The sequence below is a fragment of the Megalops cyprinoides genome, chromosome 1 (assembly GCF_013368585.1).
Source record: "Megalops cyprinoides isolate fMegCyp1 chromosome 1, fMegCyp1.pri, whole genome shotgun sequence".
NCBI lineage: Eukaryota > Metazoa > Chordata > Actinopteri > Elopiformes > Megalopidae > Megalops > Megalops cyprinoides.
Window position 1 is genome coordinate 61891863 of NC_050583.1, and position 71914 is coordinate 61963776.

Genomic DNA, 71914 nt, shown 5'->3' on the forward strand with positions numbered 1-71914 from the left:
TTTACAATCTACACGTCACGGAAGGTATACGCTCGATTGTGGGCGGGCAGCAAAGAGAGGAAAGGGGAAATGTTTTGTGCCAGCAGGAGGAATGGGGTCTGGGCAGAGGTCAAGGTTAGCGCTCTAGTGGCACGTCTGCTGCTTCGCCGATAGCGTCCTGCCTCGGAGGCAGCCACAGAGGCTCCTACCCTACATCCCCTAGGCATTTGCAGAAGGAGGCTTTAGCCGACTGTGGTGACTATTATAGGGATATACTGCATGAAAAAAGAATGCATAAGAGGTATAGCACTTTGATTAAAAATGATGCTCAGTATTTTCCAGTGGATTTTACGAGTATTTAATACTGTTGCTGTTTTAACCCGATGAACTTGCAATTATGTGGAAGTATTGTAGGTTTATAAATAAATACTATAATAAACAACTTAACACTTTCTGTTGCCCAATACCCTATATCTCCGTTACGTTAAAATCTACTGTTAAAGTCTAAATTTAATGAAGCCCTGGGAAAATCACGACCAATATAATGCATTCCTCTGCCCTTAAGTTTCTCTGGACAGCAGTGAGCATGCCACAGGGGACATGTGGATTGTATTAAGTCTGTTGCTTTAACTACAAGTTGCAAATGGAGAGTCATCCGTAGTAATTCTAATGAAAACGTGTGACTTGACACGTTGATTTTTAAATTCTTTAATCGTTTTGTGCTCTGCCTCTTCCAGTCTTGAATCATTCTTAAAAGTTAGCAACTGCTTGGTATTTGCGTTTTTATGTATTCGTTCTTTCCTGTTCCAATGATAAGCCCCTCCTCCTCAAGCTCACATGGCAGTGAAGTAAAAAAAGAAAAAAAAAAGACCTTCAAATCGTAAGTGGTCATGGTGTTCGGCCAAGAAGAGGCTAGCTAATTTAGTGATTGAGGTGCACTGCATGTGTTTGCCACTCATTTTGTAGTTTTAAAGGTTGACACAACGCTTGGAATAATAAAAAGAGCGGTGGATGTGAAACCTTATCATATCAGACCATGCCATAAGCAGCTGTTTGAAACCCTACCCATTTTTAAATGCACAGACTGGATTTTGTCTGTGCCATTATCTCCCCAGAATTTGAGAATTTACTTTCATCTGAACACCTCATGCAACATTTCCAAGCAATAGCCTACTCCGTCTGACTGTATGAACAAGGGTTTTTACCTATGTAAATCAATTTTTCCTGATGTAATAGTGCATATTCCTGACAATTTCTATTGCGTTTTTGTCAACATTTTGAAGAAAAACCTTTTAACAGACTGTACGCCACATGTTAACAAAATACAGACTACTCAATTTCAACACAGTCGCGTTTGTGTTTAATAAGCATTATTATCAAAAGAACAAAGATACACACAACAAAGACGCCTTGATTGATTTCTCCTATCATTGCTGAGAGTATCGCGATTTTAGGCATGTATGGCTTTAGAAATAACTGGTGACAGAATGTGCACATAATCCATTCCAAGAACTCAAAACTAATGTCCATTGGATACAGCAATTTAATAAACTTTTCCAAAATACGCGAAACTGCACGACTCAACATGCAACGCGTTGTAAAATCTCCCGATTTATCCCTCAGTCCAATGGTTCGTAAAGAGTAAACATCATTAAAGTTTTACGCCGAAGGTATTTTTTGAAGTCTTAAGACATACGTATTTTCGTTTTGCAAACTACTTCGAAATTAAATAGTTTGGCATCTCTTAGATGTATGTATAAGAATTCGTATAGCATGTTACCAAACCTTGCACCAAATCGTAGGACAGCCTGTGTTTTAGGTTGCTTGAAATATGCGGTGTTGCTCGCATATGGTCGTATAGACATGCCATCTAATTACTGTATAAGCTCCAAACTCAAATTCAAGTCTCGGACGCTCCTGAATAAAATAAGTACACCAGACACCGAAATGAATAAACTAACCTTGGCCCGGCAAATATTTCCACTCACTCAATTGTTCGCATTTTTAAAAATTTTCTCTTCGACGCTTCAGCTTCCTTTCCCGTTCATTTCTTTATGTTTCCCATTGATTTCTCCTCGACTAGCAGTGATAGTCCGCGCCTCAACACGTTTTCAAGATAATTCGCTCTTGTGATTCACCCGCTCCGTCGCTAGTCTGTCGTGCGTAAGCTACTTTTATTAGTTTGCGAGGCGACCCCCCCTCCCACCCACCATCACCACTACTTCACAGCTCCGATCATGTCATCGCTTACAGTAGGTTACTAGGTGTCATTGTTAAAATGGGTGCGCTGTTTATCTTATTTTTCAAAATAAATTTTGAAATACACCCCCCATATTTGAAAGCGTCCCCAACTTAGCATACTTATTCCTGTTATTTCCTGTTGAAGCACACTACAGTTTACTGCATTAATTTTTTGGTAGGTTTATAGCTTCACACCCTATCCATTCCTTATCCAATGCAAACATTTTTCAACCTATTCGTATACTCATTGTTTAATAACCACGCACTGGCTATTTCTGTGCCTGTCATCCCTACCTGGTTCTCTACACAACGTCTCTGCCATACGGAACCTGCCCGTCCTGTATATGCCAACCAATTGTTTCTCACGCCCAGTTTAGTTTCAAAACACCTTAATTCTTTACATCCCTTATGTGTACACACGCCGCTGGCAGTTTGGTGCACTACGTTCCTACACCAGAACCCTGATCAATGCGACAGCTTACTTTAAACGCCCCGACAACCCTGTCCCCGACAACTTGTCCTCTCCCCTTTTGTACATACATGTCCTGCCCTCTAGAATCTCCGGTCCATTGGCATTTCTTGGTCTATTTTTCAACGTCCACCTCCCCTGTTCACCGCTTTCATTAAACCTCTCTCTCTCTCTCTCTCTCTCTCTCTCCCTCCCTCCCTCTCTCTCTCTCGCTCTCTCACTCTCTCACACCCCCCCCCCCCCCTTGCCTCTTGTTCGGCCCCCTGATCTCTCTGTCCATTGGCTTCTTCGGGTCTATTTTTCATGTCCAGCCCCTAATGAGTGTCCATTGGTTTTGTTATTTCCATTCCCTCCTCCCACTCCCCGGCTTTGCCCTGCCCATGTTTTGTATGTCTGTGTCCATCCATCTCCTGACGTTCAAGTTCGCAGGACGTCACGTCCGCACTTGAACTTGCAGCTCAGGGGGGCTTTTGCCATTTTTTCATCTCTCTCTTTTCAAAAAAGCCATGACGGCTATCCCACAATCCATCGTCTCTGCGCCATCTTTGTATTATTTCTAATTTATTTTGGATGTCAAAGGCATTGATGAAGATATTTTCTCTGGAGTCTCCCTTCTAACCCGGCTCTCCCGATGTGAACCGAGCTGAAAGCCACCACCAACCACCATGTCTCGCCGCAAGCAAGGCAAGCCCCAGCACTTAAGCAAACGGGAGTTTTCGCGTAAGTAGAACAAAAATGCAATTTATACCCTTATCCTTAATTTTACACCAGCCCGTAGACCAGTCTCATCAGTAAAGAAGAACATCAGTGACTGGAATTCGCGGTGACCGTGCACTGGACATTGGACAGCGAAGATCGTAGTCAAGTGGACTTCACTTAAAAGCATGGCGAGAATCTTTTTCACTGAGACATACCTATGCCACTGTCATTCCCTCTATAACTTGACCAAAAAGTTTCATTTTCAGCATGCAATCCTTTGAAACTGGATTATTTTGCAGTATGAATTTTTTGTAACATGCAAATGGCTTTCGTGCCCCCGTTGCTTTAGCCACTTAAGGGCATATGGTAAGGTAGGTGATTGTGCTAGCTAGGTATGCATGCTTTACCATAGTTATATATGGTTGCTGTATCTAATGGAGGATCTCTCAATGCTGCCTATGTACCGCCACGAGAGGATTTCCCTCCTCGTACTATTTTTTGGAAGATTTTCAAAAAAGTTGAAGTGGATTTTGATTGGGAAAAATCTCGTGTTCGACTGTTTACAAGCACCGCGTGCGCGGAACTCACTGCCAGCAGCATCGAAAGCGAGGAAATAGAAATATTAATAAGCGTGTGATATGAGACGTATACCTATGTATCTTACGATTGAACTTGTAAATATTTAAAGCTTTATTTGGCTGTTACAGTGTAAGACGCTTAGAAGCGACTCGTGGTAAAATGGTGCGAGCTTTCATAAAGAGGAACAGGAACACTGCTTTACCAGTGTTTTCCATTTTTTGCACATGCATTTGTGGATCGGTTATGTATATTTCATTTGACCCTAACAAGGAGCTAACGAGGTAAGGTAATGTAATACATATATGTATATATATATATATATATATATATATATATATATATATATATATATATATAGAGAGAGAGAGAGAGAGAGAGAAAGAGAGAGAGAGTCATTGCTTCTAGTCTCCTTGTTTTTAACAGGGTATACAGTGAGTATACAGTATTGGTACGCATTCGTAAATAATTTCAGAATCTTTCGCAATGCGTTAGCTAGAGCGGTGGCCTCTTACTATCGCAATATGTTGCTCGTTACATTTCGTGCACATGTTTATTCAGCGATAAATTAAAAAAAATGTAAATGGTTTTGGGAAACGGTGAATTGGATGAGAAATGACTTTCCTTTGACTGTAACGCATCGTAACAGATTAATCGCAAACATATTACATTAGTTTTTAGTTATCTGTTTGGGCGCATTTGAAATGGTTACATTGTAGGGTATCGTATATTGCTATAATGTTTCTGCTCCCGGCTCCCCTGTTAAGTTATGTTGGTCTTACTGCAAAGACGTCTCGCGGTTGTATTGAAGCCCTCTTTTGCAGGGAATTTGGTTCCGTCGCTAGGAGGCAGAAGACGATCATAAACTGGAAATGAACTTGAACCTGATCACTTTCACCGCCACCTTAATCTACATGGCTTGACTATATGTATGGAAAAAGAAACGCATAATACGATTTTTATAGTTCCATTATTCCACCTCCTTTTTACCTCCTCTGCCTCAAAATTCATGTTCCTTTCAATCAGCACTTTTATACAAGTCAGAATTTAAATGAATTTGTCAACATATTCTGAAAATGTCTATTTAAATGAACTGCAGTTCGTATGTTTTATTGCTTTGTTCAAGAAATAATCGCGAATGTAGGTTTACCAGAAATGGTGGGATATTGTGTTTTGAACGTGTTGCTTACTACAGTTAGTGGAGCAGTTTACTAGTTTGGAAATGATGGCTCTAATAAGGTTAGTGATTCTACTCATGCCCTTCGTCCATCTTGTCGGTGCACGTTATTTAGCAGATATGTAATTTAAATACAATGACCAGTGTGTGTGTGGAGATCAGTAAACAGTAATGTTCGTATCTGTGTGGCTGTTTTTTCTGACACAATATTTTTGCTGTAATCCGTTTCCTCTCCTCCATTAGTAAGACATTGGAATTTGAAGAAGGGAGAATGACAGAAAAATAGATGGTACTTGACGTTTGGTTTTAATCCACGTGCATGCCAGGGTACTTTATCGTTGAAATTCCACAGTTTCGAGACAGGTCGGATTGTCATACTAATTTTCGGCTGATTGACTGCAGCGCACACGATCTTACACGATCAATTACACATAGCTTTATTGTTTTCACCATTTCGGTTAGGCTGTTAGACCTTTTCAAATAAACACTTTTACATACAGCCAATAAATGTTTTGAGACTACCTTCTCTTTCAAAAATGTTTTTTTTCTTGTTAATCTGCAGTGTATCAACGCGAGTTTGGAAAATTAGTAGTGAAGTATTATTTTTAATTAATATTAATTTTAATTAAACAATTGAAAATACGAACTCAAATACATAGTCTCCCACTGTTACATGCAAGTTTCATTGTTCCTTTGATAAGAAGTATTCATATTATATTTAGATATAGATTTCTTAAGCAATAGAGTAGAAATAAACATTTTCCAAAAGTTGTCTTTTCAACTGAAGAGAAGAGTCAATAAGTTCATTCCATTTGATAATGAAAAACAAGACAGTGATATGAAAATGTCTTCAACTGCTTTTTGAGAAATGAAAATTCCTTTTTTTCCATTTTTTACTGGCCCTGTCTTTAGTTTCAGTAGAGGTGAACAGACTGTTTAATTTAGATAAAGACAAAACATTCCAAATCCGACAGGGCGGCCAAAATGAACGAGCTGAAGATAAAGTACAGATGTATCAAATGCTGGAACCGCTTGAGATTACAGAAAGCTATATTTTTGCTACCGATACGTTGTCGTCATCGTCAAAGCAGGAGGCCACGTCTTGATGATTGTTAATGTGTCTAAATGCGCAGGAATGTTGTATAACCCCCACAATTCCTGTGTCTGACCTGACACAGAATTAAGGGTAGTACCGGCGGCAAAAATTCATCACATGTTATCTCTATGTCCTAGTTCGAGCGCAGATGTCGTGTAGAATTGCTCTTTCAAATGTTTTCTCTCTGCACGTCTGGGAACTACTCCATTTACCCCCCTAAATATCTGGTCTAGGCTAGGCTGAAATAAATTTAACCTCCGTTCACAAGATCCCAGCACTTTTATCAAAATGTGTTCTAATCATCCCTTACTCAAATTAAAATCTATTTTTTGATTCTCTGTGGTTTTAGGTTCATTAAAACGTGAAATTGGCAGCATGATAAAGAGGGTCAAGCTATTTAACCATTAGGAAGCTCGCAGAATGCTTCCCACCTCTACACAGCTTTAAAACACACCAAGCATTTGAACGGTTTCACTGCTTGTTTCTTTTTTGACTACCATCTTTGTACATCGTTGTAAACTGCTATCGATCATTCCGTCAATCATACAGGCGTCACATAGAATTGGTGCTCTCAGAATTACAAGGGGTGACTCTTGAGAGAGCTGTTTAATGTTAAATTCCTAATCCCAGATTCTGTGCTTAAACCCCTGAGCGTTTCTGCATACTGATTTCCGGCTGTGAAAGTGATTATCGAGGAAATAAAAGTCACGCGCACAAAGGAGCTCCTTGGTACTTTTTTGGATCTAAAATACACCGTTTCCCAGTTTAGACATGTGTTGGGCACATTTTAAATGGCCTTCCATTTTAAGATCGCGAAGGGCAGCCTAAGCAGGGGGAGAAGGGAAAAAATATTTAATGAGGAAGGCTGAAAGCAATTTATTTAAATGCCCATCTGATGTGTTCATTTTTACCCCTGAAAATGTTTCCTGCTCTCAGTCTGATTTTTGAACCATGGTTCTCTTTGCAGCCGTTTACCATGTGGAATATTCTGGGGAGCTTTTTTAAAAAATAAGGCTGTAGCATTATTTTTTCAAGTTTATTTTTTTCTCCTCAAACTGTAATGTATGTGTGTATACTTCTGCACCCATGACTATAGCAGAATTCAGAGAAATTGAAGTACCTGAAAGACAGGTTACTTTATTTACATTAAATTATCTTATGTTATTGTACATTAGAGCACAGTATTGTCTTGTGATTTTGATGGAGTATTAGCTGGTGGGTATATTTAAATTATGTGTGTTGATGAGTATATTTACAGCATTTGAGTTCTTGTATATAAAATGTATGAATCCTTTGTATTACATGTCCTAATACAGTACTTGTTTAATTCCTTTTTATTGCCCCAAAAATGGTTTGCTGTTGGTTTGGATTTGCTTCCCCTTCAAGAAAACTTTTGTAAAAGGTACAGAAATCTGGACATTGTAACAGGCCTCACTGCATGTGGGTTAAACATTGTTGTCTTCCTTTTAATAAAGGAATGAATAAACAAAGTGTTAAAACAAAAGAAGGTGCCACTTCTGTTTATGTACTTGCAACCCTTTAAAGTGAGGACAAATCATGTGAAATGTGCCTCTTAGACTGTATGTTTGGATGTCTCAGTCTCTAACGTTCTCTCTGGTGCGTGTGTGTGTCCCTCCTGTATCCAGCCGAGCCCCTGACAGCCATTCTCCCAGAGGAGCAGCAGGAGCACCGAACGCTGGTGGCTCCGGAAGGGGACCAGGACCTCCTCACTTGTGGCCAGTGTCAGATGAACTTCCCTCTCGGGGATATCCTTGTTTTTATTGAGCACAAAAGGAGGCAATGCAATGGCAGTCTGTGCCCGGACAAGGCTGTGGATAAGCCGCCCTCTCCCTCGCCCTTGCCCTTGCGTGGCGAACTGCGGAGGGTCTCCAACCCCGTGGAGGTGGGCGTCCAGGTCACGCCGGAGGATGACGACTGCTTGTCGACATCCTCCCGAGGAATCTGCCCCAAGCAAGAAAACGTAACAGGTAACAAGCGCTGACGGAACAAAACGGAGCACAGAAAAAAGAAGAACTTAGCCAAATGAAAAGGGATGTGTCTGCTGCAGGAGGTGGGAGGGGGAGGGTCTCGCAAACGATAAGGTGATCGTTCACGCTCCTGCTTGCAAGCGTACGATTGCGTGTCGCGCGCGCACACACGCAGGAGTCTTCAGCCTCGCGTTGGCTTGCTTACCATTTGTCTTTGTGGGGTCTGGTGTCCCAGAGAGAGGGAGGATCCCGGCTGTGGCAAAGGATCCAGATGTCTGTTTCCTTTGAGAGGGACTTAACATTATCATCAGATACTGATTTTATTCCGCCAGACAGGGCAGAGCAGAACTTGGCGTTCAGAAGCAGTGAAACTTGGGGTAGCAGCAAGTTGCAGATTTAGTGTTTTTGTTTAGAGTTAAGGGAGGAATTTTTCCCTAACCCACAATATGCTGTCTTTGCTTACCAAAAATACTATACACATAATGTGACCCTGATATGAATAGTCATTTGTTATAGGGAATTAGGGGAAAATCTCTTTGTGATTGGGTTCATTTAGCTTTGTACCTCCTGCTTTCTCATCCTGTGAATGACACTAGCTGTAGGTCTGCGACTGTGGGCTAGACTATTTTTGAGAAACAGTGTTGAAATGGTTAAATTGGTTCAACAGTGGTCCCGGGATCTATAGAGCTTTTCTCCCCACAGTAATCGAATACAGCCCACAGGCAAAGTGACATCAGCGACCTTGACTTTCGGTTGCCATTTGTGACTGGCCAGGTCGGAGGAGAGGCGGTGTGCTTAAATCGCACAGTAACAGGGTTATTCCCTCCCAAACAGTGAGGAGGCTAGGGGGGCGTGCAAGAGGGAGTGTGGAGGGGTTGATGTGGCAGGAGAGGCCTCAGTCTACCTCCACAGTCCCGATAATGCTGCTTGGACACTCTGGTGTGGTTCAGACAGCTGTATCTTGACATCTTTGTGGTTTCAGAAGGCCACATCTTACCACTATAAATGCAGGCTTGCAGGGTATCACTTTCTTTCTAAAACAGAAATAAATAAATAAAAAACTGAAAAGAATTTCAGTGTATTTAGTTGTCAAGGAAGAGTAATTTATTTCATGAATCAACACCACTAATTGTTAGTTTTTTCTTCATTATTTTAATTAGGGAGAACTTTCAGCGGTTGACTTTACAGCACTAAATTAGGCCTGGGAAAACATGAAATGCTGTAAAGGAAATAAAGAACAAAACAAAACCGTTTATCACTTAGCTGTAAACAACTTGGAATTCATGGCGATGAACTTTGACCAGAGGTAGTCCTCTGTTCTTAAAAACTCAAAAACTATTTTTCTTTGTGCTCCCAGTGTCTATTGATAGGCTGCGTTTCAGCACAGACAGCCAAGTGGAGAGACCGAGACTTAATCACAATTTAGTGCAGTGTCCATTTAATGCTGTCTCCATGGGCACAGAAATTTATGAGCAGCTCTGCCTGTTTGTTGAGTTTCTTAAAGGCTTGCTCTGCACTCAAATGTGCAGTGTTGCTTACTTGTATACTTGTTGAACAGCGTTTTAATTGGACACTGCAAGATCTGGTTGCTTCCCTTGTTTTCGTTGGTGAAATCCACACTTTCGTTAGGTTCAGCAATGTGCCGTGGAAAGGTTGCAGTGTCTGAAAACGTCTCATCAAATTTTGTGTGTTGCCCAATGTTCACATGACGGGTATTCTCAGCTCTGTTTCAAGGATCACTTTCCAGGAAGAGCTTGGGCAAGGTTGGTCCAATTTGTTTTGGGGTGGTCCTATCATTTGCACTTGATCATCGTTTTGGAGATGATTCTCAGTTGCTGGTATCACCTTGGTTTCCACACGTTTCGGTTGTACCGTGTTGCATTACGTGGAGATTTTTCCCCTGACTGTATTTAACAGACATACTGTCTGAACATGTCTTAATGGATAAAAGGAAGAGTCCACAGCTGATTCAGTTAGCCAGAGCTTCACACATTTTGGTGCTAACGGGGGTTGTCTTGTCTTCAAGATGTCGTTGTGCTTTCAGCACAAATTACACAATCCATTTTAGCACACTTGCCACAGCATACATGTAGTCTTTCTTCTTTCAGTCACTGGACTTGGTTATTAAGCTCATTTACATCATAATGTGAAAGGGTTCAACTGATAGCGTTGGGTCACTGGTATTATGTGTTTGTGTTGTATTTTTTAAACCAATTTCGTGGGAAGGGATCTCAATGGCTCCTTAACATTTTGTTCTTGAAACTGCTTGCTTCGAGGGCGAGCTGAATGAGCTGAATTAATCACATTAGAGGTGAAGTCCGACATAATGTTTTTGCTGCCTGTTATAATTATGAATCTCTATTCATTTATATGCTGGGATGTGATGGTGAGAACTCCTCGGTGAGCTGGCAGTATTTCCCCATTGTGGCGTGTCTGATGAAGAAACCGGTCAGGCTGCAGGTGGCTCGATTGTTCTCTCACCATCCTCTTGCAAACACATTATCCAGACTAACGCTGAGCTGGAGTCTGGGAAATAAATAGGGCAGGGAATAATAATAATAATAATAATAATAATAATAATGATGATGATAATAACAATAATAATAATAATGATAATAATAGTCGTAATACGACTACTACTACTACTATTAGTAATAATAATAATACTAATAATAACAACACAACATATTTATTGCTTTGATCATTATTAGTAGTAGTAGTAGTTCTATGATCAGCAGTGATACTATAGACATTATTAATCCTACTAATATTATTATTAACGTTGTTATTTTGATTATAGTAAGGGAGGTTAGTTAAAATGGTAGTATTAAAATAGAGTTGAGTAGGGGTCAGGTTTGTGAATATGAGGCAAACTGGCAGGCAGAAAGGTAACTGAAGGGAGCCCATAGAGGTCCAGCTTGAATAGTCTTATATGGAGTGAGACTCTCGTGATGTCACGTCTTATTTACATATCGAGCAGCTCTGTTTAAAAAGACAAAAAGCAGTACCTGTCATGCAGGAATGGGGAGTGCACATCTTGCTTGCTGCCTCAATAGGCACACACACCCAAGCCTGTGACCCCGTCTTGGAACTTGTGCACACGCACACACACACACACACACACACACACAATCACATTCACTAACTCTCTGTGAAGTGCTGCATGCCCTCTTTCAAAACGTATGCTTGTTTTCATTTTTATGTTTTCATCTATTTATTTCAACATTTTAAAAGTAGCAAAAATAAAATTCATTGGTGGAGGCATACATTATTTTCATTTGTTGCCAGTTTGTTGAAATTAATTGGTGGCCACTGCAAACGTGAAAGGACTCAATGTGGAAATAATTTAGTTTGCAAGAAAGGATGCAATGAAAGTATGATGAAACCATTATTATAGTGCCTATAATTCCACAAAGTGAAATATCTAGTGTGAACATATACTTAAATTATCCATTGAATTTACATTGGCTCTAAATCATTTGTCAGAATAATGAACTGTAATTTCCAGGAGAAAAATATTAGGAAGGCACACTTACTAAAATTATCAATGTATTGATAAAGACCAGAAGTGAAGTGCTGGGTCTCAGTAAGGACTGTTTGTTTTTTTTTCTTTGTCAGGGTATGTTTTTGAGCCTCTGGAGTGAGTTCCCTCCCCCTCTGTTGGAGCAATTGCTCTGCTGTTCCTGCTTCAGTGTAAATGAAGCGCCATCCAATTAATATCGAATCAATTATGCTGTGGCGTAGCCTGGCACACAAAGTGCACGTAATGTCCAACTCCAATATGTCACCCGGCTGACCGCCTTGGAACACCCAGGCTATTTTAGAAAACGGTTTCATCCGTGCAGTTTTCATTGCTAGTCTTTCCAATCGGCCTCTACTTAAGGAGTAAATTGATGCCTCAGTCCCAGTCGTCATCAAAGCATTTTTACATAGGAATCGCATCTAGTGTGTGTGGCTTTTTATTTTCTGTTTTTTTTTTTTTCAGCGCCATGTAAAGATTGTTTTTAAGTGGATGCAAAGTTATCTGTGATGTTGAGCCAGAGCTATAGTAGAAACGCCAGACGTTTGACCGCAAATTAATAGTGTGTGTTGAATGCCTTGGACGGAGCAGCTTTACTCCATATGCCACGGCAGGGTCAGCAGGCAGCAGCACTTTATCTCTCACCATCGCGGTGCGGGAGCCCGTTGCAGCGACGTCAGAGTGCGGGGATGTCTGTGGGTGGCAGGCGGCAGGGGTAGGGGGAAGGGGGGGGGGAGGGTTGGCGGCGTGGCGCAGCTCGGAGGAGGAACAGCGGCGCTAGAGGAACAGCGGCGGTCTGGAGAAACACTGCCCGTCTGGACAGTCGACAGGACGTCCCAGCAGACGTCCAGAAAAAAACCCAGAGTCCGTGCTGGCAGAGGAGAACATGTTGAGAGATGAGGGCAATGCGTGTAGCTCTGGAGGGTTGTCGTGTGTGCGATGCCCAATTAGGGTCCCTTTTGTGCTCCTTGTATGCATGCCAGCCACCCTACCTGGGAGGCGCCGGTTCTCTTTAATCAAGAAACCGGACCTCTGAGTGACTGATCACATCCACTGCCCTTGCGCTGCTCCACAGGGGTCAGTCCCAGCGCTACAGCACCGTGGCTGGTTGACTTGGTCGGGCCTGTATGGGCATGCGTAGCCATCTTTCCCGATTGGTTTCTCTGCTATCAGTCCCGGCTCAGTGCGATGTCTGCGACCCACTTCTTTGGGGAACGGGCTGCCCACGATTTTGGCTCGGTGATGCACGCCCTCAAACGAGAGGCACACCCAGCTCCTTGATTTTTTGGTGTCACGCATTAGCAGGCCCTGCGCCTCGGAGCAGAGGGGGGCTCGTTCTGTGCCGTTTTCCGGCAGCAGCCTGCCGAGGAAGCCGTCGGCGCTCTCCGGTACTGTACCACCCCTCCCTTTGTCTACCAGATTGCAACTCCATCCGCCAAGGCTGCAATCTCCAGAGCAATCTCCCAAAGAAAAATGCAGAATGGTTGGAAATATCACTCTTCTTTGCGTTTAAGATAATTTAAGCGTAGTGTATGTCTCTGTGAGTGTGCGCGTACGCTTTTTCTCCTGTGTGTTTGCAGCATGCCAGGGTAAGATGCAGCTCTTGGTGATGTGAGATGTGCCAGGCTTTGATGGTTTACCATTCCTATACACTACCGCCGTCAGTGTGCGAAAGTCATCAGTTTGTTGGGAGGACTAATATACAATATAATACGGTTGATTTGCATGATACAGCGTAGGTCGAGAAAGATTATTTCAGCTGTGGCTTTATTTAAATATAAATAATCCATCTTGGTGTATGGATTGACAGTTTAAAGAATTATATTTTTCTTTCAGTTTAAAGTGTAACAAATTGTCCTATCGAGCATAACAGATTGCTCACTGAGTTCCTGTCTCATTCTCTGCATTTTTTGTAAAGTCAGGGATGGGAGGTGTCGTGGAAAAAAAAGAAAGATGTCACACACATTTATTCTCAGAAACGTAACATTTTCTTTCCCACTCAAAATTCTTTATCCGTCCTGCATAATTCATCCTGATTTGGAAGAATATTACATTTTCTTGTCGAACGGCGCTATTCGCTAGTGCATCGGAATAAAATTTTTGGAACCTGATTTTTCTTCCTCTCTCGTAACCTCCAGACAGATCACAGAACACGGAGCAGCTCTATTCTCGGTACCTGTGTTCAGTGCCTCCCCGAGTGCCGGAACAAAGGTATTTAGCTGCCAGCCTGCCTGGCATGCTGCCATCTCTCCTCCATAAGCCCCCCCCCCCACCACCGGGTGCCCGTCGTTTGGCCCCCCTCGACAATGCCTTCTTTTTACCGACGTGAGGAATCAAAGCCAGGGGTACGCGTCTCTTTGTTCACGCCTATCTGCTGATACTCAGCAGGCAGACAGGCTCCAAAATAATTGGCCACATATATGTATATTTTGTTTGAAACCGAAGGCTGTTGATCTAGATTGATGCTCATACGCTTTCTTTAAACCCAAAAAATAGGTGCCTGAGCCACGGTTTTCCTTCGTTGAAAGCTGAGGTTTTTTGGAAGTGTTTTTTTTTTTTTTTTGTCAAAACAATTTCAGACCGACTAATTGCTTTTTTTCCAAGGCATTTTTTTTTGTAATAACCAGGTATTCCCTTGTTGCGAAATTGTTTTGATTCCCCCTTGTAATTAAGCAATTTGAATACAAGGGAAGTACCTTGGAGTAGAGGTAAATAACGCTGCCATTGTGCTGCGTAAGAACGGGGGACTTTGGCGCTCGAGGAGGGATGAGGCGATTTGTTTTTTCGCAACTGCACGGGCACGCGAGCGGCCCTGAGAGGCAGAGTGACGGCGTTTTGGCGATGATGTGACGGCGGGTGGCGCGTCTCCCTACGTGTCAGAGACGCGTAGCCCTCCCTCCAGCTGTGCCACCCGCCCCTGTCACATCACAGCTCTCAAATTGTGTCAGATGCTTTATAAAAACACATCTATAGAAGTGTTTATGCATGGCAAAGCCCAGTTATGAATCCCCACAGACCGTGGGCCAGTGTTTTATAAACAGGACGAATGGTGCGGACTTACCGGGCTTTGTTGTTTTTGTGCGTGTGGTGCGTGCTTGTGTGTGTGTGTGTGTGTGTGTGAGAGCGCGCTCGCGCGTGTGTGTATGTTTGCGAGAGAGGGCCCCGCTCAGGCGCGGGCGAACATGAAAGGGCCTGGGACTTGGCAGCGGCGCCTGAGGACATCCCTCCGTCGGCCATGCCAGAGAAGACTTGGCACGGAGTGGGCTGGAGGCGTGGGGTGGGCTTAGCGCAGGGGTCTCGTGTTCTCCATTTGCCTTTACAACTGCAGTGGTGCGACTCGGCCCTCTGGTGGGAGCGCACATAGATCAGCGTGTCCCCTCTCTCTCTTCCTCACACACACGCACACACACGCACACATACACACACATACAAACATACGTTTACACAAACGCATCTTCAAATACATTGCACATACATCACACATATACATGTTTTCTCGGTGTAGCTTCTGCGAAGCTGTGGTGTGGCGTAGCGTGCATGGTGGTCTCCCATCAGGAGCCATGGGTCCCAGCTTCAGCCCTGCCTTTCCCCCTGGACTCGTGCACCGTGCTTCAGATTCACACTTTTTTTTTCCAGAATGGTAGGAAATCCAAGGTAATCAGTTCAGCACCATCAGTTGCAGATGTTTGGCATTGTATTTTAATATCCCGCTAACACCTGGACATCCCATTTGACACTTTTTTAATATCATGCAAAAGGACAAATTCATTTCCTTGAAAATTGGTATGCATATTTCAGTCATAGCCATGATACACTTTAGACTCTCTTATTTTGAAATAATCAGCGCTAATGAAGAAATCTGAGAATATTTAAGAAAAAAGTATCCTTAGAGAGTAACACTACTTACATAAGTGAACTATATGTATATGTTAATAATTTAATTTTATAATTGTAATTTTTTTTTTTAGTTGCCGTATAAAATTTTATAACTTACCCCTTGAGTTGGGATTCGCATAAACACACAGTTTTGTGGTTTATAATTGACAAGAAAAGCATCTGAATTTTGTTTTTATACATTCGGCTGGAAATGTGACATAATATTGAGTCTGTCCTGTTGCCCAGCAGGCAATGGCCTTCCTCAGCTGTGGAGCGTGCTAGCTCTGCTGTGTGTTTTGTCGTCTTGATGAGGCTGGTGTGAACTCTCGGGGTGTGTGTGTGTGCGCCTGTGCCGGGTGGGGGTGTGAGAGCAGTGCCGTATTCCAGCTACAGGGGCAATGGTACTGTCACTGCCAGTGTTCTTAACAGCACCTTACATAAAGTGACTGTAATGTTTGGGTGAAAACATTTAAGCGACACGTAAGAGAAAGATTAATGACTGAAGTTAACTCTGTAGCTCATCATACCGTGGGCTTATTTTCCCCTCCCTTTTGACTCTGCAGTATTCCAAAAAAGATTCTGTTAGATGATTTTCCTCTACTCTTGCCGGCTGTTTATTGGGATTCATGATTTGGTTTCAGCATCTCTATTCTGTACACTTGTAATGTTAGCAGACACAAGTTTAGTGTGCAGCTTTAAACCAAAAAAAACATTTTTTGGTTTAAAGTTGCAGGGAACAAAGAAAATAATCTCGCATTCTGTGTGTCACTAGGGTTGAAAAGCTGAAAACAGTTTTAGCACATGCACGTATATCACCATGCTGAATGGAGAAGTGACACAGGTCTATATATACTCCATGGCTATGGTGGAGTTAGCGTATACGCTGTGTGTGTTTTCGCAGAGAGAGAGTGTTTGATGTATCACAGCCTGCTCTGTGCTCCGAGAGCGGTGCATGATCGCCCGGATCCTTGCTTTAACAAGTCGACGGAGAGACACTTGTTTGTACAATGAAGATGAAAAGAAATCCCTTTGTATCGGGTGAAATAACTCCCCTCCTGTCAGCCGCAGTGCCGGCTCCTTTGTGCTGTCCGGAGGTCGGAGAACGCGGGACCTCCCCCTCCTGTGCCAGCCGGCCCTGCCGCACCGGCTCTCCGCGGCTCGCCAATAGGTTAATTGCTTTATTTTTAGATACTCGTGGAATGAAACACGGCCTTAGCGCAGCTGCTGCCAAAATAGACCCAGGTTATGGAGGGGGGGGGGGGATAAATGCAATTTCCGTTGGACGGGAATATAAGCGGTCTCTTTAATCCTAAATTTCATTATGCTTTGCCAACACCAAAAACTGCTGCGCCTCGGCCTCTTATCTCTGCTGATGCCCCCCCTCCCCGGCCACCCCTTCCTCGACGCCTTAATCTTTTTGTTTACGAGCAGCATGTGGGTGGCATTCCTGGCTAAATTTGCTAGCGATGAAAGTCAAGAACGGGTCAGTTTTCAGGACGGGATGTCCGTTTTCCCACCTCGCCTCATTTCTCTGTAAATGTGTGTCACTGTTCTATCAGTGCAGTCACCCTCTGGAGCTGGTTGGTTCTGCGTCTTCTTGTTGTTCAGCTGGCCAAGTCTAATATGCCAGACTCCCTCAGTTTTGTTTAGCTAAGGATGTGATTCTCTGGGCTCATCATAACTGCAGCTATTTTTTACATTGGAAAAAATTAGTTTGATTTTTGGGGATATACAGCTAAGCACGGGTAGAAGTGGTTATTATTATTATTGTGGGAATTGCAGTCCAGTGCTTTAATTGTAGAGAGACGTTATAAAATGCAGGTTTCAAAATACTTCCTTATGAAATGAGCAGAGGCTTACAGCTGTAAATGTAAGTCATTGTGTTAATAATTCTCTTTGCTCCTGTCTGTTATTGAATCTCTCTAATCCTCAGGCCTGGTGAGAAATGGAGGAGGCACATTTTTCTCCACATAAACAAACCTGAGGAAAATGGCACTCCTGCATACAGGCAAACGCACACGCCACACACACACATGCACACACACACACACACACACGCACACATGCACCCGTACACACACACACACACGCGCACACACACACACACACACACACACAAAGAGCCTCCACTTCCTGACTGAATCTTACTGATAATTTGCTCAGGCTCATTTGAATTTTAAGCACTTCTTTAATCTTCAAAGCCTAAATTGCTTTATGAATATGCATGGTGTGGGCAGACTTTAGTTCATTACCTAGTTGTAAATTCTAATGACCATTAGGCCCTCTCAGTAATTGCCAATTGTTTTGCATTTTTGATTGGCCTATTACCATGTGCATTCTGAACACATCAGCCTGGCCTGTCAGTCTGGCAGCAGGAAAGGGAAGTTGTAGGTGGGAGGGGGTGGGGGGTAAGGAGGTGCAGGGGTGGTGATGTGGTGGTGGGGGGGGCGGGGGGTGAGGTTGGAGCAAGGCAAAGTTGTTTGGATCACTTAAATTTCTGTATTTTAGAGTTTAGCAAAATTGTTGATGTAAATTAAAGCGGCATTGCTGCATCGAAAGATTGAAAGTTCACCGAGAGATTTAGCATATTTAATTTACGTGATGACTCTGCACTCCTCCATTAATGTGCTCTGCATACTGTACAAAGCCGCGCTTCATCATTTTCCATCAGGCACCATGCCCAAGCCGGAGCCTGCCTCCACACCCCAAACAAAGTGAAAGTAATCAGGCAAACAGGCCACCAACATGGCGCCCACATATTTGTCATACATTTAGTTTGATTAATTGGTTTCTTGAACGTTTGATGCATCCTTTTCTGGAGGATTTAAGAGGTTTGGGGGGCTGTGAGCGCAGAGCAAGAAACGGGGCCAGGCGACTCCCGTCAGTCCCCCCCCCCTCCTTTCTTTGAGGAAACAGCTGCTGAGGGTCCTCCTCCTCCTCCTTCACCCTGCCCTGATTTGAATGCTTTAGCTACGCAGGAGGCAGTTATGCCATGGATGTTCCCCTGTGAACATGCTGAAAAGTGACACGTTTTTTTTTTTAGCCAAAATGGCTAATGTAGTGTATCTTTAACACGGAGACGTACAAAAAAAAAAAAAAACAGGGAGTTCAGTCCATACATGAGCCTCACGCTAAACCGGCTGCCTGTTAGCCCAGAGCGGCCTGTGGAGTCGCCCTATCTGAGTATCAACAATAGAACGGCACCTTTGTCGCGTGCGAGCACCACATGCAGGCGCGCAGACAAACGGCTTATGCTCTTGTCTTGTAGCTGTTTTTCAGTTCCTTTAAGAAACCCGGTTAGAAATCCATAATTTATTTGCAGTTGAGACGAGGCTATTGAAAGAAAATACATCAATCAAATACATGAATTAAAAAAAAAACATTTGCAAGTGTTAATGAGTCCAGACAATTAAAAATAAAACAAAACAAAAAGAAAGAAAGAAAGAAAGAAAAAAACTATACTAGTTTCCACCAGGGGTAATGTTTTTCTCTCTGTCTTGGTGCTCCAGTTGTTGTGTTTTCTTCCGAGCTTTCTGGAAAGCCCTTCAAGGGAACACAGAAACCTACATCACGATGAAAAGGAATTTTAAATGACGGGGAAAAAAAAAGTTGTCAAAAATTGTTCTCTAATGGAAACGTTGGCGGGGAGGAGGAAGGGGGAGAGGCGGGTTCAGAAGGGACCCACCAGACCTTCTTTCCTCAGGACTCTGAGCCCTCTATGGCTTTAAGCATGCTTCAAAGTTGTTAATATTCAGCCGGGAAACCGTATCCAGATCGCAAATAAATTATTAAGAGCAAAAACTTTTTAGGCAGTAAGATGAACTGATGGGGCACATCTGTGAGACCCAGGGTCTTTTTTTAATGTGTGTGTGTGCGTGTGTGTGTGTGTGCGCGCGCTGAGCGATTCTGCCCTTTCCGACTTCCCAGCCCCTGGTCTCCGGCCAACGGCATGCATAATTGATTCCACGCGCGCTATCATTTTCTTGATGTAATTGCTTTAGTAAGATATGATGAAATCTAATGGATAATTTATCGTTCCAAAATGGGTAGAGAAACGGTAAATGTCGGCGGATGTTCGGCTGAAGGGATGGGGGGGTGGGTCGGGGGAGGGCGGGGGGGCTGGGGGTGGGGGGGCCCTGCGAGCTTGTAATGAAGTGTTAGTGGGAGAACGTACGAACGTGCCACTGTGTTTTTTTTTTCTCCGGCCCCTGCCTTCGCTGGTTCCCTGCTGCTGGCTCTGGCCTGGAGAGGATTCTCTGTGTTAGGAGCTGATTAGCCAGCTCTTTCCCATGATTAGTTGACTTGGTGGGGTGGGGGATGGGGGGCGTGGGGGGGGGGTGCGTCTCCCTTCACTGGAGCTGCGTCCTCGGAGGCAGCTCCAAGCGAGGGAGGGAGAAACCTGTTGAAGTCATTATCCTAGCAGAGTGTTACAGAGGGGAGGTTTTAACTCCTTGGCTGCCGAGGTGGCTTGCTCTACGAGTCTTGCGTCTTCACCCCAGGTGAGGTCATGGCTTCCTGTGGCCCTCGTCCCTCGTCTCGGCAAAACAGCCAGCGTGTGTGCTTGGCGGTGGCTGTTCTTGAACTGTCAATTTATTTATTGTGTTCTAAACATACATGTACCTCCTCCCCCCTAGCGATTGTCATGTGATGCCCTCCATTATTTATTTATATTGACAGACGCCCCTGTACAGGGCAGGTTTGGTCATGTGCCTTGGACACATCACCCATTTATACCCTGTTGCAGTGCTCAATGCCCAAAATTGCTGCTCAGACTTTTTTTGTGGATGTCTGCTGTTTCTCGTTCCCCCGTGAGGTTAAACATCATTTACGAGTTACCTTCAGGGCTTTCCCTCCGGTTTTTAGTTGTTATTTTTCAGTCCTCATCCTTTTTTAGGTTGTTTCGGTCATGTGCTGCCTTTCTGCGGCCCTGGCCGCTGCCACAAACACAGGAAGTGGCACTTGCTTTGTGAAACTGTTGCAGTAAGGCTCAGGCTGTAAGGCCCACTGTTCTGCTGGTGTCTGTTGGCACAACAGCTCTAACGCCACATTTGGCATGTTGAACCACAGTGGTCACCACGAAGCTCTGCATGTCTCAACACCTCCCGTAGAGCAGTGTTGACGTTTGAGGGGGAACAATTTACGTCTGAAAAGCTGTCTTCTTATTAATTCTGTCTCTGCAACACTTGTAGTCTGGGAATGTTGTCTGTTCGAGCCAAGAACTGTTTATTAATTTTCCCTTTGTAACTCTAGTCCACTCTCTGCAGGGGAAAAATCATTTTTCTTCAGATCCCACTGTAGCCATTTTGACATTTAGACGCATGTTGCGCCGCCCGTGAAAGGTGTCCCCATTCTTCGCAGGTGCCACACACATTGAAGCAACCAAAAAAAGCAAACCTGATTTTAATGTCCCTTTAAGCACAGTCTTGAAAGGCATTTTGTTTTAAACCCGTTGCTCTTTGTCCCTCATTTTCATACTCTCCTCTGTAAGGTTATTCTCTCCCCCTTCATGCCTGTCATTCTCGCTCCGATTCCAGAGGAATGTGTCTGAACACGCAGTCAGCTAGCAGCGAGCTTTCCATGTCTCTAACTTATGCAGTCAGTATATTTATGTGTATGCATATGCATATGTGTATGTATATGTCTGTATCTATGCGTCTATCTATTTGTGTGCATGTGGTCTGTGAGTGTGTCAAGACTGATTTTCTGTTCTGTTGTCTTAGCTTGGGGGGTGGGAGAGGAACGAAGGGGCCACTCTGGGCTTTAGACAGACTGGTCAAGCACATCGATGTCTGTGAAGGGGGCAGAGGAACGGGGGCCACGGAGCAGAGGGGGCAGCAACACAAAGGGAAAATTGTGCACTGGAACCATTAGTCTCCGCAGCCTCAGTGTGGCCAACTAGTTCTGCCAGACAGAATGATAGATTGCTTTGTTAAGGGTCCCAGGGTGTGCCCTGAACTTGAAGCACTTTGTTTATCTTGAATAGAAAGGGAAAGGCGCGGGAATAATCTATGTCTAGCTTTCAGAGGCCTGCAAGAAAGAGAGAGAGAGAGAGAGAGAGAGAGAGAGAGAAAGAGCGCAAGAGGGGCGAGAGGGAGAGAGAGGTGGAGGAGCAAGAGCAGAAGAGACCGGGGGGTGGGGGAGGGGGTAAGGGGGGGGGGGTCAGGGGAGGTGGGCAGAAGGGGGGAGGGGTGGGCCCGGCGGTGGCTGTCCATTAACAGATGAACTTGGCCGTGGTCCAGGCATTTGATGAGACGGTGTCATTGCCTGCGCTCACTCTAGCCTTTTCAATCTTTCTCTGCCCACCAACCCTCCCCCCGCCCTTTACTCCCCCCGTACCTGCTGACTGTACATCAAATGCTTCCAGGTTCTTTTTTGGCTGAAGGCGAAAAGCGACACGGCTCTCTTTCCCCTATGTCAGAACCAGTTCAGACCGGTTGGCTGGCCTTGTTGCTGGGCCCTGTCATCTTTCATAGCTTGGAGGGTTTCTAGAGAAGAATAACACAAAACAAAACTCTGATAAAGCCACTAACCTGAGGGTGGGAGACGATGAATTAAAGAAAAAAAAAATAACAGGTGGTGTGTGAAGGGGATGCTGGGGGCCGGAGACAAATTAAAGACACAAGCCTTTTCAAAAAAAAAAAAGACCTGTGGAAGTTGGTGTAGGCCTGGGATGTGTTTTGAGGGATACGGGCAGGAGACCTTGCCTGTGTGGTTCCCTCATTGTGTACAAAAAAAAGAGAATGTGAGAAGAGCGAGGGAGCCTCAGAGACGCGAGAGAGATACTCAAGGTGCATAAAGGCCCTTTGTTTGCTGTGGACGGCCGCATACAGTGTTGGCACAGGCAGAAGTGTCTCCTCTCCAGGGCTGTCTTCATTACTCCGGTGTCAGTGCCCGCCTGCTCACGGGCCAGTGCCCCCCCCCCCCCCCTCCCCAGCCTACCTGCAGCTGACAGAGGACCGCGTCAAGAGTCAGGGTCGGTTCCAGTTCAATTCAGCCAATTCAGGAAATGAACTGAAATTCATTCATTAATTGAAAAATCTTCATAGGAAATGATGGGCAATTTTCCATTCCTGAATTGAATTTCATTTCAATCCCTGAGTTGGCTGAACTGAAATGGAATTGACCCCAGCTCTAGACTGCATGAATCGCTCCTGCACTGTAAGCTGAGTTTGATAGGGGCCTGGAGACGGCTCGTCCATCGTTCTGATTCTGCCATGACTGGTTCTGTAATGCTGAGGGTTTTTTAACTGCTACCGTTATTGTTTTTTTTTTTTTTTTTTCTTGGGTGGCTTTGCATAACATTTTGTACTTGTTAAAGTCAGTGGTAAAATCACAACTTCAGCCCACACACTGACCTGTCTTTCCAAACCTGGTTTCCAAAAGAGGTTTTATCCCCCCGCCACAGTGATTAGTGACTCATCTTCTTACCCACACACAACCAGCAGATTTACCCTGGGTGTGCGTGACGTCATCCATCACTGGGTTACATTTTTATGGATCCCCAAATATAGAAGGTCACTTGTTGCAATTTAGTGTTTAATGCTCTGTGTGTGTTTCCCTTTCGTTGACAAACCTTAAACTTTTACATCCTCGCAAAGAGGGACCTTGATTACTTAATTCACAGACTCCAACTGAAGAAGGCGATAAAGGCAAAATGTGCTGAACTCAGTTCGAAGCCTTTCAGAGTTTCACGGCGATCATGCCCGAGGTAATTCTCAAAGAGAACCAAATAAGAAGACAGGCTAGCACTTTCTTGATTGTAATTTCCTGTTTTTTATTTTATGTTTCTGAGTTAATTTCAGCAATTAGCCTTCCTGAGTATGTGCCACATGCTGAGGGAGGGAATTTGCTGGACCATCTGTGTGTGGACTGCTACTCCGTAGCAAAATAAAGCTAAAAATGGGCAACTATGGTAAAAACTAAGCGTTAACCTATCTTATTTTTCCTCCTGAAAAGACGCTCTTGCAATTTTTTTTAGGGCTGAGATCTACTGAAAGCAAGAGGCTGGCTGCCAGTCTCCAGCTGCCTGCATGTGTGAGTGCTGATCTCTTGGATCAGTCCTCCTTGCCTTTGTCTCCTGGCCTCGCTGTGCGGTGCGTTTTGCCTCGGTCTCTACGCTCAAGACCTTCCCTCTGATAAGACCTGCCATTCATCCTCTCTTCCAGTGGAAGGTTGCTGGCAGCAGGCAAGAGGTGTTTGCATCCAGGGTGCCCACACTGCTCCTTTTAGGGTGAGGTGGATCGGATGGAGGTGTGCGGTGTTCAGTTCTCTTGTCTCAGTCACGCCCCAACCCCAACCCCCCCCAGCCCCCCCACCCCGCAACCTTCCTTTGTGCCGGCTCGGGTATCAGAGGTGACTTGGGTGTAGTTCCTGAGGATGTTTCTACACCGCTGAAGGTAATGAGAGGTCACTGAACTGACGCTGTCGTCCGGATGTCTCCAGCTGGCGGCTCTTGTGTTCCTTTCATGTGCCACCATCTTCAAGCCTATTTTTGACCAGATGGGGAAAATGTGGTTTTCAGACTGTTGTCGATTGCAGTTTCCCAATGTGTGGGCAAACACCTGCTTCTCTAGACTTTCTGTAAATATGAGTCGTTCTTGCCACATTTACGATGCAAGTTGTCTTTGTCGAAGAGACTTTGGTAACATTTCTTGTGTCTTTTATCAATAGATACTGATCACTGATGATGATGTTGAGGCTATTGTTTGTATACATTTATGTATAAACCAACTGTTTATATTGGCTGTGACTACTCAGCCATGGCATTCTTGTCCTTTAGTGCCTCTGGTGGCAGAACATTAAGGTAGTTGGTCAGTGAATGAGTGATTTTTGAGTTATGTCAGTGAGCTGAAATTTTAGCCTTTTTACCATAAGTAATTTATCTGCAAAAAGCAGCGCATAAACGTTGCCTCTCACTGAATGTCACAGTTTTCTTAAAGGCATCCGCAAAGACACATCGGCTAGGTGCATAAACAGTTTATTTGCAAGCAAGGGACACTACGTTACCTCTGGTCGCAGCTGAAAACAGGTTCTTTATTTTCTGTAACAACGCCACCTTGCTGCCGAACTCCTGACATTTTGCGTCTGCCTCCTGGTGTGACCCCACCGCGCACACACACACACACACACACACACACAAAAGAACTCCTCAGAAACCCCGTGACACTGGGACGTCACCTTGCATTCCCTGCTCTTGCTCAGTGCATTATGGAAAGGAACGCCAATGGCAGGCCTGTCTGAGCGTGGGAGAAAGCGCTCCCCTCCACGTCCTCCCATGGCTCCACACACGGATTCTGACAGCACAGGTGACCCGCCTCTGGTCCTGCCCCCCCCCGCCCCTCCTCTGCTCTCAACAGGGTTGGTTGAATAATCAATACCTCATCTTGTAACTAAACATTTTCGAAAAAAGCTCTTCAACTGAATATTCATACCAAAGATTTGTCTATAAATATGTAAAGTGCTCGTCACACCCCGACTTCCCCCGAAGGCTCAATGCAGTGGGCCAAAGAGGTTGATGACACCGGTTGGCGCATTTTGACGGACCGTGTGTCTTTTTCTGTTTTTTTTTTTTTAGATCTTTTGCTTTTACTTATTAATTTATGCATTTGATCTGTTTGTGCTGGGAGGCAGTTTGTGTGTGTGTGTGTGTGTGTGTTTGTCTGCAATCTCATTTGCATATTTGATGCAGACTACTTTGTTACTTGGCCCGCTTAAGAATAATATATATGCTGTTTTTAATATTCTACAAGGAAGTGGACAAACGCGTCCCCCAGCTTGCTCGAGGGACGGCTGCTCTGGAGCACATAGATTAGCATATGTATATGTGCAGGTTGTATGTGAAGCAGGCTCATATGGAGTGTGGGGGTGTGGGGGTGTGTGGGGGGTGGGTGCTGTTTTGTGCTTTCCTCCAGACAAAGCCTGCCTCTGCTTACAGATGGCAGACAGCAGCCGTTTATTTAGTGGACAGAGAGTGGACTCACTCAGAAACCCAGAAAAGCCTGGCACGCGGACATATTGATCAGTTGGGACGTGCGGCAACTGAGTGGGGAGGCATTAGAGAAGCCACACTTCCAGGGCCTCTTACGCGAGACGCAATTCTGGCCTGCTGCCCGGGCCCACACAGAGGATGTGCATGGGCAAGATTCAATGGATTTGGTTTTGGAGTAATTGTTTGTTTTCATCCGTCTCGATGCACGGAGGCTCCTAGGAGGCGGCCGGCCGGCGTCTGGGCCCAGACGCTGCTCCTCGCCGCACGCAGCAAAGGGGTTAAAATGCCTCGGTCTCATTGGCCGGCAGCCTTCGTGGCAGGAGAGAGGGGGTTTTCTAGCGCTGCATCCACAGGGCTATTTGCAGTAACACGAGCCGCATTTAAAACAAGAGGTCGGACGAGCTGTGGTCAGTGATCTGGTGGGCATTTTTTTTTCCTCGTGTTTAATCTGTCCTGAGCCACAGACAGTAAACCCATGAGGGGTGAAGTTGTGCTTTGTCTCACAGAGTCTTTTGGTATTCCCAGTTAACTGCTTTCCTAACATTCTTACTTCGTGTGGACAGGACGTCCTTTGGACATTTTATTGGGGCCTGGCTTAGCCCTTACGGTACAGAATCACATAAAACTTATCTCTCTGTTTCTGTTTTTTTCTCGCTTACTTTTATTCCGGAAATGACCATTAAAAGCTGTGCTGTCCGCTCATTCCAGTGTCTTGCACAGGCCTCCGGTTGTTAAAGTCCAATCCTCTACTGTACAAAGGAAGCGAGAGAGCGAGGGAGAGAGAAAGGGAGAGAGGGAGTATTGTCCGAACATTTCAGCTATCGTGTTGTTTGTGTACGGTAGGCTGCCCTTGCTAGGCCCCGACTGACTGGCTAATGGGGTCAGCGTTGTCGGGCCATGATGTATGGATTATGTTTACTGTGGCATATTTTGTTTGTGAGCAGGGTTGAGAGATTGGGACAGATGACAAATGAAGATAACCTCCAGATATACACGGGTGCCTGCGGTCGCTTGCGTTCCATACCATTATAGGGTGGGAAAAAAAACAAAAAAAAATACGGTTTTCCAGCGGTCATGTGGAGGTATTTATGGGAAAATAATTGGCTTAAAGAAAAAAGATGTATCTCGGTTCCTAAGATGAAAGTTAAAGAGGTGGTGTGATCGCAGGATCCACTTCAGGGTGTCTTGCTAAGGGACTCATTCCACATCAATAATTAATACAGGGGCTTTGTTGTTGGGCATCTCGTGTTAGGTTAATGTTAACGTCAATGTTTTTATTACAACTCTACCGTGTTTAGCCGGTCCCTTCAGACTAAAAGGTGTCACAGAGGTCACTTGGACGTGTTTGTTTGTTTATTTACGTATCTCATCTCTCAGCCCAGAAATAGTTGGCTTCAACAGCCAACTATTTCCGGGCAGGGAGACGAGACTTTGGCTGGAGTATTTGTTGCATGCCTCCTTTTGAATGCTTGCAGGCCTGAGTATCTATAGTATTTGCATTGAGCTGTGCACTTACTTGTTGAAAGGGAAGGTTCCTTCCCTAGGCAAGGGCTCAGAGACAGTACGGCTGTCTGTCTGAGTAGTGTTTTACGGATAGTTTTTCTTTTGCCACAGCACTAGCACCTAAATCAGCTTCAAATAGCTGTTCCCCAGCTGAGAGCATAATAAAGTCCGCACGATATCTAACCGTACTGTCAACCAGGAGGGGGTAAATTTAGCATTGAGTAAAGGTTTACACAGTTTGCTTGAGTGTAGATTGCGCTGTCTGAAAGCGCAGGGTTAAAGCGTGGAGTAGGGACTTCTTTGTGGGTGTGTTTATTTGGGTTTCGAGAGCTGTTTTGTCTTGTAGAGCGCGTGTTCACAGAGGATTAAAACGGATGGATTTGTTCTTTGGGGACAGACAGAATTTTGTGTCTCCTTTCATCAGACCAACGGTGGGGGGAAATGCAAGGGCTCGCTGTGGCTTATTGGTGTTGATATTTAAAGCAGCTGAATTGATTACGCTTCTAGCCGCTCTTAAAATGGTTGTGTGCTGCTCTTTCGTTTCCATCATCACCCTCTGTCATTTCTCTTCCTCCAAGATTTTATTTTTGGTTTGTGTGTGTTTGAAAGGGAAGATATTTTTACCTTAGTCTAGATTCTTTGGCACGGTTTTCCTCATAAATATAGAGCGTTATTCAATTAAAGGAGCTGTAATTTGTGCTACTGTCCGTAAATGCGCCCGCGTGTTCGCTAAATGCGCTCTGCACTTGTTCCAGTTAACGCTCAGGACGTCTCGCAAAGGGTAAGGCCATCTGTGAAATAATCATTAAAAAAAAATTGAATTAATACCCGACGCTGTTGAATCTCTCTTTTGTGTGTGCGTGTGTGCCGTTCCCTGCTGAATGGAGAGTTATGGCCTCTGCCTGGGCTGCAGGCTCAGTGCGCCAGTCTGCTTTCTCGTGTGGATGTTTTACAGTTCAGGTTTTCCTGGCCTGAGAAGCCCCTGTAAGGTGTGTTTTTTTTTCTCTTTACAGCATTCTTCTTTTATGACCCCCTCTGTTAAACGCATTACACCGATTCGATAAGCTGTGCCATGTTGTGGTAGCGCGACCGCCTCTCCGGACTATGAGATCCTTCGCAGACTTTATGGCCTTCTTAACAGGAGCTGTAAAGGCCTCGCCGAGCCGCCCTATCGGCGGCCCGCGCAGGTTACTGGGCGCGGCTGCGTCTGGGTGACCTGAGTGTGTAGCTGTGGAAACCTGTGCTGTGGCGGGACCGGCGATCGCGGCTCCCCTCTCCCATCTGCTGCGCCCTTTCATTGAACACGGCGGTGCGAGTGATCCTAGACTCTTTCCTATCATTAAAGGCCAACTGGTCACTGAAACGACTTTCCGTGCCAGCAGCGAGTTGAAAGCCCTGAAACCGACACCAACGGTGCTGTTTTTTTTTTTTCCTTCCTCGTCTCCTTCAAACTATAATGAGTCTTTAAGAAAATTAGTTCACACAAGTCAACAAAGACCATTGAAAATTCTGCCTTTTTTGTGTACAGTATTTGGTTCTTTTTTTATTTCATTCAGTTAAGCCAGCTATTTTTGAGCTCATGCTACTGTTGTTTCTTTACAGAAATCACTGAAATTAATTAAAAATGTTGAGTAAAGAAAAAGAAAAATAACAGAAATGTGAAATTGTTGTTGAAACATTGTTACTTGATTCTGTTGCCTCCCTCTCTTCTGACTTCATTCAACAACTTTGTTCAGCCCCTAATGATACATGCATCTGGGCAGTTTGTTTAAGCGGATTTTGATACCAGTCAGAAGTGCCGTTGCCCGTGCGAGTCGCAGTGTTTCCCCTGGCCTTTGCCTTTGTTTGTCTTTGGGCTGGAGATGTATGCAGGTTCACTGCAGACAGGAAGCTGCTCTGACGTTTCACATGGTTGACTTTTAGTGACCATGGGGAATTCAGCTGCAGCATGTGTTTCTCTTCTGTTTTTTTTTTTTTTTTGTGGCCTTTTTGTTGCAGCAAATACCCTTGTTACCGAACAAATACACCTTTATACTTGACCAGGCATCACGGTGTTTGCAGCTGAGAGGTGAATTCCCCTGTGCCCCTCTCTGCCCTCCAGTCCAAAGGACTGGCTAATCTCTATTGTCTCTACTCCTTTCATCTTTCCTTCTCTCGGTCTCTCTCTCTCTCTCTCTCTCTCTCTCTCTCTCACTGACACATTTTAAATATATATGTGTGCTTTTATTTGTATTTATATTTTTACACACACACACGCACAGGCACACATAGAATATTGCATTATTTATGTGTTTAGTGTTTGGCAAATGATACATCGTGTAGATACATGGTTACCGATGCTGGTGGGTGGATGTTGAAGCTATTCGGGGATATTGTTAAGTGGTCAGTGGTACAGTGACAGAGCCCTCCCTCACCTGTAACCACTGCGTACCAAGCCCATATTCTTGACCACAGTGTTTCTTTTTCTTAGCATAACGGTAAGGAAAGAAAATTGTATTTTGTGGGATTGTATTGTAAAATTGTATTTTTGTGTCTGTGTTTTTTCATCTGCTTTGACTTCACAAGGCTGGGGCCTGCCGTGCCAGTCCAGTGGAATCAAACTTCAGTTGTTTTTTTTTTTTCTTTCAAAAGATAGCTGGAATTTTGGTATATTTTCAGTATACTTGTCATGGGCTATGTTTTTCTAAAGTGTACAGAGGCATTTTTTTTTGTTCTGTGTGGTTGTTTCTCCTTGTGTTTGATGTTTTTGTAAAATGTAGAGAATGAGTTTTGGATGAAAACTGGGCAGAACAGTTGCCTCTGAAGAGGTGTTTGGCTGCCAGTGGGATTAATTGATCTGTAAGAGATGTTAACCGTGACCGCTGAACTACCAGTTGTAAGTTTACACAAATACTTGTGCTTTTTTTTTAATAACACGGCATTCAGCAGCATTCGAAAATTGACACACTTGACAAGGAGCAGCCACTCATAATACCGTTGTTAATAGTATTCATTTTCATAATGGCACTGGCAGTACTGCTTCGAATAATTATTGCTTTTTGATGAACTGGAAGAATTTCCTACAGCAAGCGAACTCAGCCCTGAATAGAAACGAGCGAGCTGGAGTGCAGGCACGGCTGAATGACATGCACGCATATGCAGGCGGCTCGGCATTGCAACTCTGGTTGCCGTGTGCTCCACCACATTTTTGATTTTGCCTCCATCGTGCGTGCGCCACTCCCCCCCCCCCCCCCCTTGTGACTGGAACCTGCCAAGTCTGAAGGGCAGATTGCCAGTAATAGGCCTGTGATTTGTCTCTTATCGTCTGTCAGTGCTTTGGAACCAACCACAGGGTCCAGAGAAAGTGTCACTTTTGAATGGTGTGCGTGTAGCGGGGGGGTTTGGGGGTAAAAAATAAATAAATAAATAAATAATAATAAAAGGTTAATTTGCTTAACAGGGGCGCTCAGGCCCGGCCGCAATGCTGCCCTGTTGTTGCAAGAGGAGGTTTGTGTGAGTGCGTGGGTGGCCAACACTATTACACCAACACCACTCACTTCTCCAATTCTATAAATATCTGAACTGTTGGGGGGGGGCAGCAGGGCAACCAAATGCATGCGGCCAGCAAAACTTGGCCCGTTGTGAGCCAGCAATCGCGTGGAGCGAAATATGTGCGAGTGAATGGACTAAGCAACCCTGTTGAGCGTTTGCAGGACTCCTCGCGAGTGATGTAGAGAGTGCAGATGACTTAGGGGTTTTCTGGAAAATCTTGGATGGGTCATCTGTCAGTGATCATTTGCCACAGTTTTCAGTTTGAACATGAAAAAAAAAAAAAAAAACTGCTTGAAGTGAACTGCAGGAAAAGTGTTTGGACATGCCAATGAAAGTCACTAAGTGGGTTTATAAATGAGAGAAACAGAACATTTCCATGAGTTTCACTTTCTCATATAGCTACCCCTTAGTTGTCCCAATGCAACAACATTCATATTATTCCTTTCCCTTGAACCCCCCCCCCCTTATTTTCTGGGCACAACCTAGTAACTCACCTCTTATGCCCACACCGGACGTAAGGCAGAGGGGTCTTAAATAAAAGATCAGTAAAGACACTGTATTTGGGTAGATAGCACATTATGATTTGTTGGGCCGGGAACTGGGCTATGTGGGAGGGGGGTGTATCTGTCCCTCGCAAACATTTAGAGGAAGAAATCTCCCTCGGCCGGCTGTGCCGCCCTCTGCCCCTCCTCCCCCCACCACCCCCCTGTTCCTGTCATGTCATTATCTGAGGGTCGGAGGGGCCCTCTTTCCCCTCTCCTGTGCTCTGGAGACGCGGCTCACGGCCTCTCTCTCCCTTTCTGCGCCTGTCTGCCTAAACTGTTTTGGACATGTGCTGTACAATGTGTTCACAGGCCTGAAGCTGAGGCCTGACTGCTGCACAGTGTCTTTATCCACTCCTTCACAGGTCCTCAGAGCTCGTCTTTATCGTTAGCCTGATACTCGCTCTTTAAAGAGGGCTCTACTTACTAAAATCAACCAATTAAACTAGTAAGTCATTTATAATAATACTAATAATAAAAAAACGGCATGCAAATCAACACATATTGGGCTCACTTGAATTCATGCAAAGATTAAGTGCAATTTTATCGTGGGAGTGGTTGATAGAAGTTACTTGTAGGATAGGATATCAGAAATGTGTAGAACAAGGTTGTGTTTTTAATATAAGAAACCGTGAGGTGCTGACGAGACAGTGATAAGCACAACCCTCTGAGTGATGGGTGCGTTGTAGCATTGTAATGTTTTGTATCATTCAAACGTCAGCAACTTTTAATGGTAAATCTGTATTAAACTCGCACAGTGCTCCTGTTCTTTATTTGTTTGAGCACCCATTAAATCATAGTCTGTTGTAAACCACTAGATGAGACAGGAGAGCTCTGTCTACTAAGTACATCAACAGTGATTTCTCCTTCGCAGCCACCAAATGTCAGAAACTAAACAAAGTAAAGCAGGTAGTGTAATGCTAACGAACACACAGCTGGTGTGGTGGAAAGTTCTTTTTTTCCCATTGGTTATTTGCTGAAAAAACCCTCTCACCGGGCAGACTTCTCCCAGGCTTGGCACCAGCACACTCAGCACACTCTGCTGCTGTGTGTCTTTGCTTTGGGCAAAGCTTCTCCCTGCCGGGCCCTTTCTCAGATTGCACTTTTGACGTGTTGGGACCATGTGTAATGGCATGATATTTTCACAGCAGCCTGCCTAACCTGTCCTGAAACCACCCCCCCCAAAAAAAAAAAAAAACGCACACACACACACACCACTCACCCCAAACCCCACACCCCCTCCGCTGCCGGGCCTTAACTGCCAAGGAGCCAGGCGTAGACGACTGCGAGCGAAAGCGAGAACGAGAGATTGCAGTTACAGGGAGCTGGAAGGAGAGGGGGAGGAGGGTGCAGGAGAAGGGTGGCATTCCAGTCTTTATCTAGCCCCCCCCCCCCCCCCCCCCCCCCAACACCCACCCCGTGAACAAAAAGCCCCCAAAGCTATTGTTGCATAGCGGCGGTGGCTTGAAAGAAAGGAAGGGTCACTTGTGGTATTAGTGAGGGCTAATCACACAAGAGGGCGGGTGGGCCAGGGTCCGTCTGTGCCTCGCAGCCACCATGAGGAGCTGGGACTGGCCAACGCGGCTCGTTCCCAGGCACCGGTTTCCTCTTTGGTTACACAAAATGTCCGCCCGGGTTCTTCTGTTGCCGAGGCTATTATTAGTAAGTGTCAGTCAGTTATCTGAGAGTGGCGCTTTTAGCTGCCATTTAAGTGCCCGACACTCGGGTTTTTCAGCAGATTAAATGAAATTTTAGGCGCGTTTTTTGGCTTCGCTGAAAGCAGACAAAGGGAGCAGCTGTTGTGGAAATGTAATCTAGCACCCTCCAGGAAAGGGTGCCATGACTGACGCTACCCACCACTTTTCATGTGTGTGTGTGTGTGTGTGTGTGTGTGCGTGTGAGGGTGTGTGAGCATGCGTGTGCGTGTGTGTTGTTTTGATTTTCCTCTCCTTGCCTTTCCCAAAATGCCACCCCCCCTGCTTTTATTTCCTTCAAAAGCATCTTGTGAACTTTGCGGCCTCGTGCTCCTGCCTCCCGACAAACCTGTTTTCATAGAGCCGGTTCTCTGTCTTTCTTCCCCCACTAGAGCCACCACTTCCCAAAAAAAAAAACTGTCAGCCGTTGCCTCCTCCCTCTTAGTGGGTGAAGCTCACAGCACCCGCGTGTTTTCTTCCAGCCTTTCTCACATATTTATTTATCACTGTCCCCGCTCTCAAGCAGAGAGGGAAAGTGTTTTGCATCGTTGCGCCAGTGCGGAGTTAAAGCGCTGGCCAGACGCCACTGCTGACTCAAAGCTCTGGCCACAGCTGAAGTAGTCACATCATAGGGATGCCTCTGGTATGAGGTGACTCTTTGACCCTCCCCGAGGCTCAGGTCGCCGTCTGGGCCCTGGCCTCATGTTCCTAGAATGCTGCACTGACAGTGAAGCTCGGGTCGCTGACCTCCGCCCAAGTCCCACGTTTCCGAGAAGCTGTCAATCCTGCAGCTGCTTCTCAAGCGTTTGGCCTGACACGTCCCAGCTGCAACGGGAGTGGTCTCTCGGCATGACAGGTAGCTGCCGTGCATGAAAAGGCGGTGTGAGACACATAGGTGTCGAGGGAAGCGGGGGGGGGGGGGGGGGCACATGTGTGGTTTCATCCATGTCACAGGGGATATACGCAGTGTCCCTCGGGGCAGGCGAGTGGCCACTTGTGGACTTTAGGTAACCCCTAACTGAGGTGCGGAAGAAGATATCAGGAGCATTTATTTTGACCCAACTCCCGTTACACATGTGGTATGAAGGGGTGAAAAAACACTGATGCTGGACATCATTTCGGTTCACTTGCTGTTAAGTGCTGCTTTCTCTGACTTGAACTTGATTACCTGTTGTAGTGGCTCACACATTATTCTGTGCTGCTGCACTATTCAGTCTCTCTGAGCTTAGAGGTGCTGTTTCATTAGCTTTCAGAAAGTCTATCAGACTGTACATTCACACGCCATGTTTTACCACAAATGAACAGGACAGGCTCAAATAAAGCTACTTTGTCTGGATGTGAAGCTCCTTGACAAAGCAGCTGGTAACAGGAACGGGGCCACGGGTAGCGTGAAGTACAACCCTCGTTTAATAAAGTAAAACCGTTCAAATGAAGAAACCACCCCTCGGCTCATAGGCCCCAGGTTCCGTCAGTGCAATGAAACGGTCTCTGTCAGAGGCTCCAATGAGAGTGCAAGTCACTGTTGCTGAATTGGCACACCACAGCTGCGTGACCAAAGCGCTCAGCTGACTGCTGGCCTGACATTGGCCACTCCAGAACCGTAACCTAAGCCTGCCATATGTGTGCCACCCCACCGACGTTTTCTTGCAGTGTAAATTTGTGACACCCCTTCGCCCACCTGTAGAGATCGCTCAGTGGGTTTGTCTGGTGTCCCCCCCAGCTGTCTGCATGTAAATCCAGCTGTCACCTGTGGGACATGTCCCACTTTCATTGGTATCCTCACGCTTTGCTCCTAAAAAATAAATAAATAAGTAAGTGACAACAACTAAATAGTACATCTCCGAAAGGACAGTGCGATTGGTTCACCTTCTTGGATAAGGCTTTACCTTTATTGTTCAATTAAGTTTCACCAAAGCGCCGTCTGAGTCATTGCACTGAATGTCCCACCCTGCAGTTTTAAAAAAAATGCTGTGGTGTTTGTGTTCCGGGCACCTGAGGTAAGCATCTCAGATATGTTCCCTGAAACCAGATGACCTCATGGAAATAACTCTTAGTCCACCCCCCCAACCCACCCCCAATGCCCTCAGTTCCGTGGTTCCTCTTATAGGCGGTCGTTTCTATAGGGCCCGGGACACATTTTTGGCACGGTACGCAGGTAATGTTCCAGCAAGCTCTGAGGTCCCAGGCCCTGCCTTGTTTAAACCTGATTTATTGGCTTCAGCTGCATACAAGAGCTTGCAGATACAGTGCTTTAATTAATGTTTTCTCACATCACTTGTACTTGTGTAACCATCTTGTGAGGAGGGAAAAAAAGTTTCCCTTTAGATGTGATCATGCTGACTTGGTTAAACCTGTTGTCTTGACGATAACAAGGTGAATGATTGTTTAGGCTGACCAGCTGACTTTTTTTTTTTTTGAGGTTGGAGTTAAGGGGCATTTTCCATATGTGCCATGTCAACATGTATTGCGCAAATTGTGAAGACTATTCAAATTCACTTAGCAAATCACAAATGGGGAAACATTACAGTGCGGTTCGTGTTTACCTTCACTTTCTAGCCAGTGCTGGCAGCATTCTCAGTGCAGGGCGTGGACTAGCCTGTGATGGCATGGTATAGATTAGAGCGCTTGCATTAAATTATCTTGGGGACTGGAATCTGGTACAGGGAGGCTCAGAGATGAAGAATTAGGGTGAGCACCATCTGCCTGGGCCAGACCTGCACAGCATCCATCTTACTGTACATTATTGATGGTAAATGTTACATTTAGGTTTTAACTGGCTTTTTTTTTCTCCCATCCACATTAAAAGGAAAGAGCGCATTACAGATGGCTTTGGAACCACAAGAGCACATTCAGTATTGCTCTTGGTTTGTGTGGCAGGCAGCTGTAAGGGTGCAGGGTGTTTGTGATCACAGGTTTTTTAGATGAGCTTGTCTCTTCCTGTTAATGGGAATGACTTGGGTGTGTTGGAGCTGGTCTTAGCTGCACAGAGGTCATTTAAAATATTTAATATCAACAACGCATAGGGTCGGAAAGTCTCTTTGAGTCATCTTTCTTGCTCTGCATGAATAAATCACTCAAGAGTAACCGTGATGTGAGACACAGCCTCTGGGCTTCGCTTGTCATTCGCCCCGCAGTCCTCCTGGCTGGCTCACCATCCTCATTGACTTAATTCTACTTTCATCCCCAGCTGATTGATTGACTGTTTGATGTACTCAGTGAATGATTGATTAATTGACTGAATTGTTTTTTCTTTTGCATGGTCTTCCTTTCCTTCCCTCTCTCTCTCTCCCCTCCCTTTCTCTCATTATACTTTCACTGTGTAGTCCGATGCCAGTTCAGTCTTGTCGCCTGCTCATAACGAGTGGTATTCATTACTGCCCATAAGATCAGTATACGGTTATATTCTCACCCTTTGAATGCCACATGCTCCAGACGCATATGTCAGAGTCATCGGGCCTTGGCTACAGACTCTAAACTAAAATGTTTATGAGAGGGTACTTCTCTGCAGGGGTGAACTGCTGTCTGTGTATTTTCCAAGGCTGTGTTTCTATTTGGAAATCTTGATGTTGGTATGGTTGTTTTTTTGCTTTATTTAGGTAGGCTAAAAAAATCTATATTTTGCAGAATTTAAGAGAATACTTCTTTAGCAGAAAGAATGCAAGAGATTTATAGGGCTCTGCTTCAACCAGTGGCACATTTATGGACCGTTTAGATTAATGCATTATCTTTTCTTTTGGTATGCAGTCTTGCATTCCTGCTAGGTTTTACTTTAAAAAGAGGGGGAAAAAAAAAGCGAACACAGAGCAATTGAACATCTAACAACATAACCCGGAAAAAATGCGAGAGGCTATCTGTGTGCCACTGAACTTTTAACACCTGACCAAATTATTTATACCAACACGCCAAATGTGAAGCGGAAAAAATAGCCATGGCTGAGGATGAGTTTGGAAACACTGGCTTTTTGTGCCTGTTCTCTTCCCTCCCAAGCGCTGAAGGGTCACACTGAATGGGTTTTCTTCACAAGCAGGGTGTCACATGTGTTTTTCGAGCCCACTGGTCATTTCTCCAGAGGTGCTGTGAGCTTGAAATAAACTCTGTTGCGTCTAACGTCGGGGGGCTGCGTGTGAACGCCTTCCCAACCCCCACCCCGGCTCGGGACGCGGCGCGGCTCGCCGGTTTGGACAAGAGGTCAGATTCATCGATCCCCTCCCGTCGCCGCTTCATGTGAAAACCAGCTGAGGATTTGTCATGACCCATCCACCTCCCCTCAGCGCCCCATCCATGCCCTTAGGTTCTTTATCTTTTTTTTTTTTTTTAAACTGTGATGTGGGTTTGGCCGTTCCTTTCAGCCTGCGAGAGTACAGCGCGTGACGGCCTGCTCCCGTGTCCCCTCTCCCGCTCGCCCCGACCCCTCTCATAAGCTCCTCGCACTTCAGTCTCCAGGCTCCTCCGTGGCTGGGCGCACATCAAGCGAGAGCAGCAGGGCATGCATTTGTCATGAGATGAAAAGTCTGGTGCACCTGAAAGCCTCCCCCACCCCCCACTTTTCTTAATGCCGGTTCGAAACGGGCTTTAGCCACGGCTCGCGGCAGTGCGACGCGAATTGAAGTTCCCCCTCGGCTCCGGCGGACATCACATGGCGCTTTGTTCTTCCTGCCCTGGCCGAACGCTGAGTCTGATGCCCAACGCCGGCTCTACAGTGTGCCCCCCTGGAGCTGCAGGAAAAGGAGAGGGATGGATACAGCGCGAAAAGAATGCACACAACGAAGGTGTTGTGGTTATCGTGTGGAAGTCATTAGAAAATGGCAGCAGTTTTTTTTTTTCAATCTTGGGCAGCAGGTTGTGGAAGGTGATAACTAAAGAGGTTTCTTAGTGAGAACAGGACTTCCACTGTTCCTGACCTTAAATCCTTTAATCCCTGTGCTGTCATTTCTTCAGCAGTTGAAGGGAAAGGACACTTACTGTACTGTAACGCAGGCCCATCAGATTTGTCTGAAACTGCAACTTAATTGTTATTAGTGGCACATATACAGTATTGCTTGTCAGGAGCTAACTCCTTTGGACAAATTTTGTCTGAAATAAATCATTGTACTTTTTTGGACATAACATTAAAGAATTTAACAAAGAGACTGGGCTTACTGTGACTGAAATGATTATTAAAATATGAATACGTCTAAGAATAAGTATCAAATAAAGGTAAGCTGTCTGCCTCCCCTGTTTGCAGCTCACCAGCCAGCACTGACATGTTTCTGTGCGAGGGTCTGTGTGTGTTCGTGTGTGTGTGTTTAAAAACTTCCCAAATGGCTTACTTCTAATAGGCCTTAAAAGTTATTTGCTGTCTTTTATGATCAGAGTATTCTTTTTTTTCCTTTCCCCTTATTGGATGCTCTTTGGAAAGCAGAGGCGGCGATGAATCTCGTCTTTCAGATTGGCCACGCTATCTTTTGGGCCTGACTAAAAGGCGGTGGCCGCACCTCAAAGGGAAGCGTTTGGAAGTCGGTGGCCACCACATGCTCTGGTGGGGGGTGGGTGGGGGTGGAGTGTGGGGGGGGGGGGGTCATAAATGCAGCACGGCACTTAGATGCCTGCTGATGGGAACATTATCCACATTAGGACTCTCAAAAGGGCTAATGGAACTTGCGCGCACACGCTAAAAAAGCAAAACAAACCATGGAGGTTTGCAGATATTTTCCGGAACTTTTTTTTTTCCATTTTATTTTACAACGCACGTTTTGTCACCGCCGCCTGTTGGCCGGACACAGCAAAAGACACACCAAAGCGCTTTGGAGGACCAGCGGGAGATGACAATGGAGACGTGTGTCCTTTTTCAACGTGCTGCCGCTTTTTGGTTTATTTCACCCCCCCTCAACAAAAAACTCCCTGACACACTCTGGTTCCATTCCATACTGTACTTTTCCTGTAGACATGTTCATGTTCTCTGCCTTTGAAAGTTACATAAGCCCCCGAGTTGCAGCCCTTTGAAGAGCATGTGTTAGGGTGGTTTGTTTTCCTGGGTGGCCAGTGGGCCTCGGTGTTTGTGTAAATGTCAGGGGCTGTGTCCCTGTGTCGTTATTGACTGTGGAGCTGCGGCCGCACGGCTCGGTACTGCAGTGGAGCTGGCCCCGGGCATCCTTCAGTGTAATGGAGCTTTTCTTCTCCTGTTGATCAAGCCTTCTTGTCTATACAAGCCTCCCCCCCCCCCCCCCCCGTTTCCCTCCCTCTCCCTCTCTGCATATGTCTGTTCTCTTTCCCTCTCCCTGCACCCTGCATAATTCATACGCCCTTTTTTGTGTCTTTTCTTCTTGATGGACGACCCTAAGGCCAGTCGGGGTGCGCGTGATGTTCAGCTGTTTAGGTGTCGCTTTGTGTGTGTGTGTGTGTGTGTGTGTGTGTGCATGTGTGCGCGTGTGTGTTTTTTTTTCTCTAGCTAAGTTGTGATACTGTATGTTGGCTTCCAACATTTCTGCCATAAATACATGATTAGAGCACAGCTGTAAAACAAATCAAGAAATCGATTTGCATTTATATACAAACAGATTGCACCCATATAGCACCTTTTGCAGATCTCAAAAATACAGTGTCATGCCCCGCATCACCTCAGCCACCACCGATGTGTAGAATACAATCAGACGAAGCGCGTCAGCCATTTTGTGCCAGACAACCGCATCAAGTACAATACAGCTACTCCTTATTTTTTGGGCGGTGTTTTTTTTTTTTTTTTTGCAAGTGGGCATCTGCACTTTCTCAGTACTGTGAAAGAATTTGGCCTGGTTTAGATTCCCCTGCGTGTGGTGGTTCTGGCATAGTGAACATGAGGGCCCACTGGAGGCTGTGGGCAAGGGTGTCATTTCTGCAGATTTACGCCACTGCCAAAATATTCCTAAGTGGGAACATGTGTTTCGCAGCGTTAGTGTGCTCTGGGCTGCTCACGCTGTATGTTAAGAAAGTTTGTGCGGACCTTGCACCGATGTTTATCTCTGTGCTCAGAAGAGGGCTTGATCTGATCACTGGAATTAAATCGGCCGGGCTTTCAGGGGTTCAGACGCTGCTTAGTATTAATGCAACCAAACATTTGGAGAAAAAAAAACAGCCCACTGCTCTCTGTCTTTCTGCAAAAAAACAAGCCAAAATCAATAGACTTCCTCAGCCAAGGAGTCTGGATATGATGAATCCAGTTAAATGACTGGAAGGAAATGAAATGGAGAGGACACAAACAGCGCTGGTGTGGGCCGAGACAACCCTGTGGCATAGTGGCTTTGGAGACAGGCTTGAGAACTGAAGGGTGCGTGCTCGATTCCAACATAAGCCACTGCCAGTATACTCTTAATAAGGGTGTCTGTGAAACTATTTCTTCTCCTTCTTTTTCTTTCGCTTTTTCATTATAATAAGAATAATTGATTATTGGAACAATCATTGGAACAGTTATCCATCGCTTTGCTTTCCTTACGGTTTAGAACTTCCCCTCTTGAAAGTTCCATAATTCCATAATTCCTGCTTAATCTTCAAGAAATGGTTCTGATGTTGGTACATGGAGGGCACGTCTGCGTTGTAGATTTAGATAGACATAGACATAGAGACATAGACATAGAGACATAGACATAAACATAGAGTATTGTTAGATTCTTCACATTCCCTTCCGTCCAGTCAGAAATGATGAGTAAAAGTTCATCACTGACAGCCAATACTTGTCAGTGTCTCCGACAACAAATTTCATGCTGATGGTGCAGGTTGACCGAACACAGCGGAAGCTGAGCTGTTGGTCGCAGGCCCTTGATCGAGTATGTCCAGAGTAGATTGGTGTCAGTAGAGTACAGATGAATGTGCCACTTGGAGTGTTGTGAAGGCTCTCTGCAGTGGTTCAAAAAAAGATCGGGAGACAGAAAGAGAGAGGGAGAGAGAGAGAGAGAGAGAGAGAGAGAGAGGGAGTGCAAGATTCTGGCAGTGGTGAGCTTGAGTGGAAACTCTGCCAAGAGCGTGCCTCCAGTGAGGTCGGCATTTTCACAGCAGCAGGTTCTCAATGACTCAAGCCCTCATCATCTGCTTCACAGCCCCACGTTCCTGTCCTCTCCTGCCTCTTATTTCTCTCTTTATTTGTTATCCCAAGAGCTGTATCTCCCTCCTCCCCCCCTCTCTTTCGCTCTCTCTCTCTCTCTCTCTCCACGCTCCATGAATCCCTGACTGTGAAGAGGGCTGTGTGTTGGAAAGGTCTCCTGGTGGCTGGGGGTCGCACTCCCGCAAGTATCTTCCTGTCTTTCTAAAGCGGTCTCACTTCCTCCTGAGACCTGTGCGCCCCTCCTACCCTCTTGCCTGTCTCTCTCTCCCTCTCTTGTCTTTTCCCTTTTATCCACCCCCCTGTGCACCACCCCCCCCCCATCCTTTCCCCGCTAGTGAGTCAGTCCAGCTTCATAGCCTGAAAGCTTTGTGAAATGTTTACTGTTCCACAGATAGCCGAGGTCAGGCACAAGGAAGGAAAATAACGAGCACCTGTATGCGCCGTTGACAGAAAGATGGAGAAGAGGAGCCGGCTGCGGAGGTGTGGCTGAGAAGGGAAGGGACGAGGAAAGGGCCAACAGCCCCTGTACCCCAGACATGCTGCCATGGCAGGAGGGAAACAGGAGGAGGAGGAGGGGGGACAGGCTTTTGGGGTACCATAGAGATGGGAGTTGGGGGTTGGGGGTTAGGGGTTCAGAGGGGGAGTGTTGGGTCACATGGCCCCAGACAGTTGAAGTGTTTGTGTAGCCCAGAGTCTGGTGAGTGATTCCCAGAGCCCCGCGGCTGCTTGTCCCTGCAACCCCCCACGCCGTCTGGTTGTGGACCCTGCTTCGTTGCTGCGGTGACCGCTGACCTGTCGCATGTGGTGCTGAGAGAACTCCCCTCCAAGGCCTGCTGCCTCTTTGGCTCACTGTTTTTATTGTTTTTCATTGTGGAAGGGTGCACGTGCGTGTGAGTCTGTGAGTATGCTGTGTCTCTACACTGTTTCAGCACATACCTTGCCAGTCATGGAATCACTGTTCATAGCTGGTTTACATATAACAGAGCTGTCGCTGCTCTTAAACATATTTAATGAAAGTTTCCGAAAAGAAAAAAAAAACATATTCAAATATATTCAGATTCCCTATTGGAAAAAAAGAATGATTGAATTTGAAAGCAAGAGGGATGAAAAAAGGGTAAAAACGATGAGTGAAGTGCAATTACATGAAAGCAAATGTTCTGGAGCCCCAGAACACACTTTGGTCCTCTAATTAAAATGGCTGAAGATGTTTTGACAGTGACTAAACCCATGCCCCAGGCCTCTGCGCTGCGCTGCTTCCTTTCACGGTCTCTCTGATGCTGCGATACATTTATGCCGAACGTGCCGCGAATTTCTCTTCGGAGAGGGAGGGGAAGAGGGAGGGAGAGTCGGAGGTGACTTGCGCGCCGTGCCGGGAGTCTCGGTCACCCGTGCCGTCGCATCGCGATCGCGCCCGGGGATGCACGTCTGGGGACACGCCTCTTGTTGTCGCGTGCCCTTCATTGAAGTGACGATTCAGTGGTCACGCGGGCCCGTGCAGCCATGTTTTTTTTTTTTTTTTTTTTTTACCCAGGATTCGTTGGGGTGTCACTGGAAGAAGGACCAACACTGCCTTCATGTTCCCCGGTGGCCTTGATCATGTCAATCTGTCCCTCGGAATGTTGATATATTGCCACTGTAACTTACCGTGGCAGATACCTATGATCACTTTTATTAGCGTTTTGTTGCTGTTGTTTTTAACATGCTTTGTCTGTGAACGAGCCAAGTGTGCTTCAACAGCCTGCCATTTTCCCCTGATAAAAGACTGGTGAATTCCTCAGATTTTTTGTGACCTTTAGAGAAGAGGCAAACAGACCTGTGGGACCATCACAGTAGTGTTTCTGCCTCTTCTGTGGTGACAATTAACAAAAGCAATAATTAAAATCTCTTATTGGGGTCCTCCGGGTCGCATCCTACATTTATTAATCACCACATGAGTGTTTTTGATAAATCACTCAACTAACCGTTCTGAACACTTTTAGCTTTGGTTCGTTTAAAAAAAATTTAAAAAAGAATAAAAAAATTCCCCTGCTGTACGCAGAGGGCCCTCCCCTTACGAAATTCGCTCCCTTCTCGTGGTTGGTAGGACTCAGACTCGAACGAGTGAATTTCAGCCCAATTAATTGACGCTTGAGGAATGCTTCCATTTGCGCTATGATTAAAGTGTTTGGAACGCTGTCGTTTTTTTTGGGCTCTCGCGTTTAATGGAGCATGTTCGCTGCCTATGCTGCCAAGTTTCCTCTTTACATTCTACCACCCAAGTGAAAAAATAACATACAACAGAATACTCCTATGCAGTAGTAGATTTGGTTGGGTTTTACCATGGGCTGCGTGTGGGTACCAGGGCTGTCCCGTACGGGGAACACAAAAGAAAGGAAGCGTGCGTGGGAAATGCCACACTTGAGCGGCTCTGCAAAGCCCCGGACACTCAATTACGGTCGTAAACACGGCTGAGGGGACTCTTACCGAACATGGTAAGATAGGACCGTTTCTCCCTGTCTGTCGTTCGCTCGGCGTTCAGGAGGAGGGAGAGCCGCAGTAATAATGTCATCTCTCCCCATTAGCGGCAGAACAAATAGGCTCTTTCCCGACGGGCACCATTAGGACTGGAGATGTCCCTGTCTCCGAGCCCAGCCCAAAAGGAAGCGTTCTGAGCCCCCCGCACGCGAAGCCAAGGGAAGGTCCGGACGAGCGCGGCGCGCAGGGAAAGCGGAGAGGGGCTGACCGGGGCAGCAGACAGGGCCCTAATCCGCGCGACACTTGCACTGGTTTTGTCTATTGTTCCTGCGGCGCATACGGAGAAACGCTCCTCCACAGATACCATCTGTCTCTACAGTACACCGCTGTTCACAGATATTTCTCGGTCCAAAGCCTTTTGTTTTTATTTTTTTGTTTTCAATAAATCCTAGAATGCATTTCTCGTTTGCATGCCGATTAAAAAGTGCGGTTCCGGATCTCCTGCCTGACAAACCGGTTGTAGTTTTAGATTTCTTTATGAAATGAATTGCGGTTGATTTTTTTTTTTTTTTTTTGGATGCCATTTGGAACTGATGGGAAATGACTGTGTCTTTGAACATAGCGTCCTCTCTTTGATTTCATTTTATGCCTCCATATCAAGTAATTGTATTTCCTCGGAAGAAAATACCACAAATGGTCCTGTATTATTAATACCCGACAATGTGAATAGAGGCCATTTTTGATACCGCAGCCCAATGACGCATGATGTGCACTCTGTAGAGAATACAGTCGTTTACCAACATTTCCATAGCAGAATGGGGAACTGCTGCATCGTTTTACCGCACAGGTTGTACCAAAGTGAAAAACAATACCAGAGCGTGCCTGTTAAACGGTGAAGTGACAGATTGTACTGTATTTTATGAAAAGGTGGTGCTTGAAGGTCTATCTTTGTATCTTGCCACTGTGGCTCACCTGTACCACTCTCCTAGTCTCTGTCGTTGTGGCTGTAAGTATGTCAGATTTATGCTTCCACAAACTAAGTGAACCCAAGCGCGAACGTCCCAAGTAGTACCTGTGCTAGTTTTGTCTGTTTCATTTAACGGACTTGGAAGGACGTGGGCATGTGTTTGATCAAGTGCACACTCCTAAAAGAGACATGGAAACCACGCAAGGTGTGAGGAACATAGTTGTTTGGTAAAGTTGACCGTGAATGTGTGAGGATTCATGTGTTAAAACTAATCAAAGCTTAGATGCTCCGCAGTACAGTAAGACAGAATACGTTCTGTGTTGGATCACAGACAATGTAATGGATCACAATAAGGCTGCACATGATCACTTTTTTATTCTAGCATTAGATCCTGTATGATCCTGCTACCAGGGGAATAGAGGAGCCAGCCTATTACAGCAGGGATATCCCAAGATGCAGTGGGGCGAGATATTGATATTTCACTTCAACACGTTTTAAGTAAGAAGTAATTTTGTCAGACACCCTTTTGGTTCTCCCTGAATGAGTAAACTCTACAACCTCCCAGTTACAGTTGCATTCTAAATCTAAACTTTTACTTGTGTTCATTTCTGCAGTCATCTGTAGTGACAGGATTAGATTTTGAGGCTTAAACGCATACAAAGCCTGGACATGTTTTTTTTTTTTCTGTCTCCGTTGTAGGATTTTTTTTAAAAGAACCAGCAGGGCTCCTCACTGTAATTTCATAAGCTCTAGTCATAATTGATCTGAATTATTTAAACAAATATGTATGAGTGTGTTTTTGCGTGGGAGTCTACGTATGTGTGCAATATATGATATATATTCCCCATGCATGAGCAGAAGCTCATGGTAGGATGACTAACCTTGGTTAAGTAATTCCTTTTCTTTGGCCTGACATAATTCTGACCCATACCGCATTATGCATTGTGTGTGTGGAGTTACTCTCATGTATTTGGTGAGGCCTTTTAATGCATCTATATCTTTTTTTCAATAGGAGAGAAACGAAGCATTCTCCTTGGTGCGGTGTAATGAGAATGGAGAGTCAGGTGTGTCTAAATCTCCCGTCCCTTAATTGCATTTGCCGTCCGCCGCGCCGCAGATCCGGATATTGGAGGGATTACACGCATAATGGTGAGAAGGAATCCCCGCGGGACGCCGATCCCTTGCAGATTTCACCTCCGTTTTCAGCCGGCTGCGGTTGACCCCGCTTAGCCGGGACGCCGTTGAGAATACAAAGTTAATTATTAATCATTTCTCCCCTTTTTTATACACTGTTTACCCCCCCATTTTAACTGCCGTCAATCCACTCTCTTTCCTGCCTCAAGTTAGTCTTGAATTGTTTGGCGCGTACTAACAAGCTCGAGTTGCGGTACGGATTAGCAATTGCCAAACGGGAGTGGACGTGGTTTTTCCAGGGGCCGTCACCTGAGCATTTTCTAACAAGTTGCTCCTTATCTGCGTGGAGGCTCTGCTCCCGGGGTCGGCTTGACCGTGAGCGCAAACTCAAAACTTTCCCTGGTGACTTTTGCTCAGAATGCAAGGCCAAAAAAGCCCTCAGTTTGACATTATTCTTATTTGGGTTTGGGGAAGTGAAAGCAATGTGCGTGAAAGTCAGATCCCTGCCAGTCTGCCCAGGTTAATTACTGGCATGGCTTTGCCCACGAGAGCCAGGACCCAGTTATCAGAATATCTCTCTCAAGTGAATCGTGTGTGTGTGTGTTTTTTTTTCCTTGCCGCGTGAAGTACGCGGTTAATGGGAAGATTAGACAGCATTGTTTAGACGTTAATGTGCATCTCTGCCCAGAATGCCTCATTGTTTCGGACTCTCAGTTTGTCAGAACATCGATTCAGTCTCCCTTTCTGCTGCGCTTCCTGCGTCCGGTTTTGTCTCGGAACAAGTGTTGGTCAAACAAGCCTTTGTTTGTGGTCAGTCACTCGGCACACCACAAAGAGTCTGGGCCAGGACAAAGAGGAAAGTGTTTGAGCGAGGCCCAGGGCAGCTGGGCCAGACCTCGCTCTGGAATACTGATGGAGGGGAGACTCGCAGGGGAAGGTTAATAGCTGTTGGACTCCCTCAACAGGACCAGTCTTATCTCAACACCCACCAGTCCTGGCAGTGAGTACAATAACAGAAGCAATACCAGTCATAACAGTGATGGCGATGAGAATGACCCTAATAATAACAGTAGTAATAATAATGATAATAATGAGGATGAGCATATTCATTTTGCTTAATTAAAATGGAATTTACAAAGGAAACGATTTCATCGTGTTTGTGAGTGTCTGTGGGGGGGCGGGGTGGGGGAGGGGATGCTAGTGGATGAAGTGGGGAAAGGGTCAAAATTACAAAAAAAAACATAACATAATAAAACAATTTCAGGAGCACTAAAAAGCAGAAGGCACTGATAAAATTCCAAAATGATATTACGCTACACTGTCCTTTTCTCCCCCTGTATTCAGTAATCCTGTTACAGCATTGTTCCATTACCTCAATTACTAATATCTCTGAAAGCTGTTGAATCTTAACAGGATTGTCAAGGACAAAACAAAACCATCGAGCTCCCCTCTGCGACGATGGGGACTCTTTAAGGAACGTCCTCCTTACAGCGCCTACTATCTTGTGCGTGCGTGATTTGCTTGTGCGCTTTAGCGTTGGGAGATGGTATCATCCTGGGTTTTGTTGATGTGTGTCGGGGGGGTAGTGAGTGGTGTGGTGGAGGCGAGGCAGGGGTAAGGGGGGGGGGGGGGGGTCGCATTTGGTTGCTGTGAGGTGGCGTAGCAGCCGAACAATGGGGCAATCTGCATGTCCGGGGCGCTGGCTGCCCGAGCTGTTTTAATCAGGCATCCGTCTTTGTCTGCTGTCTCCATCGATCCAGCTCGTCGCGCACTTCCACTGTGAAGCGGCCTCATTAACGCGGTGCCCAACTCTTACTGCTCGAATTGAACACATGCAAATTCACCTCCTTCTAGAGTACATTAGTACACAAAATTCTGAATGATCTTTGGATGCAGTTTTCATGAGCAGGAGTTATTCCCGGGTGCTCGAACGAAGCGATCCCTATAAAACAGCCAAATGTGACCTCTGATGATCTCAAAGTTAATCTTTTTATCTTGTGGCAGCACAATACCATAGGGGTAAAGTCACGGTGGTAAGATATGTTGTTTTTTTTTTTTTTTTTGAAAGTATGCCATCTTAGAAAGGCTGTCTAAATGGGGTCTAGCATTTGCAAGTGTCTTCACAACTTGGCACCTTCTCACTTGCTTTTTTTTTTTTTTTACTTTGCAGCGCAAAGATATCTGTGTGGTGGCTCCCTGGAGAAATATCCAAAACCAGGAGTACTGAGCTTGTTTAATCCTCGGATTCTCACTTTTGAACGCAAGCTGAACCATAAAGCCTAAAAGCCTTGCTCTCCGAGCCTGTGCAGCTCAATTCGATCCCGATTTTACGTAAATGAAATTTTACCATCGCAAAGCATACAAAGCCTATCGGCATGTATGTCGTTGAATCCTGGCCAGTCTAGTTATTTAACCAGACCGAGGACTTAGTGGAATTCTTGGCATTGCGTGGTGATGTGAGCGAGGTCGGTGTTGAGTGGAGTGCAGCTACGGTTTCTAGCTTGCTGAGTGCCGTAACATTGCTCTGACATTTCCCGTGTAAACTGGCACTGCGAGGAGTGCAGTCTGTGCTCGTCTGCGATCCGCGCCCGCCGCCGCCAGCTCCAGGAGACTGGCCCAACAACTGTCACGGGCAGCTTTTAACGCCGGAAATGCCGACAACGACCCGCGTTCGCTGCAAACGCGAGCGCTTTCTAATTAAACGTGAATTAGCCGTTTCGCATGGCCTCCTGGAACGCTCGTAGCGTCAAGCTCCACGTTATCATTGCGCCTCTCGTGGACTCCTGGATTTAGCCATCACCATTAGACTCTCAAAACAGAGAGCACATTTCTCTCTCGCTCTCTCTTTTTGTCAGTCTTTCACAGTCATGCATATGAAACAGCTGTGAATTTGAATCCTTGTCTGCCTTTTTTTTTTTTTGCACATGCTTGCGAACAGCTTTCAGAGTGCACAGATGCAAGAGAAAATGTAGAGAAGAATTCACAATCTTTGGGGATTTTTTTTTCCTAAATACTGAAAAGGGAGGTTTTTTTTTACGTTGGCATTCCTTTTTTCCCCCTTACTGAAATTTTCAGAGCCTCTGAGCAGATTATTGAGGTGCCTGTCTCCACCTCCCCCCTGCCTGTCTCCTAAAGTATTATCATTAAATCAGATGGCGCAGTAGCAGTTTGTCAGCAAAAGCTAGATTTACGCATTTCCACCACAGTGTGTGAATGGCGAGCATTTGTTTCGGCAAGGAGGGTGCCAATCAATAATCCCTCAGCCCACACCAAGCTATCAATTATTGCCACAATTATTTGCCGAGTTGGATATTCAAAATGTCATCTGAAAAAGATGATTACATATTCGAGAAAGCCTTGCCGTGTCTAATCAAATGAACTGGGCCCGGTTAAATGTAGTGTTGTAGTAACCTGTCCTTCAGAGCTGTCTTCTCCAGTGGCTAATAAAAATGGCACCTTCACGCTGCAATGTGCATCACAGCTCTTCTCCTCCCGAAAAAGGCAAAAATGTCTCTCAGGAAGAAAAGGTTTTTGACACTTGTGCAAATCCCGCCTCCCTATCTTTTTGGAAAAACACACACAAAAAACAGATTCAGATTTTGAAAATTTGTGGCCTGAGTGCTTATTAACCTCTGGAAAGAATGTTTTGTGTTCCGCATTTAATAAATTGACCAACAGATTTAAAACAAAAAAGGGAAAGGGAATGTTGTTGCTCTGCACTGATTAATAAATAAGCAGAGGAAGACTCATATCCAGGAACTGCTGTTGCTTTCAACTTACATGTATATACATACATATTTTTCATATTTCATAGTTTTATGTTTAGTGTAATCTAAATATAATTTTACAAAAAAAGTGACATAAAACTGTGTTCATTGCTCTTCTGTGCAAATACATTTTGTGGGACCATTGGAATGATAAAAAGCAGCAGCCATCCTTTGAGTGATAATCGAAAAAAAATATATAGTGGGTCAAACCCCATGCAGGTGGCAGCAATTAACTGTAATTTTGTAGATTGTAATGATCCATAATTTACCAACCAAAGATGGCCTTTGCAGCACCCCCCCCCCCCCCTCCCCACCCCCGGAAAAGAAAGAAAGAAAAAAATCCCCAGCTTTGATTTTGTGCCCATTTTTCAGATGATGGTCCTTAGCGAGATTGTCACGAAACGATGGCGGTGGCAGGCGTGAGACACGACGGTTGCAGCTCCAGCAGACTGTCGGGGTGTGCAGGACACCACCTTCCTGTCGCCTCCACCCGTATTACAACGCCAGAGCCCGTCGTCTGGCAGCTTCTAAAAAGGCTGAGAAGCGGATGAGGTCAAACGCCTTTAGAAACTGTTTTCATTCCTAATCTAGAAATTTCCAACTCTGTTCTCTTCTACCTTTAAAAAAAAAGCTTTCTTGCCGTTATATGAACGGAATCGCAGCGTTTGATGTTTTCTCACATCTGTTCTCCTCGGCGTTCGTCTCCTCGCCTGTTTCACCGTGCGAGCACAATCGCCAGGCGGCAGACTGCTTGTGCACGTTCGTCCGCTTCATAAAAAGTGCCCGTGTGTGAACGAAACAACAGCCACAGAGGAGCAGGGAGGGTCCGGAGGAGCCCTCCGAAGTGAGTGGCGTTCCAGAACCTCCCCCATTTGTCTGCGTAAATGGGATTATCACACGAGCCGTGGCATCCCAGGCCCGTCTCTATTATGGGGCGCATCAGAAAGGGTCGTCTCCTTACACAGTTTACCACCTGTTGAAGACCTCAGAGAAACACCCTCGGGTTAAGACAAAATCCTATGCGGAGGTAAAAAGGCAATGCGTCTCCAAGATTTTTGTTCCACTGTGTAACTCTCGCTTCCTCACTTATACCGCATATATATATATTTTTTTTTTGCTTATAATTAACAAAAAATCTGCAAGAGCACATATAGAGGCGGTTTTGAAATGAAATCATGTTTAGCCCCCCTTTGTTTCCCCAGGAAAAGTTGGTAGTTTTTTTTTTTTTTTGGTGAAGGTAACTAATGACTATTTGACCTTTTTTTATTTTCAGAGGAAATTGTAATCATTGTGAAATGGAAGGCATTGATGCATAACCTCACTTTAGCAGAAGTGATAATTTGTTGATTTCAGGCCACCGTTTCATTACTCAGTGATAAATATCCATTTCACTGCTGTTGGAAGTAAACTGCCTTTTATCAACCCCTACATCCAATAAATCAGCAAGGTCTGGACATTTGAAATGAACCCTTTCTGTGTTTGTCTGCTGATGCAGTGCAGTTTACAGCACTTCATTGAAAATGCTTTTTATTTAGGACTTTAACTGGCATAATTACCACAAATGTGTCTGTCAGATGGGTTTTCATGTTGATTGCTGTTTTTTTTACGTTGTGAACTGTCTATGAAAGGGTGAAGCAAATGGAGCTGGAAGTGTTTATGGGATCATTTGGTGACAGGAATTCATTATATGATTCTTTTTTTTTTTTTTTTTAAATTTGCAGATCCAGTTTTTAACTCATTGCCATTTGAACGTATTTGAGGGGCAGGGGCAAATTCTTCAAACAAAAGTATAACAGAATCATTCGCATTTACTTCAGCTGAACTTTGCAGTTGCTGATGAAACATCCCTTTTTATAACAAGCATCTCCTGTGTTTTTTTTTTATTATTCTTTTTAGTATTTGAAGCTAGTACCCACCTCCGTGTATTCAGTGAATATGGTTGCTCTCGTGTACTGAAATAATATCGCTTTGTTCATGAAAATAAGGGAAAGCGTGGCCAAAGATTCTTCCAAAATCAGATTCTTTTGTAAAGGAAATTCTCCTCCCTTGCATCACTCCTCCATTGCACGAAAATGTAGAGTAATTAGTTTCCAGGCGCTCCTGGCTAACCTGTAGCGAGACTCCCTTGGTAAGATGGGTAACCCTCAACACTTCAGCTGAATGAGAACTCTCCCGTGTGCTCCGCGACTACAAAAAGGCCTTCTCAGCCTCAACAGCGGAATAAGATCAGCGCTGCACCTTCAGACCCGGAGAACAAGGAGAAAGACGCTCGGAGGGAGCCGCGCTCTACTTATTGAAAAATTAGACGGGGGGGAGAATCTTAGCTGGGCCTGTCTGTGTGCATCTCTCATTTGTTCGCCGTTGAAAGGCTTTCATCTCCCACCCTGTTTATTATCTAATCTTGTAAATGAGCTGGTGGAAGCACTGGGTACATTTAATGAGATTACAAACGCATTGTGAGGCAAATCACAGGTCATCGTGCAAGTGCCATTGAAAGTCAATTATTGTTTTAAATGTGCCTTTGCCTTCACAGTTGTGGGAATTGTTTATTCTGCATGAATTGCGGAGTGTCTTTATTTGGAGCCCAGGAGTTTTAAAAAAAAAAGTAGTAATAATAACAATAATTGTGCACAAGTTTCCGCAATGTCGAATGGATTTGATACGCAGAGGTGTTGAGCAGCGCTGACTTATTAAAAACAGACCGGGGTTGGAAGGTGCTTGTTTTGCTAAATGCCACGGCGCAAGGTGATTGGTCAGGCCCAGATCTGACTGTGGCGGCTCGTCTTGCCGTTTCGAATGGCTTTTGCTCTTTTGGGGGTTTCGGCCCGAGGTGCAAACACGGAGCCTGTGTTTGAGAAGAGCTCCGCTTGCAGCTGCGCGATGATGCCAGTGTTAGTCAACAAGCGGGCGTGTGAGCCTGTTCGCGAGGCCGTGGGGCTCGGAGGGTGTGTGTGTGGGGGGGGGACGATTCCATGAGCAATTTAACCCAAATCTGAGGCGCTCCAGCCTTCAGGCCCCGAGCGCTCTGGGTTGTGAAAGGGAGCTTGAACGCACGCAGCTTAATTTATTTTCATGTACTGATCTCGGTGCGCCACGCGTTGCTGCATAAACTTGCTCCACGGGTGTACGGGAACCAGCAGCGTTTGCCTCGGTGTGCCTAACTGATTCTGACTGGCGCACGCAAGAAACCCCCCCATATTTACGTTTACATTTGTCTGTTTGATGGATGGCTTTACGAGACAAAAGCAGTGTGGAAATCCCATGGGGTCCAACAGAAGGCTGACGGTTCGCCCCTCTGTCTTTGTGTCTCCTGCAGGTAAAGATGAGCCCAGCAGCTACACTTGCACAACCTGCAAACAGCCATTCAGCAGCGCGTGGTTCCTGCTGCAGCACGCCCAGAACACCCACGGCTTCCGGATCTACCTGGAGAGCGAGCACGGCAGCCCCCTGACGCCGCGAGTGGCCGGCCCGCTGGGCATGGGCGCCGACTGCGCCTCCCAGCCCCCCCTGCACGGCCTCCACCTGGCCGACGGCAGCCCCTTCAACCTGCTGCGGATACCGGGCTCGGCGTCGGGGCGGGAGGCCCCGCCCCTGCGGGAGGGCCGCTACCCGGCCACGCCACCGCTCTTCAGCCCGCCGCCGCGCCACCACCTGGACCCGCACCGCATGGAGCACCTGAGCCCGGAGGACCTGGCGCTGGCCTCCCACCACCCGAGTGCCTTCGACAGGGTGCTGCGTCTCAACCCCATGCCCCTGGAGCCCCCAGCCATGGACTTCTCGCGGAGGCTGCGGGAGCTGGCCGGCAACCCCTCGGGGTCGTCGCCGCCCCTCTCGCCAAACCGGCCCAGCCCTATGCAACGGCTGCTGCAACCATTCCAGCCGGGATCCAAGCCTCCGTTCCTGGCCACGCCCCCCCTCCCCGCCACGGAGTCCCCCTCCGGCTCTCAGTCCACTCCCAACCAGCAGCAGCAGCAGCAGCAGACCACGCCTTTGAAGACCAAGTCTTGTGAGTTCTGCGGGAAGTCCTTCAAGTTCCAGAGCAACCTGATCGTGCACCGGCGCAGCCACACCGGCGAGAAGCCCTACAAGTGCCACCTGTGCGACCACGCCTGCACCCAGGCCAGCAAGCTGAAGCGCCACATGAAGACCCACCTGCACAAGTCCTCGCCCATGACCGTCAAGTCCGACGACGGCCTCTCCACCGCCAGCTCGCCCGAGCCTGGCACCAGTGACCTGGTGGGCAGCGCCACCAACGCCCTCAAGTCGGTGGTGGCCAAGTTCAAGAGCGAGAACAACTGCGTGATCCCCGAGAACGGCGAGGATGAGGAAGAGGAGGAGGAGGAAGAAGAGGAGGAGGAGGAGGAAGAGGAGGAGGAAGAAGAGGAAGAGGGGGAAGAGGAAGAGCTGGAGAGCGAGGGTGGCAGGAACAACTACCACTTCAGCCTGAGCCTGGAGGCCGCCCGGCACCACGAGAACAATGGCGGGCGGCTCGGGGTGGGTGAGGACGGGGTGCCCCGCTCCCTGCCTGAGGGCATGCAAGGCATGGCTCTGGCCGCCAGCATGCAGCACTACAGCGAGGCCTTCAGCCAGCACAAGCGGGGCGCACTCAACTCCGACAGCGAGGTGCCCCGGGACATGTGCGACGACGACTCGCAGTCGGACCGCGCCGAAGAGGGCTGCGGGTCCGCCATCAACGGCCGGGGCTCCTCCCCCAGCGAGGCGGCCTCCGTGGGCTTGTCCAAGAAGCTGCTCCTGGGGAGCCCCAGCTCACTCAGCCCCTTCTCCAAACGCATAAAGATGGAGAAGGACTTCGACCTCCCCACCCCCACCATCCCCAACACAGACAACGTATACTCCCAGTGGCTGGCGGGCTACGCTGCCTCCAGGCAGCTCAAGGACCCCTTCCTGAACTTCGGGGACTCCAGACAATCACCGTTCGCCTCGTCCTCGGAACACTCCTCGGAGAACGGCAGCCTGCGCTTCTCCACGCCCCCCGGCGAGCTGGACGGGGGCGTGTCGGGGCGCAGCGGCACGGGCAGCGGGGGCAGCACGCCGCACCTCGGGGGGCGGCCCAGCTCCAAGGACGGCCGCCGCAGCGACACCTGCGAGTTCTGCGGCAAGATCTTCAAGAACTGCAGCAACCTGACGGTGCACCGGCGCAGCCACACGGGAGAGCGCCCCTACAAGTGCGAGCTGTGCAACTACGCCTGCGCCCAGAGCAGCAAACTCACCCGGCACATGAAAACGCACGGCCAGATGGGAAAGGACGTTTACAAATGTGAAATCTGTCAGATGCCTTTTAGCGTGTACAGCACCCTGGAGAAACACATGAAAAAATGGCACAGCGACCGCGCCTTGAGTAACGACATTAAAACAGAGTAAGGGGGGGGGGGGGGGGGGGGGGGGGGGGAGGAGAGCGAGAACCCATCCACCCATCGACAGTTCCCCGCAGAGTTCCCCGTTTCTCTGGTTCCAGTGGAGGATGCGACGATGTGCTTGGCACCAGCACACCCCTGTTTCATTTACCGTTGAATGCATGATCTGTATTGGGGCAATACTATTGCATTGACGCAAACTTCGAGCCTTTCTCTTGTGCAATAATTTACATGTTGTGTACTTTTCTTTTTTTTTTTAAATTAGACAGCATGTTCAGTATGTTTTGGCTACTTTTTAAAAAAAAGAAATCGTCTTTGATTGGTGAGTTGTTGAGTAATGTGTTGCTGTTTTCTCGTTAATTTCTTTTTTTTTTTAAAGAAAGTGAAAAGACCATGCTGCATACACATTCTGTAACACATATCATGTACAGTTTTGTGTTGTAACATGGAGGTAGTCAACAGTCTATTGCTTAACCCTCGGACAGGCTGGGAGTCGCACTTAAACTGATCTTTCTAAAAGATTTTCGTCCACTTGGGGTTAAAGATATCGATTTGACTATTCGCGAAATGTAAAACAGTGACGGCCTTGAATTTCTAAGCAAAAGAAGAAGAAAATGTCATTACATTTGAATTAGTACATTCAATCATTTGGTAAAAAGAGTGCCTTGGATATCTTGGAACTGCATTGGTTAATCTTCCTATTTGCTATAAGCTTGGAGTCTCAGCTATATACTGGAAATGGGTCTATCTGATCCTAAAATAAGGTTCTTGCATCAAGTACCTGACTGATATGGTCAACTGTGACTTACGAGAAAAGAACAGTGAAAAATAAGCAAAAGAAATGTCTAGTTAATCATCATATAGCTACCTATTACATTTATATTCTTTAAATTACAACTCTGTTTACTGGCATGGTACATGCTGTATTGTGTGGGGTTTCAACTTTTGTTTTACTTTTTGTTTTTGAGGTACCGTACATGATGGTACTGCGATTTCTACTAATTTTTAGTCCACAGACTTAAGCTCTTACGACTTTTACTTGGTTGTTTTTTAGTAAAAGTTTTGCAGTTCTTTTAAGTAGCACAAAACTATGATGTGGTTGCTTGGATCTTCAGAGTGTGGACCAGGCAGTATTAATGAAAACTTGAGGGCATTTAATTCAAGAATACAAGATTATACTAGATAAACTGATTGGGAACAGGAGAATGTAGGGAGTGAATGAGAGTGACCAGATGTCTCTACCACTAGATTTGCAAAAATAACGTTTAAAAAAAAAAAGTTTGTTGCTGACGATTAAGTATGAATGACGTATATATTGAAATTGGAAAAAAAAAAATCCTTAAAAGAATTTTGCTCATGAGTTGCAGTAGGTACATCTGTGCTCCTTAAAGACAAATATATAGAAAAGGAAATGAGATTTTCACTTTTTCATACATGCTGTGTTCTTTGTGTTGACATGAACGAGGACTTCATTATTTTATTGCGTCAGCCCCAGTTGATGTTGAGAATAGCACTTGTCACTCTGCCTGGGAGTCTGTATCTGTTTCTCTAATCAGAGGTACAGTGGTTGAGTATAAAATAAAACTGCTCATTTATAGGACAATTAAGTGCACTGTTCAATTTTCCCAGTTTACAGGTATACACTCAAGGGAAAAGTTGCTATAATGCTAACAGCTCAAATGTGGTGTCATTGCTTAGCGTAGAATCAAGTAAAGTGAAATCCTGTTGCCAGCCATTTCCCCAGAATGCTGAGCGGTTCGGGCCATGGGTATCAGTAAGGTGACGAGCGTTTCCTGCTATAGAACGAATGATCTGAACTTGCTGCCGAAACGGCAAGGATTTTTATTTGTACAATTTGTCAAAAAATTAAAATTACTTTTTTTAAAAATACTTATCTTTAGAAAACTGTTTTAAAGTTTATTTTCCCCTCTTTCCTCTTTGTCTTCTTGGTGGACTGATTTATTTTGATTTCATATATATATATATATATATATATATATATATATATATATATATATATGTATATATGTGAAAACAATTTGTAACTTTTTTGCCTTGGCTATTCTCAGCTCTTCAGGTCGAACAAAACTTGCAAACTTGCATTGGGGAAAGGTTTAAGATTATATATAAATATATAGAGAGAACTTAATTATAGGAAAATGCACACTCTTGTCAATTCCTATGCTAAAACACATCTATGGTCTTCTTTTTTCTGTATTTCTAGAATGGTATTTGAATTAAATGTTCACCTAGTGTAGGCACTATAGTATTTATATTGAGGCTTGTATTTTTAATTGTTGCTTGTTCTCTTAAAAGGTATCAACGTACCTTTCGGTAGTGGAAAAAAAATACAAAAACAAACAAAAAAAAAAAAAAACAAGCTGCCACAGTATATTTTTTTAATTTGGCAGGATAATATAGTGCGAATTATTTGTATGTTTTAAAAAATGAAAAGGAAAAAAAAAAAATATGTGGCATTGTATAGATGAGAGGCCATGCAATGGTCCCTCAGGCAGTCTTTTCAGAATGTCCACAATAGCGAAAAACGGATGGTTGTACATATCTTTTTGTATTATTCCTCCTCTGCTGCCATTCTGTATGCAGTGAATGCAAGCTGACGTTGGGTTCCTCTGTAGTAGTCTTTTCTGCCCCTCCACTTCACTCACCTGACTACATTCCAGCATCTTAAAGAAAACTAATGTCATATGCAGTAAATCAAAAGTAAATAAATGAATAACATAAATAAATTAATAAATAGCATTTAAAAGAAAAAAAAAAGTTTTGCAGTTGTTTTTTTTTTTTTTTTCATTGCCAAAAAACTAAATGGTGCTTTATATTTAGATTGGGAAGAATTTCATATGCAAAGCATATTTAAAAATGAAATAGAAATAATGGAAAAGCCCGCTTGAGTTGATACTTTTTTGTAAATGGCAATGCGGAATATTTTGTTATCAGCCTTTTCTATTCCTGTATTGAAAGCTGTTTGTTGTAAACTGAACTTGAACTTTAGCTTTTTCAATGGGAGTCACTATTTATTATTACTTCTGTGCGCTGTTCAAAACAGAGGCACGTAAATGGATCTTTTCGTTGTCTTTTTTTTTTAATTTTGATTGAATTTTTTTTTTGTTTGTTTGTTTTTAAGAATGACCAAAGGTCATTGACAAAAACTAGCTCTTTTGTTTCTGGTCTGTGTTAAGATCTATTGGAGATACCACTGTCTCTGTGTTTTTTGGCAGTTGTCTGCATTATCCTGTTCACACACCCATTTTGTCCTTTATTGAAATAAACAAAAAAAAAAAAGAATAAAAAAAAATTAAAGGTTATTTGCGTTGTGGTGTTTTGTTTGCATTGTGGCTGGGAGATGAGGCACCGGCATGGGTGAGTCCGCGTATCATTTGACCGGGACAGATGAGACACTGTTTCACTGAATCGTGCGCGCATGTAGGAGACCATATGCAGGCGCGTACTATTTCACACTTGTTCGGCATGATCCTGAGTTGCACTGTGGGTGGGTGTCTGTGTGTCTGTGTGTGTGTGTGTGTGTGGGGGGGGGGTTGGGGGTGTAGGTGGCAGAGATATGGAGGGGAACTTGGCTTTGTATTTCCTTCCATCTGAGCTCCGGCCACGTAGCTCCATCATTGGCGAGTTCCCGGACCGCGCTCGCCCTTGCCAAACTACCTCCATCCGTCACCCTTTATGTCTGAAGGTTTGTTTTGGCTGGAGGGCAGGGCTGGGTGACAGTGTTGATGCAGTGCTACAGAGGTCACGTGAAGCCTTGTATGTCACTACCTGTTTGGTGGGAAAGCGGGCCTTAGGCTAAAGGCGGCAGTCTCCATCAAGCGCAGATACCCGCTCTTCTGACTAAAGTGGGGGACGTCCTGTTATGCATATTTTGCCTGCCCTTTGCTTCTTTTTAATGAAGACTGCAATAGAGTGAGATTTAGGATGTAAGATGCCCTTTTAATGTTTTGCTGAGAAAGGTCTGCTTAAAAAATAATAATAAAACAAGCATACTGAGTCAGCCCAGTCCTGTTAGCCCCAATTACACGTTAACAAGGGTGCCCGCCGTGCATCTTTTGTAGCCATTGATTTGTTTGTCTTTGTCTTTAAATAATTCCCAGTGAATTGCTTCATTTCAATAAGAGCCTATGTGTTTTGCTTCCCCCTCCAAAGACAGCCACTCGTGTTAATGAGGCACCATTGTGTGTAGCAGGTGTGAACATAGAGTACGAGAGCAGAGCCTCCATCCTCGCTGATGGAAAACCTTCACCTCCTTTTAACAGACCTCAAATTTGATTAATCATTTCTTGCTTCCCATTTAATAAAGCTACAGGCCAAATACAGGGCAGGTGAATAAAACACATCCATGGTGATTTTTATACAGTGACAAATGTATTGTGTGATAAAACCACTGGAGTCTGTGCAGTTTACTAGAGCTGCAGGAATACATTTATAGAAAAATAACAAGGGTGTCGCTCATATTAAAATCAGTGTAGGCATCACCTACTGTACCAATAAGCTCTTTTGCCCCCCTCAATTTCATTGTTGAATGGTGCCTGAAAATATGTTATAAGGAGCCTTATAAAAATATATATTTTTATATTTTATTGTGGAGTTGGTGATCCCATTTAATTTAATTGCGACTGTAATTTTACTGTTTGTAGACTGTGAATACAAGGTGCTTTTGACAACTTTTCCAGTCCCGTTCAACATTTACGGAAGTGTTTTTGAAAAAAAGACGTGCATCTTTAGATAAAACTAATGTGCGCTGTTTTTTTATGTCTGTGTTTGTATTTTTTACAAAACAAATGCAGCTCTGAGATAAATTTAACTGGCTTTATTTGGAATCCTTGCCTCAACTACTGTCGAGCCAGCTCAAGGGGTGATCCAAAAATGAGTCATTATAGTACTGTAGGGACTGCTGTAGTTTTAAGTGGTATTAACACGTCACATAGCATCATGAATTTCATTCCAGCTCTATCCCGTCTGTTGAATCAAAAAGGAACATTCTTACATCTCATCCTTCTTACGGCATGTAGCATGTTTTCTTGTTTGGAGATGAAACAGCCTGTCTGCTTCGTCATGGCAATTGGAGTGGACACGATGTACAGTGTGAACTCTCCCAAACAGAATTATCACCGCTCCCCACCTCCCACTGCAGAGGCAGAGTGCCGGTTGATAAAGTGCAGAGGGAACGACCCCCAACTGATGAGCCGTATCAACTCTTTGCGCAACTTCATACAGCTGTTGACGGGCAGATAAGTCAGGCTGTGTAATTGCTGACAGCAGCGTGGACGCTTTCCCCTGGACGACTCTGGGGAGACTTTCACAGATCGAACCTGAAGTGACCGAGTGAACGTGCTCCAAGTAAAACACACGGCCACCCCAGAAGATAGCGGCTCAGAGAAGGAGGCCCTGCATCCTCAAAGCAGTAAGAGGTCCCCAAATGCAGCTAGTGGAGAAGGCACTTGCGAGTGCGACCCAAGTCGGGCACAGGTGCAGCCCTGGTGGTGGGTGACCACAGCGGCAGGATCGCTCTTTGATGCTGTCTGCTTCGGAGGCTGTGGTCATCTCTCAGCCCACTCACTTGACTCTGTTTACCTGACCTCGGTTAGAGACGGCCTCTTTATGCCACAAGCCTAACCCTCTGGGCCGTGATTACTGCTCAGCTGTCTGCGCTCTGGGCCTCAAACGATGTGGCTGCTCTGCCTCGGCCATCAACTGCATTAAACCCAATTAAGCTTCTTTCCATTACAGCACACAGCTCATTATGAGAGGCGCACCACTTGGCCCCCAACCTTTCCCTGGCAAACTCACTGTTTTAGCGGTTTAACGACAGGGGCTTGCGACAGCATTATCTGAAAGTGTTATTAGAAACAGCCAGATTCAAGTCGATGTCTTGACCAGAGGTGACAGGTTTGGTGGTGGAGGAGGGGGCGGGGGTGTTAAAGAATTTTACTTTCTTTTTTTGCTAATGTCGCTTCATCACGTTGTTTCCAAAGCCTTTTTTAAGGTCTTTGTTTAGCTTCAGTGACATTACAGTCGATGGTCAATCCGGCTATGTACTCTAGGACAGTTCACAGTACATTTTAACTCAGTGTAACATTTAATTTGTTCCCGTTTACTTACAGCCCAGACTCAGCTGCAGTTCATCTCGGCTGGGGTTTTTAATCATAATTACATAACCTCCACAGGAGACTGGTACGGTCTCTCTTAGCCTTTTTTATTTTACTTCATTATGATGAGAAGCATTACAAAAACACAGAGGGGAAGGTATCCATCTGACTTTGTTCAATCTGATAACTGACATCATTATTATCACAGAATTATGTGTTTCCTTAATTTGTAGTGCTGTCCATACTAACTGTATCTGCATTGGTGGGGGTGCTGCATGTGGGACTAGGGAGCAGAGCTTGATCCACAAGCTGTGGCTTTATGTTATGCAGTCAAGGAAATGTTATTCATTAAAGTTTTGATGCAGCACCCAGCAACCGTTAACACTTGATTTCCCCATCTGAATCAAACAGCATTTCAGACAAGCTAATTATGATCAAACGTCAGACAAAAGGCTAAACACATATATGCATATACATATGACTTCTTTACTTCTACCTTAACTAGCATGGACCAAGATCTGAGTATGGCTAGATTATCACTTAATACCTACTGTACTCTCAGGGGTCAAGAAAGACAAAAGGCCAAACCGAAATATGCAAAAAATGTGGACATGCAGTAGCATGATCACGTCTTCCTCAGTCTCCATGTTTCAAGATTATCAGAGTGCAGGGCAGCTGACCTCTGAAGCTGCTGCAATTTCTGTGAAAATGCAAACCACTGGCTTGGATGGCTTTGAGCCAAAGCGGTGTGGTCTTCCTACTGTATACCTTAATGTGGTCTGTGTGAATAAGTCATACTCACAGTGTTCAACATGCTAACATGCTGGGGGAGAGTTTGGGGGTGGAGGGGTGGGTGCTGTGGTTATGGGGGACGGAGGACAGGCAAGTGGCCGTCAGGCAAAATGTTCTCCGTCTTATCTGTGTCTGGGTCTTTGTCTGGTCATCTGTGTCCTTATCATCAGTCCCCTAACTTCTTTCTCTATTCTTTCCCTCCTTTGTGGGATGGCGGTGTAATCACTGGCCTTGTCCAATCCCTTGCTGTTTGCCGAGCAAGGGAGGTTAAAGTCTACAGATAGACAAGGAGCCAGGAATGCAAGGTGTGGACAGCCAAGATAAAGTTGAGTCTGTGCAAGTGCAGGGAAGGCCAGTGGGGGGTGGGTGTGCCCTGCATTAGAGTTTAAAGGTCATCGAGCTGGGTCTGAGAAAAACAAGACCTTGTGCTCTCTTTCTCACAGCTTCAAATCCAGTGTCAAGTGAGCTGGAATGGGAACACTCAGGAAATCAAATTACAAACAACTCAATACACGGCCAGGACAGTTTACACATGATGCAGTTTGGAGTTCCCTCCCTCCTGTCCTTCTGAGGTATCTTTAAATGATTTGCAAAACATAAGAGTGAATCCCCGTCAGTTCCCTGTGGATTTTACGCTAAATAAGAAGCATTTTATGCTATGTAAGACGGAGAACATGGAACAGGAAGCAAAGATTCTAACAGTTTTGGTATCACATCTCAAATCTCCAAAATCAGATTTTACAAACATCAGCACACATGACACACTGAGGCTTTGCGGCGGACGGCAGCTTTCATGTTTCTCCTTGCTGGGGAATACCATGGTCTTCCTGTCTCCCCTCGAAGTTCCAAGTTCCGTACTTCCAGGCGTCATCAGATAAGATGCCCCTCATGGCTTCGGAAACCTTGGCGGAAGAAAGGGGATTGACTAATATCTGATCTTTGCCCTGTCAGATGTCTCATGGACAAAAAAAAATGTGAGAATCTTATTTTGGATGGATCAAAGGCCTTCAGGTCTGGCAGCTTAGGGGCACAAGAGGCCGTCTGACAGGAGTGTTATCTGTGGACTGCACTCTGAATGCACCGTATGTCCTAATACTTCAATGCATCATATGTCCATCAGCTTATATATGTGTCATATAGATGTTCTTACTGTGGGTAGAAAGTTTATCCTGTGGTTTCCAGTGCCTCCACTGTGTGCCCACTGTGTGGCTGTTCAGAGCCAATGTCGGGAGTGTCCCTGTTCCAGCCAGGGAGTGCTGTTCATTGTTCATGATGCTCCAACAATCTGAGATGGTTCCTTCTCTTCATGAAATAAAACAAAACATTCAAAACACATCAAACTGAAGACCAAGGAAATGCGTTCCCCAATTTGATCTTATTCTATTCTAATTTCCTCTTCTTCTAAATCTTTTTCTTCTCTCCATGTTTTGTCTTGCTTCAGGGTCTTAAGCTTGGAGCGCCTCATGTGTGGAGCTGTGGGAAGTTCCCCATGGTGGAGCAGGAAAAAGCGCAGGTCTTGAGAGAGTGTGGCTAATCTGCTGAAAGTCTGTCTGTTTATGCCAGGTGCTCAGCTTTCTCAGACTCAACTTTGGGAGCAGCGCGGGGCTGTGGAGGTTAATTGCGGCGGCAAAGACAGAGAGGCCAGGGCACCTACGGAACTATAAAAAAGTAATCATAGAGGACAGCTGAAGTAGAGCCTCGGATATTTTTTTCAAGATAGTTACTAATGGATGGGGGGAGGGTGAGGAGGCAGGGCCTACACAGACTGAGTCTGTGTTATGTCTACTGGCCTCACTGTTTTGTATTAAGGTGATGCTGTATGTATGCTCTCTCTCCCTCTCTCTCTGTCTGACTCTCTCTCTCTCGCTCTCACGCACACACACACACACACACACACACACACACCTGTTATGTAAACACACACATTTTAAGATGTAGGTGCACATGCATACAACAAATGTGCACACACACACTCACATACACGCATGTGCGCACATGGAATCTTCAGGGACTTGGCCTCCCTGAAAAGGCTCCTTGCTTGGCCCCCCTCTCCTTCTGTGAAGGCAGAAGGGGTGAAAGGTCACTTTTCCAGGGCTCAGGATTAAGTTTCACATGACTGAGCACCTTTGTTGAAACGGCCCAGCAGAAAGGAAACGTCCGGGAGGTTTGCATGTCTGTCTGGAGGAAGGATCACGACACCCTCCCCCTCAAACACTCCACCCCCACCCGCTCTGAAAAAGTGTAGCGATCAATGAGAGGTAGCAACTGGCTTCTGTGGCCATGCTTGCCGTGTTTGATCACCTGACAGGAAGCTTTAGTCTCTGCTGCATGGTCACATGAGTTGAAATATCTGTCTCCAGACTTTTCACCACATTTTGTCTGTCTATAGTAGACGGAAGTCCAAAATGTTGCAAAAGACCACAGAGGATCAGTTTCCTCTGTAAACTACAGTACCTCCTCTCCTTCTCTTGCCTTTTTAACATCATACTTCATTAAAAAGGATTGAGAGCAATTGCTCAAAAGTTTTTAATTAATAAAATGACAAGTTGTTTTGGTTTTTGAATTTAGATAAACCTAAAACCTTTATCCACAGTGGAGTTAGAATGACTTCATTTTATCTGACCTGTCCACTGACATAATGTCTGCTGATTTGCAGTTTTGACCACCTTTGAAAACAGTGTGTTCTTTTTACCTGTGTGATTTTGCCCTCCAGATACTTACACAACTGTAAGTTTGCACAACTTTCAGTCTCATTCATTTTAAAGCTAAATTTGATTCTTTTAACATTCACAAAAAAAAAAAAACAACTATCTTCTTTAACACAGTGGCCACTGAATGTGGCTCAACAAAGGCGTGAATCGGCTGACCTTAAGGAAATCCAGAAAGTAGCTCAGTTATACAAGGTGATTGACTGGCCCAGATTAGCCTGTCCTGGTCTACCCTATGTTCTTTTAGGTTACAGAGTCCGCATCGGGGACGGCGGCTTGTCTGTGAGTCCAGCAGTCTCCTCTTTGACCCGGGGTGGGGTGGGGCGCCAGGTGGAATGACGCGTCCCGCCCCGTCACACCAGAGACATCTGGCCAACACGAGGGAGGCTACACAGGTGCAGCACGGATTTACACGCTGTGTAAAATGGTCACCTTATCGTTGGCCTCTGCCCCCCTGCTCCCTGCCTGTGTGTACAGTGTCAGACTGGAGGGCGTCAGTTTACGGCCCCATCAATAAAGATACAAAGTTCACCCTCTCCCCCTATCTTTTTTTTTTTGCTCTTTTTCATGCAGCAAAATACACCAGGGCTCAGTGGGGAGTGTTGTAGCACGCTGGCTCTGAATTTGTTGAACTGGAACAGTGCTCAAGTGACGAGTATCTTGCTGTGAATATGTGTAGCTTTGGATTCAAAGAGTCTTACTGGGTATCGTCCAGCTTTTTATGCTGTTGAGGGATGGAGGCGGGGCTCCAACCCTAAGTGGAGAAGGCTGAGTTTTGTGACAAAAAACACCACAGAGCCATGGAAACCCCAGTCACATGACTATGAAGGGCCAGTATGGACCAAGAGTGTGAGTGATGCCTCCCTTACTATTCACAGATAACCAACCTTTGATGTCCAAGTGGGCTTCATTTGGCAGCTGTCTTCCATTTTGTGTCATAATAATTCGACATGAACTGGCAGGTGGAGTCACGATCAGGACATATGACTCAGAAAAGGACAAATAAACACATAAACACTATTCACTTGACTAACGAATGGCACATTAAATTTAAAAACGTTCTAGCTAAAACTGAAACATAAATGGTTAGCAGGACAATACAATCAAATCCACATGACTGGATACTTTTGACATAGTTACAAAGTGAACACCAGTGTGACTATTATAAGAGTAGCCTGCAGTAAATGTTAATTGCAAAGCTGATTCTACATGTCCGTTGTAGCTTTCATTGGGTATTATATGGGTGTGTAATATTTGCTATTTTATACTTTATGAATTCAAACACTGACAATAATTTTGAGTGCACATGGCATGTGCCTTGTTTACCTATGGAATACCTCCAGAGGCAACATCTGTGGATGATACAATCTCAGAGACAAAGATGTGTTGTATTAGACATCCTGACTTAATAATCACATTAATTTGGCTTTAGTTTGCACATTCCCACTAGGTCAGAAATGTGGGGTTGAATCCTATGACTAAGTTGAACCCCCTAGAGCCAGATGAATTGGGACCATACCCTTTAAAGCGTGTCTCTGTTTTGTTTCCAACATCATTCATTTCCACTTAAATTATTTTCTAATAGCTTTGATAACAAGTGTGCATTTAATGGGATCCTCAGAATTTTGCCTGTTCTGATTAGCCTGATTGTTGTCACCATTTAACACTGATATTCAGAAACATGTTTTACACTCAACTTCTTGTGTTTTGAATCCAGTCCTTCACCGAGGTAATTAGAAATAATTAATTTAGTAATTCAGTGTTTTTACTGCTGAACCCCTTTGGGGATATGTTAAACTAAGGGTGAAATTCCATCAAATCCTTAATCGTCCGCTAATCAAAACTCCAGGCCAACTGCAATTAGCTGTTTATACTTTGTGGTGGCATTTTCCCTTTAAAATATTAATCAGCCATTAATCAGCCTCCAATGTTACCAGGTTTATTATTTGTAATTAGCTAACAATTATATTTTGCCTGAAATTCACTGTAGTTTGACTGTAGTCAATCAGTAGCATAAATCAATCAAGAGTTGTCTGAAAGTGAATCAGAATTGATTTTATACACTGTACAAATATATCTGTGTGTGTGTATGTGTATATGTACACATACACATATTACATTCACCATATTGTTGTACTTGTGGAGTGGCAGACAGTGCAGACACACCCCTGGATTAAATCTGCATTTGTCCTTAACTTCGAGTTACAATTAAATTCAAATGCTTTTGCAAAACTTAAAAAAAAAAAAAAAATGCTTTTTTCCCCCGCTGTTCCTTTGCCAGAGTACAGCTGACGTGTCCAAGTCCGAGGGGTATCCTGGGGGGGTGTAGCTGCCTGACAGGTGAGAGGTATTTACCTGGGCGAGTCCCCTTTTGGAAGATGCTCTGGGCTTTTGTACAAAGTTCTCTGTACACTCTGGTCTGCAGTGGTGGGTGCATCTCGGGAAGAAGGGAGAGAGGGAGGAGGGTGGTTAATTATTGCAGGCTGGGGCTTGCCTGCCTACACAAGTGGACAAGCAGTATTTTGAGGTGCAGCGTAAGATCACGTCTGCAAAATGCGCCCATTGTCTCCGCAAACAGTCTGTTGAGTACACATGTATACTGTATATGCACATACATACTTATAATATATATACCCACATACCAGCCATATGTGACCTTTCAGTGAACGGTTCCCCTTTGTACTGGGCTCTTGCCATACAGTGTTCAGGGAGCACTGGGTGACCTGCCTGCAGCATGTATGACCGTGCCACTCTGTGTAGTGTTTGGGGAAGGCCGTGAGGCCATGTGCAGAATTTTCAAGAACGTGTAACGATAAGGACCCAAGAGGGAAAGCTTGCATTAACCAGGCTCCTTCTTTCTTAAGCGTCTCTAGCAAAAGCCCTGATTTTTATGTTTGGGTATGCTTTTAATTACCGCAGTATTCTGTTTGGTGAAAGTCATAAATCCCATTCCAAGGATTTCTAATATTGATGACAGCGGTTAAATGCTACGGAGCGGCGAATACATTTTCTGGCTGTATGGGTGAATTTTGGGTGAGGTTTGTCAGACTTAGATAAAGGGCTCTGAGGGCCTGCTTACAGAATAATTAGATTAAAAGAAGATTAAAGCAAAAAGCACAGTTAAGACAGGTGGAAATGAATGCAAATTGAAATCGGATCTCGCTGTAAAATGCATTGTCTCCTGGAAAAGAAAAGGGGAACGGGGGCAGAGATGCAAAGATGTTCTTTTCTGCGCTTTGGTGTCCCTTCCCTCTCAGGTTAAGCAGAGGGACATTAATCACTTATGTTTTTGTTTTAATCATCCGAACATGCCTGCAAGGTATGTGAGGTCCGTGTGCTGTGTGTTCTCTCCTGTGCCGTTCCTGCAGGCAGACTTTGTTCCCTCTTATGGCCGGCCTCAGGGCAGTTCTTATCTGGCAGTTTCTCAGAAGCCGCCCTCCACACCCTCACCCATGAGGCACGGTCACATGCTTGACCTGTTCGACTGGCCGAACCACACCCACCGCATACCTCCCATTCAACTCACCGTCTCTGAGCTTGGCGGTGAGTGACATTTGAGCATGGGAGCTGTCAGGCCAGTGGAATAAGTAAATAAGCCCTCGCGCAAGTTCCTGCACAAGCTGAACTTGACTGTGTGTGGAGGAAAGAAAGAAAAAAAAAAAACCTTGACTAGACTCATCTTTGGGAGGGACTAAACTAATCTGGATTCTTGTCCTTAAAGGGCATCAGCATCATCAACATCATTATCATCATCATCGTTGCCCTCAAACATACATGGACTAGGGAGCTATAAGCCATTCACACTTCTGAACTTGCACAGTGGGAACGATGACCTTAGAGTGACAGATTTATCACGACTGAGGCCCTGCCTGCTGAGTCAAAGGACAAACACAGCAATTATATAGTACAAATAAATACAAACACTGTAATTAGTTCCATTGTAGGAAAGTGCTCCAGCAGATTTATGAAAATGTGTAGGCTTTTCACATCAACCCGTACCATGTTGTAAACAGAAGCACAAAAAAAAGCTGTGGGAAACCTCCAGCAAACTCCATCACCTGTTGTTTCTTCCTTTCGTTCCAACCCCTCCAAATAACTCCCTGATTACATAACGTGTTCCCCCTTTTTCTACTCTTCTCTGAGTCGTCACCACGCCCTCTTGTGCCTGGTGTCTTTGCTATGTAGCTGGGGCAAGGTGGTTCATGGAGGGATACCTTGATTCTCAGTGGCAGGCATACTTTTCCTGAGGGCTGTGCTGTCCTATCCACACGGCTCCTCATGGCTGACACATCTGCTTTTTCGTAACTGGATCAGACCACGTTCTATACATTTTCAAAGGAGTGGAAGGTGGATACAGGATCCCCTCAACACGAAACCGTAGAGAGGCGTTCAGCAGTTATCATGGGATCTGTAAAAGGTCTGGCACATTGCTTTGTGTGTCATCCTATTCTACTCCTTTTAAAGTGTTGCCATTAGTGTTCCTGCATAGGCTTTCCTTAGACTAAAATAAGCTCATGTTCCACGGCTTAAAACGAGACCATGCAATCATATAACATATGTAAATCTGACAGTCAAATGGAGCAGGAAATATAGAAATCTCCAGTGACACCACAGCATAAATGAAATTGATGATTGAAGTATAAAAAATGTAATAACAAGGACGTGTTGTGCGTCTGCCTTGAAAACCACACCGTGCGATATTGAACAATTACGGAGTACAGACTACTGAAAGGCAGGGTCAGCCCTGTCATCTGCGCTGCTGCTTTATTTCTCTGTCATTACGTAATGCGCTGTCTTATTTACAAGTGGCCCTCTGCTGCTTCGCGGTAACAAGCGTGCGCTCGTTCACTTATCAATTCAGTTGAGTAATGAGCGCGAGGCCCGTTTGTGGCGTCCTGGCAAAGAGATCCACGTTTCGCTTCTTGGACAGGGCTGTGGCCAGCGTGCGCCCCCCGCCCCCCCCCCCCCCCCCCCCCCCCCACCCCAAGGAGGACTCATGCTTGGGAGCTGAACGGTGATTGACGTGGGCCTGCCGTTGACGGGGGGCTGACGGGACACGGCGTGTCCTCGGGGCTGCGGGTTTGAATGTCAGCCTCTTTAATGAAAGGGAGGGGGGTGCGGTGAAAAGGTCAGCTCCGTCGTCTGGCCGCAAATTCGAGGCGGGCTGGGGAAAGGGAACGCCATGCCACGGCATGCCAGGGGGAGAAATTGATTGCCTTGCGCAGGGGCCAGAAAGGAGGAGAGAAGGAGGGGGTAAAGGAGGAAAGGTGAGCACGGAAAGAGAGGAGGGATGGCGGGGAGCTTGACGGGAATGACTTCCGCGAGATCTGAATGTCCACCTCATCAAGTAGCCACCCAATTATTTGCTTTTCCTCTCTTTCTGTATGCCACCCCCCTGATCTTTTTTTTGGTGTTGTAATAAAAGGACTTCTGATTTCACATTCTTTATAAGCAATGTTGAGTTCCTGTTACAGATGAAATTGAATCATTCTTATTAATAGCTATAATTACTCCACAGTAGTAAGAATCTTCCATCCAGGGATTTTCTTTTCTGGATTTGAAGGCTAAGGATTGAGGGACGCTCATGTGGTTTGCATTATACCAAAAAAAAAAAAATCCAGGTTATCTTGTGGGATTAGAGAGAGTGTAATGGGGTTGGGTTGGATTCGCTACATTGTGGGGCATGTTTTGAAATGATGTGACAGTGAAGTGTTAGCGAAAGAAGAGATTCCTTTGACAGGGCCGAGAGAGGCTCCTCCTGGTGGGTGCTGCGGGCTCACAGCAGAGAGAACACAAGAATTTTCTGGCATACATCTAGGTGGTTCAATCAGGTTAAATGGCCAATATCACCAGGCCAGAATGCTGTGATGCATATTGGTTGTGATAAGGCTGTCTTCACGACCTCAGATCTCCATCTTAGACTAACCTTCTCTTGTTAGACCTCTAACCTGTGTCATCCTTTTCGCCCTGACTTTAGAGGATAGTATCAAAAGGTGATGGATCTTACCATATCTTAACATGTATTTATTTTGCCAATGGCCTTGTTTAATTGAAAATTATACTTCAAAATGACTTGTCAGCATACGTTGTCCATTTGACCATAATACAGCGTGATGAGTGGCCTTTTCATCTGACCCGGGCCCATAATATCCAGAGAATACATTCTGAATCACTGTATGGAGCTCAGTCTGGAAGGGTCCCATTGTCTTTGACTATGATTCAACCCAAAACAAGACTTGAATACAAGTCTGAGATAAATTCAATTACAAATCCCAAGAAGTTAATTGTGACATTTTATTTTGAACAGGGATTTGCTGCCAGTTTCCAAAAGTATTTCAGGTCTGTCCAAGGTTAACCCTGCACACGCTGGATTAATAACTCCACTAACTGTTGACAACAGACTGATACCTGTGCTCCTGCCCTGGGCACCAACCAACCAATACAGAAGAGAAAAAAATATGTATATAAAAAAATGACAGGAAAGGAGAAAGGAAGAGGAGAAATTCAAATGTGAAAAACAGAAGGGAAAATGATTAGTAAAAGAAAAACAACTAGAAGAATGAAAGAAATAAATAGGAAAATAAAGACCTGGTTTGCTATCAGAATGTTCCTAAAGATAAACGTAATACATTTTTGCCTGTCCCCCAAACTTGACTATGATTGATCAATCCACAACAATGTCCCTTTCTTCTCTTCCGCCATGAGGCTAGCAGGGTCTGCCATGCTGGCCTGTCTGGGCCCAGGTCAGCTCCTCTCTTTAATAGCTCCGTTGCTGCCGCTGCTATGCCTTGTGAAATGACTCTGTGACAGTCGGCCATTAATTACCATTATCCGGCCCTAATTCATTCATCCCTTTCGCTCTCATGCTGCGGGCCAGCCGGGTCTAAGGGCCACTCAGCGAAATGCAGGCCTGATTCCATATTCTTTATGCATACGGCGCTGCCTGCTACTCCGTCGGTTGCAGTGGCTAATTGAATTGGCTTGTCAACAAAAGCGTTGTCATTCAGAATGTGAATTTGTTGTATTATTCGCGATGCAGCAGCTGCAGTGAGCCAACGCTTTTTTTTTTTCTTGAAGCAAAGGCAGACCTATGCTTCAAAAAAAAGTAAAATGACAAAAAAATGGGGCTTCTTTAATTACTCCATAATGCTTGTCTTTCGAGGAGGCTGTGAATGGCTCCAAGCGCATGGGGCCGGGGCGTGACAATAGTCATGCCCCCTGGCCCGGGAGGCGGGCGCACTGGCTGGACTGCGCGCTCATTCAGCTGGCCTCTCTCGCACAGGTGTGGCCTTTTCTGCCAATGGGGGACTGACACCCAGCCTTTGTCTTGCTCTTGCATGACTGGAAAAGAAAGGCCGGAAGAAAGGAGCGAAGAAGAAAGAAGCTCTCTCGAAGGAAGGCCAGCCTTTCAGCTGACCACAATGGGCACAAAAGTCCAGCAATTAGGGCCGTACCACGCATGTACTTTCATGTGTCTGTTTTTGTGTTTATATGTGTGGAGTGCATATCTGTGCATGTATACAAATCGGTCCATCTGCATGGGAGTCTATATCTACCATCGCCAGTGTGTGAATATAATCGTGAGAGTGCCTTTTTGTTAGAGTTTTTGAGTGCTTGTGTCTGTTATTGTGAGTGAGTATATGTTCTTGTGAAAGAATACCTTGTGTTT

General features: G+C 45.3%; 1 protein-coding gene across 1 annotated transcript; it reads left to right on the forward strand.

The window, feature by feature from the left end:
* The first annotated feature begins 3047 nt into the window (after positions 1 to 3047).
* Positions 3048 to 54659, forward strand: LOC118790746 (B-cell lymphoma/leukemia 11A-like). The gene is made up of 3 exons (XM_036547749.1): positions 3048 to 3409; positions 7884 to 8225; positions 52571 to 54659. Exons 1-3 carry the CDS (start codon positions 3355 to 3357, stop codon positions 54634 to 54636), a joined length of 2463 nt encoding a protein of 820 aa, XP_036403642.1. The 5' UTR covers positions 3048 to 3354; the 3' UTR covers positions 54637 to 54659.
* The last annotated feature ends 17255 nt before the right edge of the window (positions 54660 to 71914 follow it).

What these genes read in the sequence shown, in the direction of transcription:
- LOC118790746 (XM_036547749.1), top strand. Translation starts at nt 3,355, where the DNA reads ATGTCTCGCCGCAAGCAAGGCAAGCCCCAGCACTTAAGCAAACGGGAG. An exon ending in AAGCAAACGGGAGTTTTCGC is followed by an intron (nt 3,410 to 7,883) that starts GTAAGTAGAACA and finishes TCCTGTATCCAG; the next exon opens with CCGAGCCCCTGACAGCCATT. An exon ending in CAAGCAAGAAAACGTAACAG is followed by an intron (nt 8,226 to 52,570) that starts GTAACAAGCGCT and finishes TGTCTCCTGCAG; the next exon opens with GTAAAGATGAGCCCAGCAGC.